General features: G+C 46.2%; 1 non-coding gene across 1 annotated transcript; it reads right to left on the bottom strand.

Annotated features, from left to right (window-relative positions):
* Positions 1-10,281: 10,281 nt before the first annotated feature.
* On the bottom strand, positions 10,282-10,353 carry Trnai-aau (transfer RNA isoleucine (anticodon AAU)). Its single transcript has one exon. It is a non-coding gene; the product is annotated as a tRNA-Ile (tRNA).
* Between the last annotated feature and the right edge of the window lie 50,595 nt (positions 10,354-60,948).

Here is a 60,948-nt window from a genome sequence, read left to right as displayed (position 1 = left end):
ACGTCTTTCACATCTTCACAGACGAAGCGATGTTCTGCATTGTCGACGACATTGCAGCTGGAACAGTTTGGTGTGTGTGCCAGACGTATCGCGTGCAGTTTGGAGTTGGTTGGGATTTTTCTATTGACTGCGAGGTACCACGTCGATCGCACATTGGATGGTAGATGGGGGTCAGATATGTTGTCCCATATGTTATTCCAATTATAATGTCGAAACTTGTTTTCTATTCGATTGCGCAATTTTCCTTCCAGCAAGGTGTTGTAAACCTCCTTAACCCGATATATGTCCTTCTCCGGTATTCTATGGCGTACATAGCTGTATTCCACCAGAAAATGTTTATAGTGGTACAGCTCGTGGGAGATGTGATGCACATCGATTGGTGGATCTCTGCTGACTGGGGTGATTTCACGTAAGAGATGAGCCACTAAGGTCCGCGGCGATCGTTGCCACTGTTTATAAGTTTTGCTAACGTATAGCGCTTGCGCTTTAAGGTAGATGTCTGTCAGTTGTAGCCCTCCATTGCGTGTCGGTAGCGTCAAGGTATCATATGAAACCTTAAATATCTGACCTCTACTGACAAAATAACCAAGCGCTGCTTGCATTTGGTGTGCAATGGTTCGTGGCAGAGGCAGCACTTGAGCAACATAGTTGACTTTGGAAGTGATGTATGTATTGGCCAGTTGCACTTTTTGTATTACGTTTAAATTACGCAAGCTGTGTTGTTTTATGCTTGCCCGTAAGGTGGCAAGTAATTTTCGATAATTGAGAGCGGCCGTGCGGCGGATATTACTCGTATATTCTATTCCAAGGCATTTGATTTTTTCCATAGTGTTGATACTTCCAGCGGCTCTGATCTCTATACCCCGACCAAGATTCATAATACCAGATTTATTGCGGTTGAGTTTAGCTCCTGACGCCATTTCGTAGGTCGCCACAACTTCAAGTACTGTTTCCACCTCTCTTTCGTCAGTCACAAGTACCCCTACATCGTCCGCGTAGGCTTGACATATGATCTTCTGTCCGTGTATATGTAATCCACGGAGTTGCCGAGTCAGAGATACTAAGAGAGGTTCAAGCGCAATCGCGAAAAGCGTCATGGACATTGGGCAACCTTGTCTTACCGAACTCTGAATATTGATCGGGTGACTGAGTTGTCCGTTGACACTGATTCTTGACGTGCTATTCGTCAGTATGTTTTTCACGGAGGCTATAATTTTCTGGGGGAAGTGCATGGATGTCATACACCGGAGCAGGTACGAATGATTAACTTTATCAAAAGCTTTTTCAAAGTCAAGCGACATCAGAGCACAGCGAATGTTGCAGGCTTCCGATATCGCTATAATGTCTCTGTAGTCGCATAAGGTCTGAAATATCGTTCTGTCCTTTCCCACACTTGTCTGGTAGGCTCCTGTCACTGTACGAATAACAGAATTGAACCTTTGCATCATGATACGGGCGAAGATTTTATAATCACTATTGAGAAGTGTTATGGGTCGAAGATTCTCCACGGTTTTGCCTCCTGGTGTTTTGGGGACTAAGACCACTGTACCTTCACAGAATTCCTTCGGAAGGTCAGTGTCCGCATTTAGTATTTCATTGCATACGAGTGTCAATTTAGCAATTATTTGTTCGCGAAAAGTTTGATAAAATTCAGCGGGAAGCCCATCTGGTCCAGGTGATTTGTTCTTTGGGCTCTTCGAGATGGCATCTTCGACGTCTTCGTCCGTTATTCTCGCTGCAAGCACATCAGCTTCTTCTGGAGTGAGTCGCTCTGTCGTCCTAGCAGTGAGAGCTTGCTGCGCCGTTTCATCTGTCTGTGTATTGGCCAGCAATTCACTAAAGTGTCGATGGATCTCGTCTCGTATTGCAGCTTGATCTGTCAAGAGTCTCCCGTCTGAAGTTTTGAGTTCCGTCAGAATTTTAAGTTTTTGTCTTTTGTTCTCTTGGAGAATGTGGTACATCGATGTTGTTTCTTCTCGTGTACCGTTCTGCAAACGCGTTCGTATTTTACAGCCTTCGAGATGGTGTCTCTGCAGGTTGAGCAATTTTGCTTTTATTCTGTTGATTTGCCCATAATTTGTTATGACTGTAGCATCACGAACGCACAAGTCTCTCAGACAGCTGAAGTAAAACTCTACTGTCCGCTTCCGCCAGGCGACTTTTTCACGGGAGTAAGTTTTCATTGTCTTTATTATTGCGGGCTTCGCGCAGTTTAGCCACCAATTCAGCGCCGTGCCGTACAAGTGGAACTTCCTTTCACATTCTGCCCAAGTGGTGTGGAAGGCGGCGTGACATCCAGGATCCGAAAGATGAGTAACGTTTAGCTTCCACTGACCTCTCGCCCTGTAAGTGCCTTGTTTCTCTAAATTTATCGTACACATGTACGCGATATGATCAGAGAAAATCGTGGGCCATAGCTCAGACTGTAAAACGTGTCTCCTTAAATTGGATGTTGCGTAAATTCTGTCGATACGACTGGCAGAATGGCTGGTGATATAGGTGAAACCTAGCCTATCACCGTGTTTTAGTTCCCAAGTATCAAACAGTTGGAAGTCTCTGACGATGTCCTCCAGCTCCAGAGATTTGTTAAAATTTGGCGTCTGATCCTTGGGACTCAGCACGCAATTAAAGTCACCCGCAAAAATTATTTGGTCAAATCGCACCGCGAAAAGGGGGGCGATGTCCTCTTTGAAAAATTCGGCCCTGCGGCGCTTGTTTCCGGTTCCTGACGGGGCATATATGTTGATAAACCTGGTGTTGTTTATCGTGACAGCGAGACCTCTACTGTTAGGCAGTTGCGCCACGTCTGTAAGTAGGATCCCCTCTTTAGTCATAATCGCTGTGCCGAGGCTATTGTCATTGCCAGGATTGATGACGGCGTTGTAGCCAGTGATGTCGTCCAAACGGATAGCCGCTACTTCTTGCAGCATTAAGATGTCAATATCAGCGGCGTACAGAAAATCTTGGAGATTTCTCAGATTGAGGGTGCTGCTAATTTTATTTATATTCAAGGTTGCAATTCTGTACGCCTGTAAAGCCGTCATGTCGACTATACCGTGTCAGGTGGGGTACTGTTTGCCAAGGGAAGTGGATGCTTGCTCCACTTAGAAGAAGTCGGCATCATCATCTGCCGCACGAGTATCTTTGATGGTGGTTTGTTGCCGGGTGGACACATCCTGTCGACGGTCGGGTGCCGTCCGTCCTGAACGTTGTGCTATGTCAGCCATTTCTGCATCATGGCTTTGCTCCTCCATGTCATCCGCCCAGTCTCGCGTGCACGTAACTTCCCGCGTGTACGTGTTGGGTACAAGTGGAAAGTCCTTCAGACTAGCTGTACCGTCTTGAATGTGGATTCCACGGTCGGGGTCAGTGTCCTCATTTCGAGTCTTCTTGTTTATTGTTCGATCTTCCAGAGGAGTTGCCTGTGTCGTCTCCGCCAGTTCTTGGCCTATTTGTTTCGCCTTTTCGCGCAGAATTGGCGCGGCTTCTGCTGCTCCCTGACGGGCTATTCGACGTTTCTTCCGTTTCTTTGGTGAAACAGTTATAGGCTGCTGGTCATTATCCTCCGACGTGGCAACCGTATCTTCTTTGTGTTGCCCGACTTCTTCGAGTGATTTGCACATGCCTTCTTCTGCCGTCTTAGCCTGGTCTTGTTCTCCACGCCTGTCAGTTTCCTCGTATTGTGAGTGTGCTGGACCTGTAGCTTCTGTGCTGCTAGTATCCATGGCTACGTTACCATCGGGAACGTCGGCATAAGCAACTACCGCCGTGTCGATACACATGTCTGGGGCGACCTCACTGCGTAGTGCGGCGGCGTACGTCACGGGTAGCGTGGCCATTTGACTAGGCGGGTCTCGCTCCCCAGTCGGCAGTTGCGTCACACGCCGTTGAACACACTGCGCGCGGACGTGTTGCGTAGAACCACAGCCCGAGCAGGTTCTCGGCTGGCCATCGTAAATGATGATCGCTCTATATCCACCAATCCAGAGATACGACGGGATATGTTTCAGCATGTCAATCTTAACTTGCCTGACTCCATTTAATACTGGATACTTGTGCAAGCTAGACCATTTTTCGGCGACATTGCTGATAATGGTGCCATAGTCTCTCAGTTTGTTGTTAATCTCCTCGGGCGTTATTTCAAAGGGGAGCTCAAAGATTCGAACCGTTCGTATTCCCATTCCGGCACGCGAAACCGTGACCTGCCCTATGTGTCCGTCTGAATGTTTGAATTTTGCCACCCCACCACATGCTTCTACAATTTGGTCGCACTTGTCAGAACTGGATAACTTAAGGAACACAGTCGGACTGACAATCGACAGGTGTATTCCAATCAATTCATCAACTTTGATCTGAAAAGTTTCTTCGATAAATGCCTCAACTTCGTAAGATTTCGGTCGGGTGTAGTTCGCATCGAAAATCAACTTCAAAGTATCGCGTCGCGTTGTCTGATCCATTATGTCAATCTAAAAATGTTATCGTGAACTATGACTAACGCAGAACGCGCGCACTCACCACACAGCGCCGGCCGCTCGCAGCGACGATGTAAACACCGCAACAGCCGCACCGCACGTCCGCACAGCACGGCCACAGGCGGCGGAATGCAAAATTCCGTTCCGCACAGCGTCTGGCTCGAACCCACGACCCTTGGATTAAGAGTCTGAAGCTCTACCGACTGAGCTAGCCGGCCACCTCGGTGAATACCTGCCGGGTAGCACATCATACAGTACTCGTTTGGGTTGGGTGGTCCCATATAGAATCTCTCCATGATGCCTAATGTTTTCCTAACGTCACACTCGTCACGTACTTCACTTTTATGTCATAATCATTTCTGAGAGGTAAAGAAATTGCATGACAACATGCAGAGCTAGTGGCGTCAAAATTAACACACATACTTTATGTGACTGAAAAGCCGAACGAGTTACTTTCCGACGTTGTTTTAGATGTGCAAGTGATAGTCAGAACACGCTGTGTCGGCACTCTGCCGACCATTTCGCTAGTTAACACCGGTCTTGTTGTGTGTGTTTCAAGCTCAAGAGCATCTCCAAGCAAAAAATGGTCAACAGCAACATTCAGACGGTTTCGTACTGCTCAATTGCTACATTAAAACGTTATGTTTCTTTTTCAGAACTGGAAAAATACAAGCGTGACAGCATTCGAACCTGTAATCTTCAGATCCGAAGTCCGACGCCTTATCCATTAGGCCACACGGTCACTGACGACCAACATTTACATGTATACGACTCATCTCGAAACGCTCACACCCCTGAGGATTTGTGTTTTCGTTCTACACAGCCGCTGCCCCTTGCTCTTTCCCACCCATTCGTTACATTCAACCTCTGACGAGACCGACCAAATATAGACTGAGAAACAAGACCACACACTTTGTGCATTCGGAATCGAAGGCAGGGCGTCCCTCGCCGCATTTGCTACGATTGCCATTTGCTACTTCTGCAGAAGCGGCGGCGGCGGCGGCGGTGACGACGACGACGACCGCGAGAGTCTCTGTGATATGTGAGAAATAGATCTATAAAATGTAATTCAGACTGCCTGGTCCACCTTATGCTGTACCGCTTTGGCAAATGCTTTATCTGCGCCATTCGCCTTAATCACATTTGAGAGTAATTCTTAAAAAAAACGCCTGTTGCTAATTGTTCGTCATCACAGATACTGTTTGCTATACGGCCACGACGCGCAACTGATTTCCAAAATTCATCATTCTCGTGTTAGGATGGAACTTACGACTCCTGGTTTATTAGACCAGTGCTCTACCACTGAGCTAAAGAGGCGCGGCCTAGCGGTACTCTTGGGTACTTCGTCCTTACGGTCGTCTGCATCATCAGACTTTAGCTGACAACACTTCATATTACCGGCTAATATTTGCAGCTATGGCGACAAATTACTGCTTGGCTACACATCTGACACGTAACCGATGTGCTCTCCAAACAACAACACTTGCATTTCAGAACATGTCTTTCACACATATCTACAAAATCACCTTCACCTTCAAATACAGTTTCCTTGCGACTGACAGAGACGTAGGCAAAGTTTAAAGTTGCTATTTCCATTAAATCTCGTTCATCAGAAAAACGGTAATTTACACCTGCAGCGGAACAAAATTCCGTTCCGCCCAGCGTCTGGCTCGAACCCACGACCCAGGGATTAAGAGTCTGACGCTCTACCGACTGAGCTAGCCGGCTACCTCGGTGAATACCTGCCGGGTAGCACGTCACACAGTACTCGTTTGGGTTGGGTGGTCCCATACAGAATCTCTCCATGATGCCTAATGTTTTCCTAACGTCACACTCGTCACGTACTTCACTTTTATGTCATAATCATTTCTGAGAGGTAAAGAAATTGCATGACAACATGCAGAGCTAGTGGCGTCAAAATTAACACACATACTTTATGTGACTGAAAAGCCGAACGAGTTACTTTCCGACGTTGTTTTAGATGTGCAAGTGATAGTCAGAACTCGCTGTGTCGGCACTCTGCCGACCATTTCGCTAGTTAACACCGGTCTTGTTGTGTGTGTTTCAAGCTCAAGAGCATCTCCAAGCAAAAAATGGTCAACAGCAACATTCAGACGGTTTCGTACTGCTCAATTGCTACATTAAAACGTTATGTTTCTTTTTCAGAACTGGAAAAACACAAGCGTGACAGCATTCGAACCTGTAATCTTCAGATCCGAAGTCCGACGCCTTATCCATTAGGCCACACGGTCACTGACGACCAACATTTACATGTATACGACTCATCTCGAAACGCTCACACCCCTGAGGATTTGTGTTTTCGTTCTACACAGCCGCTGCCCCTTGCTCTTTCCCACCCATTCGTTACATTCAACCTCTGACGAGACCGACCAAATATAGACTGAGAAACAAGACCACACACTTTGTGCATTCGGAATCGAAGGCAGGGCGTCCCTCGCCGCATTTGCTACGATTGCCATTTGCTACTTCTGCAGAAGCGGCGGCGGCGGCGGCGGTGACGACGACGACGACGACGACGACCGCGAGAGTCTCTGTGATATGTGAGAAATACATCTATAAAATGTAATTCAGACTGCCTGGTCCACATTATGCTGTACCGCTTTATCAAATGCTTTATCTGCGCCATTCGCCTTAATCACATTTGAGAGTAATTTTTAAAAAAAACGCCTGTCGCTAATTGTTCGTCATCACAGATACTGTTTGCTATACGGCCACGACGCGCAACTGATTTCCAAAATTCATCTTTCTCGTGTTAGAATGGAACTTACGACTCCTGGTTTATTAGAACAGTGCTCTACCACTGAGCTAAAGAGGCGCGGCCTAGCGGTACTCTTGGGTACTTCGTCCTTACGGTCGTCTGCATCATCAGACTTCAGCTGACAACACTTCATATTACCGGCTAATATTTGCAGCTATGGCGACAAATTACTGCTTGGCTACACATCTGACACGTAACCGATGTGCTCTCCAAACAACAACACTTGCATTTCAGAACATGTCTTTCACACATATCTACAAAATCACCTTCACCTTCAAATACAGTTTCCTTGCGACTGACAGAGACGTAGGCAAAGTTTAAAGTTGCTATTTCCATTAAATCTCGTTAATCAGAAAAACGGTAATTTACACCTGCAGCGGAACAAAATTCCGTTCCGCCCAGCGTCTGGCTCGAACCCACGACCCTGGGATTAAGAGTCTGACGCTCTACCGACTGAGCTAGCCGGCTACCTCGGTGAATACCTGCCGGGTAGCACGTCACACAGTACTCGTTTGGGTTGGGTGGTCCCATACAGAATCTCTCCATGATGCCTAATGTTTTCCTAACGTCACACTCGTCACGTACTTCACTTTTATGTCATAATCATTTCTGAGAGGTAAAGAAATTGCATGACAACATGCAGAGCTAGTGGCGTCAAAATTAACACACATACTTTATGTGACTGAAAAGCCGAACGAGTTACTTTCCGACGTTGTTTTAGATGTGCAAGTGATAGTCAGAACTCGCTGTGTCGGCACTCTGCCGACCATTTCGCTAGTTAACACCGGTCTTGTTGTGTGTGTTTCAAGCTCAAGAGCATCTCCAAGCAAAAAATGGTCAACAGCAACATTCAGACGGTTTCGTACTGCTCAATTGCTACATTAAAACGTTGTGTTTCTTTTTCAGAACTGGAAAAACACAAGCGTGACAGCATTCGAACCTGTAATCTTCAGATCCGAAGTCCGACGCCTTATCCATTAGGCCACACGGTCACTGACGACCAACATTTACATGTATACGACTCATCTCGAAACGCTCACACCCCTGAGGATTTGTGTTTTCGTTCTACACAGCCGCTGCCCCTTGCTCTTTCCCACCCATTCGTTACATTCAACCTCTGACGAGACCGACCAAATATAGACTGAGAAACAAGACCACACACTTTGTGCATTCGGAATCGAAGGCAGGGCGTCCCTCGCCGCATTTGCTACGATTGCCATTTGCTACTTCTGCAGAAGCGGCGGCGGCGGCGGCGGTGACGACGACGACGACGACGACGACCGCGAGAGTCTCTGTGATATGTGAGAAATACATCTATAAAATGTAATTCAGACTGCCTGGTCCACCTTATGCTGTACCGCTTTGGCAAATGCTTTATCTGCGCCATTCGCCTTAATCACATTTGAGAGTAATTCTTAAAAAAAACGCCTGTCGCTAATTGTTCGTCATCACAGATACTGTTTGCTATACGGCCACGACGCGCAACTGATTTCCAAAATTCATCTTTCTCGTGTTAGAATGGAACTTACGACTCCTGGTTTATTAGAACAGTGCTCTACCACTGAGCTAAAGAGGCGCGGCCTAGCGGTACTCTTGGGTACTTCGTCCTTACGGTCGTCTGTATCATCAGACTTCAGCTGACAACACTTCATATTACCGGCTAATATTTGCAGCTATGGCGACAAATTACTGCTTGGCTACACATCTGACACGTAACCGATGTGCTCTCCAAACAACAACACTTGCATTTCAGAACATGTCTTTCACACATATCTACAAAATCACCTTCACCTTCAAATATAGTTTCCTTGCGACTGACAGAGACGTAGGCAAAGTTTAAAGTTGCTATTTCCATTAAATCTCGTTAATCAGAAAAACGGTAATTTACACCTGCAGCGGAACAAAATTCCGTTCCGCCCAGCGTCTGGCTCGAACCCACGACCCTGGGATTAAGAGTCTGACGCTCTACCGACTGAGCTAGCCGGCTACCTCGGTGAATACCTGCCAGGTAGCACGTCACACAGTACTCGTTTGGGTTGGGTGGTCCCATACAGAATCTCTCCATGATGCCTAATGTTTTCCTAACGTCACACTCGTCACGTACTTCACTTTTATGTCATAATCATTTCTGAGAGGTAAAGAAATTGCATGACAACATGCAGAGCTAGTGGCGTCAAAATTAACACACATACTTTATGTGACTGAAAAGCCGAACGAGTTACTTTCCGACGTTGTTTTAGATGTGCAAGTGATAGTCAGAACTCGCTGTGTCGGCACTCTGCCGACCATTTCGCTAGTTAACACCGGTCTTGTTGTGTGTGTTTCAAGCTCAAGAGCATCTCCAAGCAAAAAATGGTCAACAGCAACATTCAGACGGTTTCGTACTGCTCAATTGCTACATTAAAACGTTATGTTTCTTTTTCAGAACTGGAAAAATACAAGCGTGACAGCATTCGAACCTGTAATCTTCAGATCCGAAGTCCGACGCCTTATCCATTAGGCCACACGGTCACTGACGACCAACATTTACATGTATACGACTCATCTCGAAACGCTCACACCCCTGAGGATTTGTGTTTTCGTTCTACACAGCCGCTGCCCCTTGCTCTTTCCCACCCATTCGTTACATTCAACCTCTGACGAGACCGACCAAATATAGACTGAGAAACAAGACCACACACTTTGTGCATTCGGAATCGAAGGCAGGGCGTCCCTCGCCGCATTTGCTACGATTGCCATTTGCTACTTCTGCAGAAGCGGCGGCGGCGACGACGACGACGACGACGACGACGACGACGACGAATATCGCGAGAGGCTCTGAGATATGTGAGAAATACATCTATAAAATGTAATTGAGACTGCCTCGTCCCACCTTATGCTGTACCGCTTTGGCAAATGCTTTATCTGCGCCATTCGCCTTAATCGCATCTGAGAGTAATTCTTAAAAAAAACGCCTGTCGCTAATTGTTCGTCATCACAGGTACTGTTTGCTATACGGCCACGACGCGCAACTGATTTCCAAAATTCATCTTTCTCCTGTGAGGATGGAACTTACGACCCCTGGTTTATTAGACCAGTGCTCTACCACTGAGCTAAAGAGACGCGGCCTAGCGGTACTCTTGGGTACTTCGTCCTTACGGTCGTCTGCATCATCAGACTTTAGCTGACAACACTTCATATCACCGGCTAATATTTGCAGCTATGGCGACAAATTACTGCTTGGCTACACATCTGACACGTAACCGATGTGCTCTCCAAACAACAACACTTGCATTTCAGAACATGTCTTTCACACATATCTACAAAATCACCTTCACCTTCAAATACAGTTTCCTTGCGACTGACAGAGACGTAGGCAAAGTTTAAAGTTGCTATTTCCATTAAATCTCGTTAATCAGAAAAACGGTAATTTACACCTGCAGCGGAACAAAATTCCGTTCCGCCCAGCGTCTGGCTCGAACCCACGACCCTGGGATTAAGAGTCTGACGCTCTACCGACTTTTAATTTTTTTTATTTTTTTAACCACTTTTTTTTTGTCTCTTTTTTTTTCTTTTTGTTGTTTTTTTTCTTTTTTTTATTATGTGTTTTTGTGTTTTTTTTTTTTTTTTGAGATAGGTGAGTGACGAAGTAAATGTATACAAGTAAATAAAATCCCTTCTTTTGGGGTTATGGAAATCAAATAGTTCTGTTACATTCTTCCATCGTTGTGTGGGAGCGATTTTTATAGGAGAGCCAGGCTTACTTCAGCCTGATGGCTTCTCATGTGTGTGTCAGCAACCTATTAGTGCTGTGACACGAGGGCGATGGATAAACGAAATAGCCACCTTGTTGGCGTAAAATGAATGAGAAGCTTAATAGATAATTTCATAAAGGAAAAAAAAGGAATCCTGAGGTTGAACAACATGTCGTTTGATCGTTCTTCAGCTCTGTCGGTGAGACAATGTTCGGTTCAAAAAATTTGCGTAGTTGTCTTTGTATTTCATTTGTCGTTCGAGCTTTTGATGTTCTGTCATCAGGTACATCCAATAATCTGCTTCACTTTTCGTCATAGCCGTTGAGATGTAATGGACTGTCAGTCCTTTGAGCCAGTTGGCTGACCTTCTTTTAGTGTTAGGATATGGCACGTCATCAGGCAGAAGGACGTGTGTCGGTGAAATAGTGTTAGGTGACGTACGTAGCACATGTGCTAGTTTTTGCCTGAAGAGATTCCACACGTCTTTCACATCTTCACAGACGAAGCGATGTTCTGCATTGTCGACGACATTGCAGCTGGAACAGTTTGGTGTGTGTGCCAGACGTATCGCGTGCAGTTTGGAGTTGGTTGGGATTTTTCTATTGACTGCGAGGTACCACGTCGATCGCACATTGGATGGTAGATGGGGGTCAGATATGTTGTCCCATATGTTTTTCCAATTATAATGTCGAAACTTGTTTTCTATTCGATTGCGCAATTTTCCTTCCAGCAAGGTGTTGTAAACCTCCTTAACCCGATATATGTCCTTCTCCGGTATTCTATGGCGTACATAGCTGTATTCCACCAGAAAATGTTTATAGTGGTACAGCTCGTGGGAGATGTGATGCACATCGATTGGTGGATCTCTGCTGACTGGGGTGATTTCACGTAAGAGATGAGCCACTAAGGTCCGCGGCGATCGTTGCCACTGTTTATAAGTTTTGCTAACGTATAGCGCTTGCGCTTTAAGGTAGATGTCTGTCAGTTGTAGCCCTCCATTGCGTGTCGGTAGCGTCAAGGTATCATATGAAACCTTAAATATCTGACCTCTACTGACAAAATAACCAAGCGCTGCTTGCATTTGGTGTGCAATGGTTCGTGGCAGAGGCAGCACTTGAGCAACATAGTTGACTTTGGAAGTGATGTATGTATTGGCCAGTTGCACTTTTTGTATTACGTTTAAATTACGCAAGCTGTGTTGTTTTATGCTTGCCCGTAAGGTGGCAAGTAATTTTCGATAATTGAGAGCGGCCGTGCGGCGGATATTACTCGTATATTCTATTCCAAGGCATTTGATTTTTTCCATAGTGTTGATACTTCCAGCGGCTCTGATCTCTATACCCCGACCAAGATTCATAATACCAGATTTATTGCGGTTGAGTTTAGCTCCTGACGCCATTTCGTAGGTCGCCACAACTTCAAGTACTGTTTCCACCTCTCTTTCGTCAGTCACAAGTACCCCTACATCGTCCGCGTAGGCTTGACATATGATCTTCTGTCCGTGTATATGTAATCCACGGAGTTGCCGAGTCAGAGATACTAAGAGAGGTTCAAGCGCAATCGCGAAAAGCGTCATGGACATTGGGCAACCTTGTCTTACCGAACTCTGAATATTGATCGGGTGACTGAGTTGTCCGTTGACACTGATTCTTGACGTGCTATTCGTCAGTATGTTTTTCACGGAGGCTATAATTTTCTGGGGGAAGTGCATGGATGTCATACACCGGAGCAGGTACGAATGATTAACTTTATCAAAAGCTTTTTCAAAGTCAAGCGACATCAGAGCACAGCGAATGTTGCAGGCTTCCGATATCGCTATAATGTCTCTGTAGTCGCATAAGGTCTGAAATATCGTTCTGTCCTTTCCCACACTTGTCTGGTAGGCTCCTGTCACTGTACGAATAACAGAATTGAACCTTTGCATCATGATACGGGCGAAGATTTTATAATCACTATTGAGAAGTGTTATGGGTCGAAGATTCTCCACGGTTTTGCCTCCTGGTGTTTTGGGGACTAAGACCACTGTACCTTCACAGAATTCCTTCGGAAGGTCAGTGTCCGCATTTAGTATTTCATTGCATACGAGTGTCAATTTAGCAATTATTTGTTCGCGAAAAGTTTGATAAAATTCAGCGGGAAGCCCATCTGGTCCAGGTGATTTGTTCTTTGGGCTCTTCGAGATGGCATCTTCGACGTCTTCGTCCGTTATTCTCGCTGCAAGCACATCAGCTTCTTCTGGAGTGAGTCGCTCTGTCGTCCTAGCAGTGAGAGCTTGCTGCGCCGTTTCATCTGTCTGTGTATTGGCCAGCAATTCACTAAAGTGTCGATGGATCTCGTCTCGTATTGCAGCTTGATCTGTCAAGAGTCTCCCGTCTGAAGTTTTGAGTTCCGTCAGAATTTTAAGTTTTTGTCTTTTGTTCTCTTGGAGAATGTGGTACATCGATGTTGTTTCTTCTCGTGTACCGTTCTGCAAACGCGTTCGTATTTTACAGCCTTCGAGATGGTGTCTCTGCAGGTTGAGCAATTTTGCTTTTATTCTGTTGATTTGCCCATAATTTGTTATGACTGTAGCATCACGAACGCACAAGTCTCTCAGACAGCTGAAGTAAAACTCTACTGTCCGCTTCCGCCAGGCGACTTTTTCACGGGAGTAAGTTTTCATTGTCTTTATTATTGCGGGCTTCGCGCAGTTTAGCCACCAATTCAGCGCCGTGCCGTACAAGTGGAACTTCCTTTCACATTCTGCCCAAGTGGTGTGGAAGGCGGCGTGACATCCAGGATCCGAAAGATGAGTAACGTTTAGCTTCCACTGACCTCTCGCCCTGTAAGTGCCTTGTTTCTCTAAATTTATCGTACACATGTACGCGATATGATCAGAGAAAATCGTGGGCCATAGCTCAGACTGTAAAACGTGTCTCCTTAAATTGGATGTTGCGTAAATTCTGTCGATACGACTGGCAGAATGGCTGGTGATATAGGTGAAACCTAGCCTATCACCGTGTTTTAGTTCCCAAGTATCAAACAGTTGGAAGTCTCTGACGATGTCCTCCAGCTCCAGAGATTTGTTAAAATTTGGCGTCTGATCCTTGGGACTCAGCACGCAATTAAAGTCACCCGCAAAAATTATTTGGTCAAATCGCACCGCGAAAAGGGGGGCGATGTCCTCTTTGAAAAATTCGGCCCTGCGGCGCTTGTTTCCGGTTCCTGACGGGGCATATATGTTGATAAACCTGGTGTTGTTTATCGTGACAGCGAGACCTCTACTGTTAGGCAGTTGCGCCACGTCTGTAAGTAGGATCCCCTCTTTAGTCATAATCGCTGTGCCGAGGCTATTGTCATTGCCAGGATTGATGACGGCGTTGTAGCCAGTGATGTCGTCCAAACGGATAGCCGCTACTTCTTGCAGCATTAAGATGTCAATATCAGCGGCGTACAGAAAATCTTGGAGATTTCTCAGATTGAGGGTGCTGCTAATTTTATTTATATTCAAGGTTGCAATTCTGTACGCCTGTAAAGCCGTCATGTCGACTATACCGTGTCAGGTGGGGTACTGTTTGCCAAGGGAAGTGGATGCTTGCTCCACTTAGAAGAAGTCGGCATCATCATCTGCCGCACGAGTATCTTTGATGGTGGTTTGTTGCCGGGTGGACACATCCTGTCGACGGTCGGGTGCCGTCCGTCCTGAACGTTGTGCTATGTCAGCCATTTCTGCATCATGGCTTTGCTCCTCCATGTCATCCGCCCAGTCTCGCGTGCACGTAACTTCCCGCGTGTACGTGTTGGGTACAAGTGGAAAGTCCTTCAGACTAGCTGTACCGTCTTGAATGTGGATTCCACGGTCGGGGTCAGTGTCCTCATTTCGAGTCTTCTTGTTTATTGTTCGATCTTCCAGAGGAGTTGCCTGTGTCGTCTCCGCCAGTTCTTGGCCTATTTGTTTCGCCTTTTCGCGCAGAATTGGCGCGGCTTCTGCTGCTCCCTGACGGGCTATTCGACGTTTCTTCCGTTTCTTTGGTGAAACAGTTATAGGCTGCTGGTCATTATCCTCCGACGTGGCAACCGTATCTTCTTTGTGTTGCCCGACTTCTTCGAGTGATTTGCACATGCCTTCTTCTGCCGTCTTAGCCTGGTCTTGTTCTCCACGCCTGTCAGTTTCCTCGTATTGTGAGTGTGCTGGACCTGTAGCTTCTGTGCTGCTAGTATCCATGGCTACGTTACCATCGGGAACGTCGGCATAAGCAACTACCGCCGTGTCGATACACATGTCTGGGGCGACCTCACTGCGTAGTGCGGCGGCGTACGTCACGGGTAGCGTGGCCATTTGACTAGGCGGGTCTCGCTCCCCAGTCGTCAGTTGCGTCACACGCCGTTGAACACACTGCGCGCGGACGTGTTGCGTAGAACCACAGCCCGAGCAGGTTCTCGGCTGGCCATCGTAAATGATGATCGCTCTATATCCACCAATCCAGAGATACGACGGGATATGTTTCAGCATGTCAATCTTAACTTGCCTGACTCCATTTAATACTGGATACTTGTGCAAGCTAGACCATTTTTCGGCGACATTGCTGATAATGGTGCCATAGTCTCTCAGTTTGTTGTTAATCTCCTCGGGCGTTATTTCAAAGGGGAGCTCAAAGATTCGAACCGTTCGTATTCCCATTCCGGCACGCGAAACCGTGACCTGCCCTATGTGTCCGTCTGAATGTTTGAATTTTGCCACCCCACCACATGCTTCTACAATTTGGTCGCACTTGTCAGAACTGGATAACTTAAGGAACACAGTCGGACTGACAATCGACAGGTGTATTCCAATCAATTCATCAACTTTGATCTGAAAAGTTTCTTCGATAAATGCCTCAACTTCGTAAGATTTCGGTCGGGTGTAGTTCGCATCGAAAATCAACTTCAAAGTATCGCGTCGCGTTGTCTGATCCATTATGTCAATCTAAAAATGTTATCGTGAACTATGACTAACGCAGAACGCGCGCACTCACCACACAGCGCCGGCCGCTCGCAGCGACGATGTAAACACCGCAACAGCCGCACCGCACGTCCGCACAGCACGGCCGCTGGCGGCGGAATGCAAAATTCCGTTCCGCACAGCGTCTGGCTCGAACCCACGACCCTTGGATTAAGAGTCTGAAGCTCTACCGACTGAGCTAGCCGGCCACCTCGGTGAATACCTGCCGGGTAGCACATCATACAGTACTCGTTTGGGTTGGGTGGTCCCATATAGAATCTCTCCATGATGCCTAATGTTTTCCTAACGTCACACTCGTCACGTACTTCACTTTTATGTCATAATCATTTCTGAGAGGTAAAGAAATTGCATGACAACATGCAGAGCTAGTGGCGTCAAAATTAACACACATACTTTATGTGACTGAAAAGCCGAACGAGTTACTTTCCGACGTTGTTTTAGATGTGCAAGTGATAGTCAGAACACGCTGTGTCGGCACTCTGCCGACCATTTCGCTAGTTAACACCGGTCTTGTTGTGTGTGTTTCAAGCTCAAGAGCATCTCCAAGCAAAAAATGGTCAACAGCAACATTCAGACGGTTTCGTACTGCTCAATTGCTACATTAAAACGTTATGTTTCTTTTTCAGAACTGGAAAAATACAAGCGTGACAGCATTCGAACCTGTAATCTTCAGATCCGAAGTCCGACGCCTTATCCATTAGGCCACACGGTCACTGACGACCAACATTTACATGTATACGACTCATCTCGAAACGCTCACACCCCTGAGGATTTGTGTTTTCGTTCTACACAGCCGCTGCCCCTTGCTCTTTCCCACCCATTCGTTACATTCAACCTCTGACGAGACCGACCAAATATAGACTGAGAAACAAGACCACACACTTTGTGCATTCGGAATCGAAGGCAGGGCGTCCCTCGCCGCATTTGCTACGATTGCCATTTGCTACTTCTGCAGAAGCGGCGGCGGCGGCGGCGGTGACGACGACGACGACCGCGAGAGTCTCTGTGATATGTGAGAAATAGATCTATAAAATGTAATTCAGACTGCCTGGTCCACCTTATGCTGTACCGCTTTGGCAAATGCTTTATCTGCGCCATTCGCCTTAATCACATTTGAGAGTAATTCTTAAAAAAAACGCCTGTTGCTAATTGTTCGTCATCACAGATACTGTTTGCTATACGGCCACGACGCGCAACTGATTTCCAAAATTCATCATTCTCGTGTTAGGATGGAACTTACGACTCCTGGTTTATTAGACCAGTGCTCTACCACTGAGCTAAAGAGGCGCGGCCTAGCGGTACTCTTGGGTACTTCGTCCTTACGGTCGTCTGCATCATCAGACTTTAGCTGACAACACTTCATATTACCGGCTAATATTTGCAGCTATGGCGACAAATTACTGCTTGGCTACACATCTGACACGTAACCGATGTGCTCTCCAAACAACAACACTTGCATTTCAGAACATGTCTTTCACACATATCTACAAAATCACCTTCACCTTCAAATACAGTTTCCTTGCGACTGACAGAGACGTAGGCAAAGTTTAAAGTTGCTATTTCCATTAAATCTCGTTAATCAGAAAAACGGTAATTTACACCTGCAGCGGAACAAAATTCCGTTCCGCCCAGCGTCTGGCTCGAACCCACGACCCAGGGATTAAGAGTCTGACGCTCTACCGACTGAGCTAGCCGGCTACCTCGGTGAATACCTGCCGGGTAGCACGTCACACAGTACTCGTTTGGGTTGGGTGGTCCCATACAGAATCTCTCCATGATGCCTAATGTTTTCCTAACGTCACACTCGTCACGTACTTCACTTTTATGTCATAATCATTTCTGAGAGGTAAAGAAATTGCATGACAACATGCAGAGCTAGTGGCGTCAAAATTAACACACATACTTTATGTGACTGAAAAGCCGAACGAGTTACTTTCCGACGTTGTTTTAGATGTGCAAGTGATAGTCAGAACTCGCTGTGTCGGCACTCTGCCGACCATTTCGCTAGTTAACACCGGTCTTGTTGTGTGTGTTTCAAGCTCAAGAGCATCTCCAAGCAAAAAATGGTCAACAGCAACATTCAGACGGTTTCGTACTGCTCAATTGCTACATTAAAACGTTATGTTTCTTTTTCAGAACTGGAAAAACACAAGCGTGACAGCATTCGAACCTGTAATCTTCAGATCCGAAGTCCGACGCCTTATCCATTAGGCCACACGGTCACTGACGACCAACATTTACATGTATACGACTCATCTCGAAACGCTCACACCCCTGAGGATTTGTGTTTTCGTTCTACACAGCCGCTGCCCCTTGCTCTTTCCCACCCATTCGTTACATTCAACCTCTGACGAGACCGACCAAATATAGACTGAGAAACAAGACCACACACTTTGTGCATTCGGAATCGAAGGCAGGGCGTCCCTCGCCGCATTTGCTACGATTGCCATTTGCTACTTCTGCAGAAGCGGCGGCGGCGGCGGCGGTGACGACGACGACGACGACGACGACCGCGAGAGTCTCTGTGATATGTGAGAAATACATCTATAAAATGTAATTCAGACTGCCTGGTCCACATTATGCTGTACCGCTTTATCAAATGCTTTATCTGCGCCATTCGCCTTAATCACATTTGAGAGTAATTTTTAAAAAAAACGCCTGTCGCTAATTGTTCGTCATCACAGATACTGTTTGCTATACGGCCACGACGCGCAACTGATTTCCAAAATTCATCTTTCTCGTGTTAGAATGGAACTTACGACTCCTGGTTTATTAGAACAGTGCTCTACCACTGAGCTAAAGAGGCGCGGCCTAGCGGTACTCTTGGGTACTTCGTCCTTACGGTCGTCTGCATCATCAGACTTCAGCTGACAACACTTCATATTACCGGCTAATATTTGCAGCTATGGCGACAAATTACTGCTTGGCTACACATCTGACACGTAACCGATGTGCTCTCCAAACAACAACACTTGCATTTCAGAACATGTCTTTCACACATATCTACAAAATCACCTTCACCTTCAAATACAGTTTCCTTGCGACTGACAGAGACGTAGGCAAAGTTTAAAGTTGCTATTTCCATTAAATCTCGTTAATCAGAAAAACGGTAATTTACACCTGCAGCGGAACAAAATTCCGTTCCGCCCAGCGTCTGGCTCGAACCCACGACCCTGGGATTAAGAGTCTGACGCTCTACCGACTGAGCTAGCCGGCTACCTCGGTGAATACCTGCCGGGTAGCACGTCACACAGTACTCGTTTGGGTTGGGTGGTCCCATACAGAATCTCTCCATGATGCCTAATGTTTTCCTAACGTCACACTCGTCACGTACTTCACTTTTATGTCATAATCATTTCTGAGAGGTAAAGAAATTGCATGACAACATGCAGAGCTAGTGGCGTCAAAATTAACACACATACTTTATGTGACTGAAAAGCCGAACGAGTTACTTTCCGACGTTGTTTTAGATGTGCAAGTGATAGTCAGAACTCGCTGTGTCGGCACTCTGCCGACCATTTCGCTAGTTAACACCGGTCTTGTTGTGTGTGTTTCAAGCTCAAGAGCATCTCCAAGCAAAAAATGGTCAACAGCAACATTCAGACGGTTTCGTACTGCTCAATTGCTACATTAAAACGTTATGTTTCTTTTTCAGAACTGGAAAAACACAAGCGTGACAGCATTCGAACCTGTAATCTTCAGATCCGAAGTCCGACGCCTTATCCATTAGGCCACACGGTTACTGACGACCAACATTTACATGTATACGACTCATCTCGAAACGCTCACACCCCTGAGGATTTGTGTTTTCGTTCTACACAGCCGCTGCCCCTTGCTCTTTCCCACCCATTCGTTACATTCAACCTCTGACGAGACCGACCAAATATAGACTGAGAAACAAGACCACACACTTTGTGCATTCGGAATCGAAGGCAGGGCGTCCCTCGCCGCATTTGCTACGATTGCCATTTGCTACTTCTGCAGAAGCGGCGGCGGCGGCGGCGGTGACGACGACGACGACGACGACGACCGCGAGAGTCTCTGTGATATGTGAGAAATACATCTATAAAATGTAATTCAGACTGCCTGGTCCACATTATGCTGTACCGCTTTATCAAATGCTTTATCTGCGCCATTCGCCTTAATCACATTTGAGAGTAATTCTTAAAAAAAACGCCTGTCGCTAATTGTTCGTCATCACAGATACTGTTTGCTATACGGCCACGACGCGCAACTGATTTCCAAAATTCATCTTTCTCGTGTTAGAATGGAACTTACGACTCCTGGTTTATTAGAACAGTGCTCTACCACTGAGCTAAAGAGGCGCGGCCTAGCGGTACTCTTGGGTACTTCGTCCTTACGGTCGTCTGCATCATCAGACTTCAGCTGACAACACTTCATATTACCGGCTAATATTTGCAGCTATGGCGACAAATTACTGCTTGGCTACACATCTGACACGTAACCGATGTGCTCTCCAAACAACAACACTTGCATTTCAGAACATGTCTTTCACACATATCTACAAAATCACCTTCACCTTCAAATACAGTTTCCTTGCGACTGACAGAGACGTAGGCAAAGTTTAAAGTTGCTATTTCCATTAAATCTCGTTAATCAGAAAAACGGTAATTTACACCTGCAGCGGAACAAAATTCCGTTCCGCCCAGCGTCTGGCTCGAACCCACGACCCTCGGATTAAGAGTCTGACGCTCTACCGACTGAGCTAGCCGGCTACCTCGGTGAATACCTGCCGGGTAGCACGTCACACAGTACTCGTTTGGGTTGGGTGGTCCCATACAGAATCTCTCCATGATGCCTAATGTTTTCCTAACGTCACACTCGTCACGTACTTCACTTTTATGTCATAATCATTTCTGAGAGGTAAAGAAATTGCATGACAACATGCAGAGCTAGTGGCGTCAAAATTAACACACATACTTTATGTGACTGAAAAGCCGAACGAGTTACTTTCCGACGTTGTTTTAGATGTGCAAGTGATAGTCAGAACTCGCTGTGTCGGCACTCTGCCGACCATTTCGCTAGTTAACACCGGTCTTGTTGTGTGTGTTTCAAGCTCAAGAGCATCTCCAAGCAAAAAATGGTCAACAGCAACATTCAGACGGTTTCGTACTGCTCAATTGCTACATTAAAACTTTATGTTTCTTTTTCAGAACTGGAAAAACACAAGCGTGACAGCATTCGAACCTGTAATCTTCAGATCCGAAGTCCGACGCCTTATCCATTAGGCCACACGGTCACTGACGACCAACATTTACATGTATACGACTCATCTCGAAACGCTCACACCCCTGAGGATTTGTGTTTTCGTTCTACACAGCCGCTGCCCCTTGCTCTTTCCCACCCATTCGTTACATTCAACCTCTGACGAGACCGACCAAATATAGACTGAGAAACAAGACCACACACTTTGTGCATTCGGAATCGAAGGCAGGGCGTCCCTCGCCGCATTTGCTACGATTGCCATTTGCTACTTCTGCAGAAGCGGCGGCGGCGGCGGCGGTGACGACGACGACGACGACGACGACCGCGAGAGTCTCTGTGATATGTGAGAAATACATCTATAAAATGTAATTCAGACTGCCTGGTCCACCTTATGCTGTACCGCTTTGGCAAATGCTTTATCTGCGCCATTCGCCTTAATCACATTTGAGAGTAATTCTTAAAAAAAACGCCTGTCGCTAATTGTTCGTCATCACAGATACTGTTTGCTATACGGCCACGACGCGCAACTGATTTCCAAAATTCATCTTTCTCGTGTTAGAATGGAACTTACGACTCCTGGTTTATTAGAACAGTGCTCTACCACTGAGCTAAAGAGGCGCGGCCTAGCGGTACTCTTGGGTACTTCGTCCTTACGGTCGTCTGTATCATCAGACTTCAGCTGACAACACTTCATATTACCGGCTAATATTTGCAGCTATGGCGACAAATTACTGCTTGGCTACACATCTGACACGTAACCGATGTGCTCTCCAAACAACAACACTTGCATTTCAGAACATGTCTTTCACACATATCTACAAAATCACCTTCACCTTCAAATATAGTTTCCTTGCGACTGACAGAGACGTAGGCAAAGTTTAAAGTTGCTATTTCCATTAAATCTCGTTAATCAGAAAAACGGTAATTTACACCTGCAGCGGAACAAAATTCCGTTCCGCCCAGCGTCTGGCTCGAACCCACGACCCTGGGGTTAAGAGTCTGACGCTCTACCGACTGAGCTAGCCGGCTACCTCGGTGAATACCTGCCGGGTAGCACGTCACACAGTACTCGTTTGGGTTGGGTGGTCCCATACAGAATCTCTCCATGATGCCTAATGTTTTCCTAACGTCACACTCGTCACGTACTTCACTTTTATGTCATAATCATTTCTGAGAGGTAAAGAAATTGCATGACAACATGCAGAGCTAGTGGCGTCAAAATTAACACACATACTTTATGTGACTGAAAAGCCGAACGAGTTACTTTCCGACGTTGTTTTAGATGTGCAAGTGATAGTCAGAACTCGCTGTGTCGGCACTCTGCCGACCATTTCGCTAGTTAACACCGGTCTTGTTGTGTGTGTTTCAAGCTCAAGAGCATCTCCAAGCAAAAAATGGTCAACAGCAACATTCAGACGGTTTCGTACTGCTCAATTGCTACATTAAAACGTTATGTTTCTTTTTCAGAACTGGAAAAATACAAGCGTGACAGCATTCGAACCTGTAATCTTCAGATCCGAAGTCCGACGCCTTATCCATTAGGCCACACGGTCACTGACGACCAACATTTACATGTATACGACTCATCTCGAAACGCTCACACCCCTGAGGATTTGTGTTTTCGTTCTACACAGCCGCTGCCCCTTGCTCTTTCCCACCCATTCGTTACATTCAACCTCTGACGAGACCGACCAAATATAGACTGAGAAACAAGACCACACACTTTGTGCATTCGGAATCGAAGGCAGGGCGTCCCTCGCCGCATTTGCTACGATTGCCATTTGCTACTTCTGCAGAAGCGGCGGCGGCGGCATCGGCGACGACGACGACGACGACGACGAATATCGCGAGAGGCTCTGAGATATGTGAGAAATAGATCTATAAAATGTAATTCAGACTGCCTCGTCCCACCTTATGCTGTACCGCTTTGGCAAATGCTTTATCTGCGCCATTCGCCTTAATCGCATCTGAGAGTAATTCTTAAAGAAACGCCTGTCGCTAATTGTTCGTCATCACAGGTACTGTTTGCTATACGGCCACGACGCGCAACTGATTTCCAAAATTCATCTTTCTCGTGTTAGAATGGAACTTACGACTCCTGGTTTATTAGAACAGTGCTCTACCACTGAGCTAAAGAGGCGCGGCCTAGCGGTACTCTTGGGTACTTCGTCCTTACGGTCGTCTGTATCATCAGACTTCAGCTGACAACACTTCATATTACCGGCTAATATTTGCAGCTATGGCGACAAATTACTGCTTGGCTACACATCTGACACGTAACCGATGTGCTCTCCAAACAACAACACTTGCATTTCAGAACATGTCTTTCACACATATCTACAAAATCACCTTCACCTTCAAATATAGTTTCCTTGCGACTGACAGAGACGTAGGCAAAGTTTAAAGTTGCTATTTCCATTAAATCTCGTTAATCAGAAAAACGGTAATTTACACCTGCAGCGGAACAAAATTCCGTTCCGCCCAGCGTCTGGCTCGAACCCACGACCCTGGGATTAAGAGTCTGACGCTCTACCGACTGAGCTAGCCGGCTACCTCGGTGAATACCTGCCGGGTAGCACGTCACACAGTACTCGTTTGGGTTGGGTGGTCCCATACAGAATCTCTCCATGATGCCTAATGTTTTCCTAACGTCACACTCGTCACGTACTTCACTTTTATGTCATAATCATTTCTGAGAGGTAAAGAAATTGCATGACAACATGCAGAGCTAGTGGCGTCAAAATTAACACACATACTTTATGTGACTGAAAAGCCGAACGAGTTACTTTCCGACGTTGTTTTAGATGTGCAAGTGATAGTCAGAACTCGCTGTGTCGGCACTCTGCCGACCATTTCGCTAGTTAACACCGGTCTTGTTGTGTGTGTTTCAAGCTCAAGAGCATCTCCAAGCAAAAAATGGTCAACAGCAACATTCAGACGGTTTCGTACTGCTCAATTGCTACATTAAAACGTTATGTTTCTTTTTCAGAACTGGAAAAATACAAGCGTGACAGCATTCGAACCTGTAATCTTCAGATCCGAAGTCCGACGCCTTATCCATTAGGCCACACGGTCACTGACGACCAACATTTACATGTATACGACTCATCTCGAAACGCTCACACCCCTGAGGATTTGTGTTTTCGTTCTACACAGCCGCTGCCCCTTGCTCTTTCCCACCCATTCGTTACATTCAACCTCTGACGAGACCGACCAAATATAGACTGAGAAACAAGACCACACACTTTGTGCATTCGGAATCGAAGGCAGGGCGTCCCTCGCCGCATTTGCTACGATTGCCATTTGCTACTTCTGCAGAAGCGGCGGCGGCGGCATCGGCGACGACGACGACGACGACGACGAATATCGCGAGAGGCTCTGAGATATGTGAGAAATAGATCTATAAAATGTAATTCAGACTGCCTCGTCCCACCTTATGCTGTACCGCTTTGGCAAATGCTTTATCTGCGCCATTCGCCTTAATCGCATCTGAGAGTAATTCTTAAAGAAACGCCTGTCGCTAATTGTTCGTCATCACAGGTACTGTTTGCTATACGGCCACGACGCGCAACTGATTTCCAAAATTCATCTTTCTCCTGTGAGGATGGAACTTACGACCCCTGGTTTATTAGACCAGTGCTCTACCACTGAGCTAAAGAGGCGCGGCCTAGCGGTATTCTTGGGTACTTCGTCCTTACGGTTGTCTGCATCATCAGACTTTAGCTGACAACACTTCATATTACCGGCTAATATTTGCAGCTATTTCGACAAATTACTGCTTGGCTACACATCTGACACGTAACCGATGTGCTCTCCAAACAACAACATTTGCATTTCAGAACATGTCTTTCACACATATCTACAAAATCACCTTCACCTTCAAATACAGTTTCCTTGCGACTGACAGAGACGTAGGCAAAGTTTAAAGTTGCTATTTCCATTAAATCTCGTTAATCAGAAAAACGGTAATTTACACCTGCAGCGGAACAAAATTCCGTTCCGCCCAGCGTCTGGCTCGAACCCACGACCCTCGGATTAAGAGTCTGACGCTCTACCGACTGAGCTAGCCGGCTACCTCGGTGAATACCTGCCGGGTAGCACGTCACACAGTACTCGTTTGGGTTGGGTGGTCCCATACAGAATCTCTCCATGATGCCTAATGTTTTCCTAACGTCACACTCGTCACGTACTTCACTTTTATGTCATAATCATTTCTGAGAGGTAAAGAAATTGCATGACAACATGCAGAGCTAGTGGCGTCAAAATTAACACACATACTTTATGTGACTGAAAAGCCGAACGAGTTACTTTCCGACGTTGTTTTAGATGTGCAAGTGATAGTCAGAACTCGCTGTGTCGGCACTCTGCCGACCATTTCGCTAGTTAACACCGGTCTTGTTGTGTGTGTTTCAAGCTCAAGAGCATCTCCAAGCAAAAACTGGTCAACAGCAACATTCAGACGGTTTCGTACTGCTCAATTGCTACATTAAAACGTTATGTTTCTTTTTCAGAACTGGAAAAATACAAGCGTGACAGCATTCGAACCTGTAATCTTCAGATCCGAAGTCCGACGCCTTATCCATTAGGCCACACGGTCACTGACGACCAACATTTACATGTATACGACTCATCTCGAAACGCTCACACCCCTGATGATTTGTGTTTTCGTTCTACACAGCCGCTGCCCCTTGCTCTTTCCCACCCATTCGTTACATTCAACCTCTGACGAGACCGACCAAATATAGACTGAGAAACAAGACCACACACTTTGTGCATTCGGAATCGAAGGCAGGGCGTCCCTCGCCGCATTTGCTACGATTGCCATTTGCTACTTCTGCAGAAGCGGCGGCGGCGGCATCGGCGACGACGACGACGACGACGACGAATATCGCGAGAGGCTCTGAGATATGTGAGAAATAGATCTATAAAATGTAATTCAGACTGCCTCGTCCCACCTTATGCTGTACCGCTTTGGCAAATGCTTTATCTGCGCCATTCGCCTTAATCGCATCTGAGAGTAATTCTTAAAGAAACGCCTGTCGCTAATTGTTCGTCATCACAGGTACTGTTTGCTATACGGCCACGACGCGCAACTGATTTCCAAAATTCATCTTTCTCCTGTGAGGATGGAACTTAAGACCCCTGGTTTATTAGACCAGTGCTCTACCACTGAGCTAAAGAGGCGCGGCCTAGCGGTATTCTTGGGTACTTCGTCCTTACGGTTGTCTGCATCATCAGACTTTAGCTAACAACACTTCATATTACCGGCTAATATTTGCAGCTATTTCGACAAATTACTGCTTGGCTACACATCTGACACGTAACCGATGTGCTCTCCAAACAACAACATTTGCATTTCAGAACATGTCTTTCACACATATCTACAAAATCACCTTCACCTTCAAATACAGTTTCCTTGCGACTGACAGAGACGTAGGCAAAGTTTAAAGTTGCTATTTCCATTAAATCTCGTTAATCAGAAAAACGGTAATTTACACCTGCAGCGGAACAAAATTCCGTTCCGCCCAGCGTCTGGCTCGAACCCACGACCCTCGGATTAAGAGTCTGACGCTCTACCGACTGAGCTAGCCGGCTACCTCGGTGAATACCTGCCGGGTAGCACGTCACACAGTACTCGTTTTGGTTGGGTGGTCCCATACAGAATCTCTCCATGATGCCTAATGTTTTCCTAACGTCACACTCGTCACGTACTTCACTTTTATGTCATAATCATTTCTGAGAGGTAAAGAAATTGCATGACAACATGCAGAGCTAATGGCGTCAAAATTAACACACATACTTTATGTGACTGAAAAGCCGAACGAGTTACTTTCCGACGTTGTTTTAGATGTGCAAGTGATAGTCAGAACTCGCTGTGTCGGCACTCTGCCGACCATTTCGCTAGTTAACACCGGTCTTGTTGTGTGTGTTTCAAGCTCAAGAGCATCTCCAAGCAAAAAATGGTCAACAGCAACATTCAGACGGTTTCGTACTGCTCAATTGCTACATTAAAACGTTATGTTTCTTTTTCAGAACTGGAAAAATACAAGCGTGACAGCATTCGAACCTGTAATCTTCAGATCCGAAGTCCGACGCCTTATCCATTAGGCCACACGGTCACTGACGACCAACATTTACATGTATACGACTCATCTGGAAACGCTCACACCCCTGAGGATTTGTGTTTTCGTTCTACACAGCCGCTGCCCCTTGCTCTTTCCCACCCATTCGTTACATTCAACCTCTGACGAGACCGACCAAATATAGACTGAGAAACAAGACCACACACTTTGTGCATTCGGAATCGAAGGCAGGGCGTCCCTCGCCGCATTTGCTACGATTGCCATTTGCTACTTCTGCAGAAGCGGCGGCGGCGGCGACGACGACGACGACGACGACGACGACGACGACGACGAATATCGCGAGAGGCTCTGAGATATGTGAGAAATAGATCTATAAAATGTAATTCAGACTGCCTCGTCCCACCTTATGCTGTACCGCTTTGGCAAATGCTTTATCTGCGCCATTCGCCTTAATCGCATCTGAGAGTAATTCTTAAAGAAACGCCTGTCGCTAATTGTTCGTCATCACAGGTACTGTTTGCTATACGGCCACGACGCGCAACTGATTTCCAAAATTCATCTTTCTCCTGTGAGGATGGAACTTACGACCCCTGGTTTATTAGACCAGTGCTCTACCACTGAGCTAAAGAGGCGCGGCCTAGCGGTACTCTTGGGTACTTCGTCCTTACGGTCGTCTGCATCATCAGACTTTAGCTGACAACACTTCATATTACCGGCTAATATTTGCAGCTATGGCGACAAATTACTGCTTGGCTACACATCTGACACGTAACCGATGTGCTCTCCAAACAACAACACTTGCATTTCAGAACATGTCTTTCACACATATCTACAAAATCACCTTCACCTTAAAATACAGATTCCTTGCGACTGACAGAGACGTAGGCAAAGTTTAAAGTTGCTATTTCCATTAAATCTCGTTAAACAGAAAAACGGTAATTTACACCTGCAGCGGAACAAAATTCCGTTCCGCCCAGCGTCTGGCTCGAACCCACGACCCTGGGATTAAGAGTCTGACGCTCTACCGACTGAGCTAGCCGGCTACCTCGGTGAATACCTGCCGGGTAGCACGTCACACAGTACTCGTTTGGGTTGGGTGGTCCCATACAGAATCTCTCCATGATGCCTAATGTTTTCCTAACGTCACACTCGTCACGTACTTCACTTTTATGTCATAATCATTTCTGAGAGGTAAAGAAATTGCATGACAACATGCAGAGCTAGTGGCGTCAAAATTAACACACATACTTTATGTGACTGAAAAGCCGAACGAGTTACTTTCCGACGTTGTTTTAGATGTGCAAGTGATAGTCAGAACTCGCTGTGTCGGCACTCTGCCGACCATTTCGCTAGTTAACACCGGTCTTGTTGTGTGTGTTTCAAGCTCAAGAGCATCTCCAAGCAAAAAATGGTCAACAGCAACATTCAGACGGTTTCGTACTGCTCAATTGCTACATTAAAACGTTATGTTTCTTTTTCAGAACTGGAAAAATACAAGCGTGACAGCATTCGAACCTGTAATCTTCAGATCCGAAGTCCGACGCCTTATCCATTAGGCCACACGGTCACTGACGACCAACATTTACATGTATACGACTCATCTCGAAACGCTCACACCCCTGAGGATTTGTGTTTTCGTTCTACACAGCCGCTGCCCCTTGCTCTTTCCCACCCATTCGTTACATTCAACCTCTGACGAGACCGACCAAATATAGACTGAGAAACAAGACCACACACTTTGTGCATTCGGAATCGAAGGCAGGGCGTCCCTCGCCGCATTTGCTACGATTGCCATTTGCTACTTCTGCAGAAGCGGCGGCGGCGGCATCGGCGACGACGACGACGACGACGACGAATATCGCGAGAGGCTCTGAGATATGTGAGAAATAGATCTATAAAATGTAATTCAGACTGCCTCGTCCCACCTTATGCTGTACCGCTTTGGCAAATGCTTTATCTGCGCCATTCGCCTTAATCGCATCTGAGAGTAATTCTTAAAGAAACGCCTGTCGCTAATTGTTCGTCATCACAGGTACTGTTTGCTATACGGCCACGACGCGCAACTGATTTCCAAAATTCATCTTTCTCCTGTGAGGATGGAACTTACGACCCCTGGTTTATTAGACCAGTGCTCTACCACTGAGCTAAAGAGGCGCGGCCTAGCGGTATTCTTGGGTACTTCGTCCTTACGGTTGTCTGCATCATCAGACTTTAGCTGACAACACTTCATATTACCGGCTAATATTTGCAGCTATTTCGACAAATTACTGCTTGGCTACACATCTGACACGTAACCGATGTGCTCTCCAAACAACAACATTTGCATTTCAGAACATGTCTTTCACACATATCTACAAAATCACCTTCACCTTCAAATACAGTTTCCTTGCGACTGACAGAGACGTAGGCAAAGTTTAAAGTTGCTATTTCCATTAAATCTCGTTAATGAGAAAAACGGTAATTTACACCTGCAGCGGAACAAAATTCCGTTCCGCCCAGCGTCTGGCTCGAACCCACGACCCTCGGATTAAGAGTCTGACGCTCTACCGACTGAGCTAGCCGGCTACCTCTGTGAATACCTGCCGGGTAGCACGTCACACAGTACTCGTTTGGGTTGGGTGGTCCCATACAGAATCTCTCCATGATGCCTAATGTTTTCCTAACGTCACACTCGTCACGTACTTCACTTTTATGTCATAATCATTTCTGAGAGGTAAAGAAATTGCATGACAACATGCAGAGCTAGTGGCGTCAAAATTAACACACATACTTTATGTGACTGAAAAGCCGAACGAGTTACTTTCCGACGTTGTTTTAGATGTGCAAGTGATAGTCAGAACTCGCTGTGTCGGCACTCTGCCGACCATTTCGCTAGTTAACACCGGTCTTGTTGTGTGTGTTTCAAGCTCAAGAGCATCTCCAAGAAAAAAATGGTCAACAGCAACATTCAGACGGTTTCGTACTGCTCAATTGCTACATTAAAACGTTATGTTTCTTTTTCAGAACTGGAAAAATACAAGCGTGACAGCATTCGAACCTGTAATCTTCAGATCCGAAGTCCGACGCCTTATCCATTAGGCCACACGGTCACTGACGACCAACATTTACATGTATACGACTCATCTCGAAACGCTCACACCCCTGAGGATTTGTGTTTTCGTTCTACACAGCCGCTGCCCCTTGCTCTTCCCCACCCATTCGTTACATTCAACCTCTGACGAGACCGACCAAATATAGACTGAGAAACAAGACCACACACTTTGTGCATTCGGAATCGAAGGCAGGGCGTCCCTCGCCGCATTTGCTACGATTGCCATTTGCTACTTCTGCAGAAGCGGCGGCGGCGGCGGCGGTGACGACGACGACGACGACGACGACCGCGAGAGTCTCTGTGATATGTGAGAAATACATCTATAAAATGTAATTCAGACTGCCTGGTCCACCTTATGCTGTACCGCTTTGGCAAATGCTTTATCTGCGCCATTCGCCTTAATCACATTTGAGAGTAATTCTTAAAAAAAACGCCTGTCGCTAATTGTTCGTCATCACAGATACTGTTTGCTATACGGCCACGACGCGCAACTGATTTCCAAAATTCATCTTTCTCGTGTTAGGATGGAACTTATGACTCCTGGTTTATTAGACCAGTGCTCTACCACTGAGCTAAAGAGGCGCGGCCTAGCGGTACTCTTGGGTACTTCGTCCTTACGGTCGTCTGCATCATCAGACTTTAGCTGACAACACTTCATATTACCGGCTAATATTTGCAGCTATGGCGACAAATTACTGCTTGGCTACACATCTGACACGTAACCGATGTGCTCTACAAAACAACAACACTTGCATTTCAGAACATGTCTTTCACACATATCTACAAAATCACCTTCACCTTCAAATACAGTTTCCTTGCGACTGACAGAGACGTAGGCAAAGTTTAAAGTTGCTATTTCCATTAAATCTCGTTAATCAGAAAAACGGTAATTTACACCTGCAGCGGAACAAAATTCCGTTCCGCCCAGCGTCTGGCTCGAACCCACGACCCTGGGATTAAGAGTCTGACGCTCTACCGACTGAGCTAGCCGGCTACCTCGGTGAATACCTGCCGGGTAGCACGTCACACAGTACTCGTTTGGGTTGGGTGGTCCCATACAGAATCTCTCCATGATGCCTAATGTTTTCCTAACGTCACACTCGTCACGTACTTCACTTTTATGTCATAATCATTTCTGAGAGGTAAAGAAATTGCATGACAACATGCAGAGCTAGTGGCGTCAAAATTAACACACATACTTTATGTGACTGAAAAGCCGAACGAGTTACTTTCCGACGTTGTTTTAGATGTGCAAGTGATAGTCAGAACTCGCTGTGTCGGCACTCTGCCGACCATTTCGCTAGTTAACACCGGTCTTGTTGTGTGTGTTTCAAGCTCAAGAGCATCTCCAAGCAAAAAATGGTCAACAGCAACATTCAGACGGTTTCGTACTGCTCAATTGCTACATTAAAACGTTATGTTTCTTTTTCAGAACTGGAAAAATACAAGCGTGACAGCATTCGAACCTGTAATCTTCAGATCCGAAGTCCGACGCCTTATCCATTAGGCCACACGGTCACTGACGACCAACATTTACATGTATACGACTCATCTCGAAACGCTCACACCCCTGAGGATTTGTGTTTTCGTTCTACACAGCCGCTGCCCCTTGCTCTTTCCCACCCATTCGTTACATTCAACCTCTGACGAGACCGACCAAATATAGACTGAGAAACAAGACCACACACTTTGTGCATTCGGAATCGAAGGCAGGGCGTCCCTCGCCGCATTTGCTACGATTGCCATTTGCTACTTCTGCAGAAGCGGCGGCGGCGGCATCGGCGACGACGACGATGACGACGACGAATATCGCGAGAGGCTCTGAGATATGTGAGAAATAGATCTATAAAATGTAATTCAGACTGCCTCGTCCCACCTTATGCTGTACCGCTTTGGCAAATGCTTTATCTGCGCCATTCGCCTTAATCGCATCTGAGAGTAATTCTTAAAGAAACGCCTGTCGCTAATTGTTCGTCATCACAGGTACTGTTTGCTATACGGCCACGACGCGCAACTGATTTCCAAAATTCATCTTTCTCCTGTGAGGATGGAACTTACGACCCCTGGTTTTTTAGACCAGTGCTCTACCACTGAGCTAAAGAGGCGCGGACTAGCGGTATTCTTGGGTACTTCGTCCTTACGGTTGTCTGCATCATCAGACTTTAGCTGACAACACTTCATATTACCGGCTAATATTTGCAGCTATTTCGACAAATTACTGCTTGGCTACACATCTGACACGTAACCGATGTGCTCTCCAAACAACAACATTTGCATTTCAGAACATGTCTTTCACACATATCTACAAAATCACCTTCACCTTCAAATACAGTTTCCTTGCGACTGACAGAGACGTAGGCAAAGTTTAAAGTTGCTATTTCCATTAAATCTCGTTAATCAGAAAAACGGTAATTTACACCTGCAGCGGAACAAAATTCCGTTCCGCCCAGCGTCTGGCTCGAACCCACGACCCTCGGATTAAGAGTCTGACGCTCTACCGACTGAGCTAGCCGGCTACCTCGGTGAATACCTGCCGGGTAGCACGTCACACAGTACTCGTTTGGGTTGGGTGGTCCCATACAGAATCTCTCCATGATGCCTAATGTTTTCCTAACGTCACACTCGTCACGTACTTCACTTTTATGTCATAATCATTTCTGAGAGGTAAAGAAATTGCATGACAACATGCAGAGCTAGTGGCGTCAAAATTAACACACATACTTTATGTGACTGAAAAGCCGAACGAGTTACTTTCCGACGTTGTTTTAGATGTGCAAGTGATAGTCAGAACTCGCTGTGTCGGCACTCTGCCGACCATTTCGCTAGTTAACACCGGTCTTGTTGTGTGTGTTTCAAGCTCAAGAGCATCTCCAAGCAAAAAATGGTCAACAGCAACATTCAGACGGTTTCGTACTGCTCAATTGCTACATTAAAACGTTGTGTTTCTTTTTCAGAACTGGAAAAATACAAGCGTGACAGCATTCGAACCTGTAATCTTCAGATCCGAAGTCCGACGCCTTATCCATTAGGCCACACGGTCACTGACGACCAACATTTACATGTATACGACTCATCTCGAAACGCTCACACCCCTGAGGATTTGTGTTTTCGTTCTACACAGCCGCTGCCCCTTGCTCTTTCCCACCCATTCGTTACATTCAACCTCTGACGAGACCGACCAAATATAGTCTGAGAAACAAGACCACACACTTTGTGCATTCGGAATCGAAGGCAGGGCGTCCCTCGCCGCATTTGCTACGATTGCCATTTGCTACTTCTGCAGAAGCGGCGGCGGCGGCGACGACGACGACGACGACGACGACGACGACGACGACGACGACGAATATCGCGAGAGGCTCTGAGATATGTGAGAAATAGATCTATAAAATGTAATTCAGACTGCCTCGTCCCACCTTATGCTGTACCGCTTTGGCAAATGCTTTATCTGCGCCATTCGCCTTAATCGCATCTGAGAGTAATTCTTAAAGAAACGCCTGTCGCTAATTGTTCGTCATCACAGGTACTGTTTGCTATACGGCCACGACGCGCAACTGATTTCCAAAATTCATCTTTCTCCTGTGAGGATGGAACTTACGACCCCTGGTTTATTAGACCAGTGCTCTACCACTGAGCTAAAGAGGCGCGGCCTAGCGGTACTCTTGGGTACTTCGTCCTTACGGTCGTCTGCATCATCAGACTTTAGCTGACAACACTTCATATTACCGGCTAATATTTGCAGCTATGGCGACAAATTACTGCTTGGCTACACATCTGACACGTAACCGATGTGCTCTCCAAACAACAACACTTGCATTTCAGAACATGTCTTTCACACATATCTACAAAATCACCTTCACCTTCAAATACAGATTCCTTGCGACTGACAGAGACGTAGGCAAAGTTTAAAGTTGCTATTTCCATTAAATCTCGTTAAACAGAAAAACGGTAATTTACACCTGCAGCGGAACAAAATTCCGTTCCGCCCAGCGTCTGGCTCGAACCCACGACCCTGGGATTAAGAGTCTGACGCTCTACCGACTGAGCTAGCCGGCTACCTCGGTGAATACCTGCCGGGTAGCACGTCACACAGTACTCGTTTGGGTTGGGTGGTCCCATACAGAATCTCTCCATGATGCCTAATGTTTTCCTAACGTCACACTCGTCACGTACTTCACTTTTATGTCATAATCATTTCTGAGAGGTAAAGAAATTGCATGACAACATGCAGAGCTAGTGGCGTCAAAATTAACACACATACTTTATGTGACTGAAAAGCCGAACGAGTTACTTTCCGACGTTGTTTTAGATGTGCAAGTGATAGTCAGAACTCGCTGTGTCGGCACTCTGCCGACCATTTCGCTAGTTAACACCGGTCTTGTTGTGTGTGTTTCAAGCTCAAGAGCATCTCCAAGAAAAAAATGGTCAACAGCAACATTCAGACGGTTTCGTACTGCTCAATTGCTACATTAAAACGTTATGTTTCTTTTTCAGAACTGGAAAAATACAAGCGTGACAGCATTCGAACCTGTAATCTTCAGATCCGAAGTCCGACGCCTTATCCATTAGGCCACACGGTCACTGACGACCAACATTTACATGTATACGACTCATCTCGAAACGCTCACACCCCTGAGGATTTGTGTTTTCGTTCTACACAGCCGCTGCCCCTTGCTCTTTCCCACCCATTCGTTACATTCAACCTCTGACGAGACCGACCAAATATAGACTGAGAAACAAGACCACACACTTTGTGCATTCGGAATCGAAGGCAGGGCGTCCCTCGCCGCATTTGCTACGATTGCCATTTGCTACTTCTGCAGAAGCGGCGGCGGCGGCGGCGGTGACGACGACGACGACGACGACGACGACGACCGCGAGAGTCTCTGTGATATGTGAGAAATACATCTATAAAATGTAATTCAGACTGCCTGGTCCACCTTATGCTGTACCGCTTTGGCAAATGCTTTATCTGCGCCATTCGCCTTAATCACATTTGAGAGTAATTCTTAAAAAAAACGCCTGTCGCTAATTGTTCGTCATCACAGATACTGTTTGCTATACGGAAACGACGCGCAACTGATTTCCAAAATTCATCTTTCTCGTGTTAGGATGGAACTTACGACTCCTGGTTTATTAGACCAGTGCTCTACCACTGAGCTAAAGAGGCGCGGCCTAGCGGTACTCTTGGGTACTTCGTCCTTACGGTCGTCTGCATCATCAGACTTTAGCTGACAACACTTCATATTACCGGCTAATATTTGCAGCTATGGCGACAAATTACTGCTTGGCTACACATCTGACACGTAACCGATGTGCTCTACAAAACAACAACACTTGCATTTCAGAACATGTCTTTCACACATATCTACAAAATCACCTTCACCTTCAAATACAGTTTCCTTGCGACTGACAGAGACGTAGGCAAAGTTTAAAGTTGCTATTTCCATTAAATCTCGTTAATCAGAAAAACGGTAATTTACACCTGCAGCGGAACAAAATTCCGTTCCGCCCAGCGTCTGGCTCGAACCCACGACCCTGGGATTAAGAGTCTGACGCTCTACCGACTGAGCTAGCCGGCTACCTCGGTGAATACCTGCCGGGTAGCACGTCACACAGTACTCGTTTGGGTTGGGTGGTCCCATATAGAATCTCTCCATGATGCCTAATGTTTTCCTAACGTCACACTCGTCACGTACTTCACTTTTATGTCATAATCATTTCTGAGAGGTAAAGAAATTGCATGACAACATGCAGAGCTAGTGGCGTCAAAATTAACACACATACTTTATGTGACTGAAAAGCCGAACGAGTTACTTTCCGACGTTGTTTTAGATGTGCAAGTGATAGTCAGAACTCGCTGTGTCGGCACTCTGCCGACCATTTCGCTAGTTAACACCGGTCTTGTTGTGTGTGTTTCAAGCTCAAGAGCATCTCCAAGCAAAAAATGGTCAACAGCAACATTCAGACGGTTTCGTACTGCTCAATTGCTACATTAAAACGTTATGTTTCTTTTTCAGAACTGGAAAAATACAAGCGTGACAGCATTCGAACCTGTAATCTTCAGATCCGAAGTCCGACGCCTTATCCATTAGGCCACACGGTCACTGACGACCAACATTTACATGTATACGACTCATCTCGAAACGCTCACACCCCTGAGGATTTGTGTTTTCGTTCTACACAGCCGCTGCCCCTTGCTCTTTCCCACCCATTCGTTACATTCAACCTCTGACGAGACCGACCAAATATAGACTGAGAAACAAGACCACACACTTTGTGCATTCGGAATCGAAGGCAGGGCGTCCCTCGCCGCATTTGCTACGATTGCCATTTGCTACTTCTGCAGAAGCGGCGGCGGCGGCGGCGGTGACGACGACGACGACGACGACCGCGAGAGTCTCTGTGATATGTGAGAAATACATCTATAAAATGTAATTCAGACTGCCTCGTCCCACCTTATGCTGTACCGCTTTGGCAAATGCTTTATCTGCGCCATTCGCCTTAATCGCATCTGAGAGTAATTCTTAAAAAAACGCCTGTCGCTAATTGTTCGTCATCACAGGTACTGTTTGATATACGGCCACGACGCGCAACTGATTTCCAAAATTCATCTTTCTCGTGTTAGGATGGAACTTACGACTCCTGGTTTATTAGACAAGTGCTCCACCACTGAGCTAAAGAGGCGCGCCCTAGCGGTACTCTTGGGTACTTCGTCCTTACGGTCGTCTGCATCATCAGACTTTAGCTGACAACACTTCATATTACCGGCTAATATTTGCAGCTATGGCGACAAATTACTGCTTGGCTACACATCTGACACGTAACCGATGTGCTCTCCAAACAACAACACTTGCATTTCAGAACATGTCTTTCACACATATCTACAAAATCACCTTCACCTTCAAATACAGTTTCCTTGCGACTGACAGAGACGTAGGCAAAGTTTAAAGTTGCTATTTCCATTAAATCTCGTTAATCAGAAAAACGGTAATTTACACCTGCAGCGGAAAAAAATTCCGTTCCGCCCAGCGTCTGGCTCGAACCCACGACCCTGGGGTTAAGAGTATGACGCTCTACCGACTGAGCTAGCCGGCTACCTCGGTGAATACCTGCCGGGTAGCACGTCACACAGTACTCGTTTGAGTTGGGTGGTCCCATACAGAATCTCTCCATGATGGCTAATGTTTTCCTAACGTCACACTCCTCACGTACTTCACTTTTATGTCATAATCATTTCTGAGAGGTAAAGAAATTGCATGACAACATGCAGAGCTAGTGGCGTCAAAATTAACACACATACTTTATGTGACTGAAAAGCCGAACGAGTTACTTTCCGACGTTGTTTTAGATGTGCAAGTGATAGTCAGAACTCGCTGTGTCGGCACTCTGCCGACCATTTCGCTAGTTAACACCGGTCTTGTTGTGTGTGTTTCAAGCTCAAGAGCATCTCCAAGAAAAAAATGGTCAACAGCAACATTCAGACGGTTTCGTACTGCTCAATTGCTACATTAAAACGTTATGTTTCTTTTTCAGAACTGGAAAAATACAAGCGTGACAGCATTCGAACCTGTAATCTTCAGATCCGAAGTCCGACGCCTTATCCATTAGGCCACACGGTCACTGACGACCAACATTTACATGTATACGACTCATCTCGAAACGCTCACACCCCTGAGGATTTGTGTTTTCGTTCTACACAGCCGCTGCCCCTTGCTCTTTCCCACCCATTCGTTACATTCAACCTCTGACGAGACCGACCAAATATAGACTGAGAAACAAGACCACACACTTTGTGCATTCGGAATCGAAGGCAGGGCGTCCCTCGCCGCATTTGCTACGATTGCCATTTGCTACTTCTGCAGAAGCGGCGGCGGCGGCGGCGGTGACGACGACGACGACGACGACGACCGCGAGAGTCTCTGTGATATGTGAGAAATACATCTATAAAATGTAATTCAGACTGCCTGGTCCACCTTATGCTGTACCGCTTTGGCAAATGCTTTATCTGCGCCATTCGCCTTAATCACATTTGAGAGTAATTCTTAAAAAAAACGCCTGTCGCTAATTGTTCGTCATCACTGATACTGTTTGCGATACGGCCACGACGCGCAACTGATTTCCAAAATTCATCTTTCTCGTGTTAGGATGGAACTTACGACTCCTGGTTTATTAGACCAGTGCTCTACCACTGAGCTAAAGAGGCGCGGCCTAGCGGTACTCTTGGGTACTTCGTCCTTACGGTCGTCTGCATCATCAGACTTTAGCTGACAACACTTCATATTACCGGCTAATATTTGCAGCTATGGCGACAAATTACTGCTTGGCTACACATCTGACACGTAACCGATGTGCTCTCCAAAACAACAACACTTGCATTTCAGAACATGTCTTTCACACATATCTACAAAATCACCTTCACCTTCAAATACAGTTTCCTTGCGACTGACAGAGACGTAGGCAAAGTTTAAAGTTGCTATTTCCATTAAATCTCGTTAATCAGAAAAACGGTAATTTACACCTGCAGCGGAACAAAATTCCGTTCCGCCCAGCGTCTGGCTCGAACCCACGACCCTGGGATTAAGAGTCTGACGCTCTACCGACTGAGCTAGCCGGCTACCTCGGTGAATACCTGCCGGGTAGCACGTCACACAGTACTCGTTTGGGTTGGGTGGTCCCATACAGAATCTCTCCATGATGCCTAATGTTTTCCTAACGTCACACTCGTCACGTACTTCACTTTTATGTCATAATCATTTCTGAGAGGTAAAGAAATTGCATGACAACATGCAGAGCTAGTGGCGTCAAAATTAACACACATACTTTATGTGACTGAAAAGCCGAACGAGTTACTTTCCGACGTTGTTTTAGATGTGCAAGTGATAGTCAGAACTCGCTGTGTCGGCACTCTGCCGACCATTTCGCTAGTTAACACCGGTCTTGTTGTGTGTGTTTCAAGCTCAAGAGCATCTCCAAGCAAAAAATGGTCAACAGCAACATTCAGACGGTTTCGTACTGCTCAATTGCTACATTAAAACGTTATGTTTCTTTTTCAGAACTGGAAAAATACAAGCGTGACAGCATTCGAACCTGTAATCTTCAGATCCGAAGTCCGACGCCTTATCCATTAGGCCACACGGTCACTGACGACCAACATTTACATGTATACGACTCATCTCGAAACGCTCACACCCCTGAGGATTTGTGTTTTCGTTCTACACAGCCGCTGCCCCTTGCTCTTTCCCACCCATTCGTTACATTCAACCTCTGACGAGACCGACCAAATATAGACTGAGAAACAAGACCACACACTTTGTGCATTCGGAATCGAAGGCAGGGCGTCCCTCGCCGCATTTGCTACGATTGCCATTTGCTACTTCTGCAGAAGCGGCGGCGGCGGCGGCGGCGGCGGCGGCGGCGACGACGACGACGACGACGACGAATATCGCGAGAGGCTCTGAGATATGTGAGAAATACATCTATAAAATGTAATTCAGACTGCCTCGTCCCACCTTATGCTGTACCGCTTTGGCAAATGCTTTATCTGCGCCATTCGCCTTAATCGCATCTGAGAGTAATTCTTAAAAAAACGCCTGTCGCTAATTGTTCGTCATCACAGGTACTGTTTGATATACGGCCACGACGCGCAACTGATTTCCAAAATTCATCTTTCTCGTGTTAGGATGGAACTTACGACTCCTGGTTTATTAGACAAGTGCTCCACCACTGAGCTAAAGAGGCGCGCCCTAGCGGTACTCTTGGGTACTTCGTCCTTACGGTCGTCTGCATCATCAGACTTTAGCTGACAACACTTCATATTACCGGCTAATATTTGCAGCTATGGCGACAAATTACTGCTTGGCTACACATCTGACACGTAACCGATGTGCTCTCCAAACAACAACACTTGCATTTCAGAACATGTCTTTCACACATATCTACAAAATCACCTTCACCTTCAAATACAGTTTCCTTGCGACTGACAGAGACGTAGGCAAAGTTTAAAGTTGCTATTTCCATTAAATCTCGTTAATCAGAAAAACGGTAATTTACACCTGCAGCGGAACAAAATTCCGTTCCGCCCAGCGTCTGGCTCGAACCCACGACCCTGGGGTTAAGAGCCTGACGCTCTACCGACTGAGCTAGCCGGCTACCTCGGTGAATACCTGCCGGGTAGCACGTCACACAGTACTCGTTTGAGTTGGGTGGTCCCATACAGAATCTCTCCATGATGCCTAATGTTTTCCTAACGTCACACTCCTCACGTACTTCACTTTTATGTCATAATCATTTCTGAGAGGTAAAGAAATTGCATGACAACATGCAGAGCTAGTGGCGTCAAAATTAACACACATACTTTATGTGACTGAAAAGCCGAACGAGTTACTTTCCGACGTTGTTTTAGATGTGCAAGTGATAGTCAGAACTCGCTGTGTCGGCACTCTGCCGACCATTTCGCTAGTTAACACCGGTCTTGTTGTGTGTGTTTCAAGCTCAAGAGCATCTCCAAGAAAAAAATGGTCAACAGCAACATTCAGACGGTTTCGTTCTGCTCAATTGCTACATTAAAACGTTATGTTTCTTTTTCAGAACTGGAAAAATACAAGCGTGACAGCATTCGAACCTGTAATCTTCAGATCCGAAGTCCGACGCCTTATCCATTAGGCCACACGGTCACTGACGACCAACATTTACATGTATACGACTCATCTCGAAACGCTCACACCCCTGAGGATTTGTGTTTTCGTTCTACACAGCCGCTGCCCCTTGCTCTTTCCCACCCATTCGTTACATTCAACCTCTGACGAGACCGACCAAATATAGACTGAGAAACAAGACCACACACTTTGTGCATTCGGAATCGAAGGCAGGGCGTCCCTCGCCGCATTTGCTACGATTGCCATTTGCTACTTCTGCAGAAGCGGCGGCGGCGGCGGCGGTGACGACGACGACGACGACGACGACCGCGAGAGTCTCTGTGATATGTGAGAAATACATCTATAAAATGTAATTCAGACTGCCTGGTCCACCTTATGCTGTACCGCTTTGGCAAATGCTTTATCTGCGCCATTCGCCTTAATCACATTTGAGAGTAATTCTTAAAAAAAACGCCTGTCGCTAATTGTTCGTCATCACAGATACTGTTTGCTATACGGCCACGACGCGCAACTGATTTCCAAAATTCATCTTTCTCGTGTTAGGATGGAACTTACGACTCCTGGTTTATTAGACCAGTGCTCTACCACTGAGCTAAAGAGGCGCGGCCTAGCGGTACTCTTGGGTACTTCGTCCTTACGGTCGTCTGCATCATCAGACTTTAGCTGACAACACTTCATATTACCGGCTAATATTTGCAGCTATGGCGACAAATTACTGCTTGGCTACACATCTGACACGTAACCGATGTGCTCTCCAAAACAACAACACTTGCATTTCAGAACATGTCTTTCACACATATCTACAAAATCACCTTCACCTTCAAATACAGTTTCCTTGCGACTGACAGAGACGTAGGCAAAGTTTAAAGTTGCTATTTCCATTAAATCTCGTTAATCAGAAAAACGGTAATTTACACCTGCAGCGGAACAAAATTCCGTTCCGCCCAGCGTCTGGCTCGAACCCACGACCCTGGGATTAAGAGTCTGACGCTCTACCGACTGAGCTAGCCGGCTACCTCGGTGAATACCTGCCGGGTAGCACGTCACACAGTACTCGTTTGGGTTGGGTGGTCCCATACAGAATCTCTCCATGATGCCTAATGTTTTCCTAACGTCACACTCGTCACGTACTTCACTTTTATGTCATAATCATTTCTGAGAGGTAAAGAAATTGCATGACAACATGCAGAGCTAGTGGCGTCAAAATTAACACACATACTTTATGTGACTGAAAAGCCGAACGAGTTACTTTCCGACGTTGTTTTAGATGTGCAAGTGATAGTCAGAACTCGCTGTGTCGGCACTCTGCCGACCATTTCGCTAGTTAACACCGGTCTTGTTGTGTGTGTTTCAAGCTCAAGAGCATCTCCAAGCAAAAAATGGTCAACAGCAACATTCAGACGGTTTCGTACTGCTCAATTGCTACATTAAAACGTTATGTTTCTTTTTCAGAACTGGAAAAATACAAGCGTGACAGCATTCGAACCTGTAATCTTCAGATCCGAAGTCCGACGCCTTATCCATTAGGCCACACGGTCACTGACGACCAACATTTACATGTATACGACTCATCTCGAAACGCTCACACCCCTGAGGATTTGTGTTTTCGTTCTACACAGCCGCTGCCCCTTGCTCTTTCCCACCCATTCGTTACATTCAACCTCTGACGAGACCGACCAAATATAGACTGAGAAACAAGACCACACACTTTGTGCATTCGGAATCGAAGGCAGGGCGTCCCTCGCCGCATTTGCTACGATTGCCATTTACTACTTCTGCAGAAGCGGCGGCGGCGGCGGCGGTGACGACGACGACGACGACGACCGCGAGAGTCTCTGTGATATGTGAGAAATACATCTATAAAATGTAATTCAGACTGCCTCGTCCCACCTTATGCTGTACCGCTTTGGCAAATGCTTTATCTGCGCCATTCGCCTTAATCGCATCTGAGAGTAATTCTTAAAAAAAAGCCTGTCGCTAATTGTTCGTCATCACAGGTACTGTTTGATATACGGCCACGACGCGCAACCGATTTCCAAAATTCATCTTTCTCGTGTTAGGATGGAACTTACGACTCCTGGTTTATTAGACAAGTGCTCCACCACTGAGCTAAAGAGACGCGCCCTAGCGGTACTCTTGGGTACTTCGTCCTTACGGTCGTCTGCATCATCAGACTTTAGCTGACAACACTTCATATTACCGGCTAATATTTGCAGCTATGGCGACAAATTACTGCTTGGCTACACATCTGACACGTAACCGATGTGCTCTCCAAACAACAACACTTGCATTTCAGAACATGTCTTTCACACATGTCTACAAAATCACCTTCACCTTCAAATACAGTTTCCTTGCGACTGACAGAGACGTAGGCAAAGTTTAAAGTTGCTATTTCCATTAAATCTCGTTAATCAGAAAAACGGTAATTTACACCTGCAGCGGAACAAAATTCCGTTCCGCCCAGCGTCTGGCTCGAACCCACGACCCTGGGATTAAGAGTCTGACGCTCTACCGACTGAGCTAGCCGGCTACCTCGGTGAATACCTGCCGGGTAGCACGTCACACAGTACTCGTTTGGGTTGGGTGGTCCCATACAGAATCTCTCCAAGATGCCTAACGTTTTCCTAACGTCACACTCGTCACGTACTTCACTTTTATGTCATAATCATTTCTGAGAGGTAAGGAAATTGCATGACAACATGCAGAGCTAGTGGCGTCAAAATTAACACACATACTTTATGTGACTGAAAAGCCGAACGAGTTACTTTCCGACGTTGTTTTAGATGTGCAAGTGATAGTCAGAACTCGCTGTGTCGGCACTCTGCCGACCATTTCGCTAGTTAACACCGGTCTTGTTGTGTGTGTTTCAAGCTCAAGAGCATCTCCAAGCAAAAAGTGGTCAACAGCAACATTCAGACGGTTTCGTACTGCTCAATTGCTACATTAAAACGTTATGTTTCTTTTTCAGAACTGGAAAAATACAAGCGTGACAGCATTCGAACCTGTAATCTTCAGATCCGAAGTCCGACGCCTTATCCATTAGGCCACACGGTCACTGACGACCAACATTTACATGTATACGACTCATCTCGAAACGCTCACACCCCTGAGGATTTGTGTTTTCGTTCTACACAGCCGCTGCCCCTTGCTCTTTCCCACCCATTCGTTACATTCAACCTCTGACGAGACCGACCAAATATAGACTGAGAAACAAGACCACACACTTTGTGCATTCGGAATCGAAGGCAGGGCGTCCCTCGCCGCATTTGCTACGATTGCCATTTACTACTTCTGCAGAAGCGGCGGCGGCGGCGGCGGTGACGACGACGACGACGACGATCGCGAGAGTCTCTGTGATATGTGAGAAATACATCTATAAAATGTAATTCAGACTGCCTCGTCCCACCTTATGCTGTACCGCTTTGGCAAATGCTTTATCTGCGCCATTCGCCTTAATCGCATCTGAGAGTAATTCTTAAAAAAACGCCTGTCGCTAATTGTTCGTCATCACAGGTACTGTTTGATATACGGCCACGACGCGCAACTGATTTCCAAAATTCATCTTTCTCGTGTTAGGATGGAACTTACGACTCCTGGTTTATTAGACAAGTGCTCCACCACTGAGCTAAAGAGGCGCGCCCTAGCGGTACTCTTGGGTACTTCGTCCTTACGGTCGTCTGCATCATCAGACTTTAGCTGACAACACTTCATATTACCGGCTAATATTTGCAGCTATGGCGACAAATTACTGCTTGGCTACACATCTGACACGTAACCGATGTGCTCTCCAAACAACAACACTTGCATTTCAGAACATGTCTTTCACACATGTCTACAAAATCACCTTCACCTTCAAATACAGTTTCCTTGCGACTGACAGAGACGTAGGCAAAGTTTAAAGTTGCTATTTCCATTAAATCTCGTTAATGAGAAAAACGGTAATTTACAGCTGCAGCGGAACAAAATTCCGTTCCGCCCAGCGTCTGGCTCGAACCCACGACCCTGGGATTAAGAGTCTGACGCTCTACCGACTGAGCTAGCCGGCTACCTCGGTGAATACCTGCCGGGTAGCACGTCACACAGTACTCGTTTGGGTTGGGTGGTCCCATACAGAATCTCTCCATGATGCCTAATGTTTTCCTAACGTCACACTCGTCACGTACTTCACTTTTATGTCATAATCATTTCTGAGAGGTAAAGAAATTGCATGACAACATGCAGAGCTAGTGGCGTCAAAATTAACACACATACTTTATGTGACTGAAAAGCCGAACGAGTTACTTTCCGACGTTGTTTTAGATGTGCAAGTGATAGTCAGAACTCGCTGTGTCGGCACTCTGCCGACCATTTCGCTAGTTAACACCGGTCTTGTTGTGTGTGTTTCAAGCTCAAGAGCATCTCCAAGCAAAAAATGGTCAACAGCAACATTCAGACGGTTTCGTACTGCTCAATTGCTACATTAAAACGTTATGTTTCTTTTTCAGAACTGGAAAAATACAAGCGTGACAGCATTCGAACCTGTAATCTTCAGATCCGAAGTCCGACGCCTTATCCATTAGGCCACACGGTCACTGACGACCAACATTTACATGTATACGACTCATCTCGAAACGCTCACACCCCTGAGGATTTGTGTTTTCGTTCTACACAGACGCTGCCCCTTGCTCTTTCCCACCCATTCGTTACATTCAACCTCTGACGAGACCGACCAAATATAGACTGAGAAACAAGACCACACACTTTGTGCATTCGGAATCGAAGGCAGGGCGTCCCTCGCCGCATTTGCTACGATTGCCATTTGCTACTTCTGCAGAAGCGGCGGCGGCGGCGGCGGTGACGACGACGACGACGACGACGACCGCGAGAGTCTCTGTGATATGTGAGAAATACATCTATAAAATGTAATTCAGACTGCCTGGTCCACCTTATGCTGTACCGCTTTGGCAAATGCTTTATCTGCGCCATTCGCCTTAATCACATTTGAGAGTAATTCTTAAAAAAAACGCCTGTCGCTAATTGTTCGTCATCACAGATACTGTTTGCTATACGGCCACGACGCGCAACTGATTTCCAAAATTCATCTTTCTCGTGTTAGGATGGAACTTACGACTCCTGGTTTATTAGACCAGTGCTCTACCACTGAGCTAAAGAGGCGCGGCCTAGCGGTACTCTTGGGTACTTCGTCCTTACGGTCGTCTGCATCATCAGACTTTAGCTGACAACACTTCATATTACCGGCTAATATTTGCAGCTATGGCGACAAATTACTGCTTGGCTACACATCTGACACGTAACCGATGTGCTCTCCAAACAACAACACTTGCATTTCAGAACATGTCTTTCACACATATCTACAAAATCACCTTCACCTTCAAATACAGTTTCCTTGCGACTGACAGAGACGTAGGCAAAGTTTAAAGTTGCTATTTCCATTAAATCTCGTTAATCAGAAAAACGGTAATTTACACCTGCAGCGGAACAAAATTCCGTTCCGCCCAGCGTCTGGCTCGAACCCACGACCCTGGGATTAAGAGTCTGACGCTCTACCGACTGAGCTAGCCGGCTACCTCGGTGAATACCTGCCGGGTAGCACGTCACACAGTACTCGTTTGGGTTGGGTGGTCCCATACAGAATCTCTCCATGATGCCTAATGTTTTCCTAACGTCACACTCGTCACGTACTTCACTTTTATGTCATAATCATTTCTGAGAGGTAAAGAAATTGCATGACAACATGCAGAGCTAGTGGCGTCAAAATTAACACACATACTTTATGTGACTGAAAAGCCGAACGAGTTACTTTCCGACGTTGTTTTAGATGTGCAAGTGATAGTCAGAACTCGCTGTGTCGGCACTCTGCCGACCATTTCGCTAGTTAACACCGGTCTTGTTGTGTGTGTTTCAAGCTCAAGAGCATCTCCAAGCAAAAAATGGTCAACAGCAACATTCAGACGGTTTCGTACTGCTCAATTGCTACATTAAAACGTTATGTTTCTTTTTCAGAACTGGAAAAATACAAGCGTGACAGCATTCGAACCTGTAATCTTCAGATCCGAAGTCCGACGCCTTATCCATTAGGCCACACGGTCACTGACGACCAACATTTACATGTATACGACTCATCTCGAAACGCTCACACCCCTGAGGATTTGTGTTTTCGTTCTACACAGCCGCTGCCCCTTGCTCTTTCCCACCCATTCGTTACATTCAACCTCTGACGAGACCGACCAAATATAGACTGAGAAACAAGACCACACACTTTGTGCATTCGGAATCGAAGGCAGGGCGTCCCTCGCCGCATTTGCTACGATTGCCATTTGCTACTTCTGCAGAAGCGGCGGCGGCGGCGGCGGTGACGACGACGACGACGACGACCGCGAGAGTCTCTGTGATATGTGAGAAATACATCTATAAAATGTAATTCAGACTGCCTGGTCCACCTTATGCTGTACCGCTTTGGCAAATGCTTTATCTGCGCCATTCGCCTTAATCACATTTGAGAGTAATTCTTAAAAAAAACGCCTGTCGCTAATTGTTCGTCATCACAGATACTGTTTGCTATACGGCCACGACGCGCAACTGATTTCCAAAATTCATCTTTCTCGTGTTAGGATGGAACTTACGACTCCTGGTTTATTAGAACAGTGCTCTACCACTGAGCTAAAGAGGCGCGGCCTAGCGGTACTCTTGGGTACTTCGTCCTTACGGTCGTCTGCATCATCAGACTTTAGCTGACAACACTTCATATTACCGGCTAATATTTGCAGCTATTTCGACAAATTACTGCTTGGCTACACATCTGACACGTAACCGATGTGCTCTCCAAACAACAACACTTGCATTTCAGAACATGTCTTTCACACATATCTACAAAATCACCTTCACCTTCAAATACAGTTTCCTTGCGACTGACAGAGACGTAGGCAAAGTTTAAAGTTGCTATTTCCATTAAATCTCGGTAATCAGAAAAACGGTAATTTACACCTGCAGCGGAACAAAATTCCGTTCCGCCCAGCGTCTGGCTCGAACCCACGACCCTGGGATTAAGAGTCTGACGCTCTACCGACTGAGCTAGCCGGCTACCTCGGTGAATACCTGCCGGGTAGCACGTCACACAGTACTCGTTTGGGTTGGGTGGTCCCATACAGAATCTCTCCATGATGCCTAATGTTTTCCTAACGTCACACTCGTCACGTACTTCACTTTTATGTCATAATCATTTCTGAGAGGTAAAGAAATTGCATGACAACATGCAGAGCTAGTGGCGTCAAAATTAACACACATACTTTATGTGACTGAAAAGCCGAACGAGTTACTTTCCGACGTTGTTTTAGATGTGCAAGTGATAGTCAGAACTCGCTGTGTCGGCACTCTGCCGACCATTTCGCTAGTTAACACCGGTCTTGTTGTGTGTGTTTCAAGCTCAAGAGCATCTCCAAGCAAAAAATGGTCAACAGCAACATTCAGACGGTTTCGTACTGCTCAATTGCTACATTAAAACGTTATGTTTCTTTTTCAGAACTGGAAAAATACAAGCGTGACAGCATTCGAACCTGTAATCTTCAGATCCGAAGTCCGACGCCTTATCCATTAGGCCACACGGTCACTGACGACCAACATTTACATGTATACGACTCATCTCGAAACGCTCACACCCCTGAGGATTTGTGTTTTCGTTCTACACAGCCGCTGCCCCTTGCTCTTTCCCACCCATTCGTTACATTCAACCTCTGACGAGACCGACCAAATATAGACTGAGAAACAAGACCACACACTTTGTGCATTCGGAATCGAAGGCAGGGCGTCCCTCGCCGCATTTGCTACGATTGCCATTTGCTACTTCTGCAGAAGCGGCGGCGGCGGCGGCGGTGACGACGACGACGACGACGACGACCGCGAGAGTCTCTGTGATATGTGAGAAATACATCTATAAAATGTAATTCAGACTGCCTGGTCCACCTTATGCTGTACCGCTTTGGCAAATGCTTTATCTGCGCCATTCGCCTTAATCACATTTGAGAGTAATTCTTAAAAAAAACGCCTGTCGCTAATTGTTCGTCATCACAGATACTGTTTGCTATACGGCCACGACGCGCAACTGATTTCCAAAATTCATCTTTCTCGTGTTAGGATGGAACTTACGACTCCTGGTTTATTAGAACAGTGCTCTACCACTGAGCTAAAGAGGCGCGGCCTAGCGGTACTCTTGGGTACTTCGTCCTTACGGTCGTCTGCATCATCAGACTTTAGCTGACAACACTTCATATTACCGGCTAATATTTGCAGCTATGGCGACAAATTACTGCTTGGCTACACATCTGACACGTAACCGATGTGCTCTCCAAACAACAACACTTGCATTTCAGAACATGTCTTTCACACATATCTACAAAATCACCTTCACCTTCAAATACAGTTTCCTTGCGACTGACAGAGACGTAGGCAAAGTTTAAAGTTGCTATTTCCATTAAATCTCGTTAATCAGAAAAACGGTAATTTACACCTGCAGCGGAACAAAATTCCGTTCCGCCCAGCGTCTGGCTCGAACCCACGACCCTGGGATTAAGAGTCTGACGCTCTACCGACTGAGCTAGCCGGCTACCTCGGTGAATACCTGCCGGGTAGCACGTCACACAGTACTCGTTTGGGTTGGGTGGTCCCATACAGAATCTCTCCATGATGCCTAATGTTTTCCTAACGTCACACTCGTCACGTACTTCACTTTTATGTCATAATCATTTCTGAGAGGTAAAGAAATTGCATGACAACATGCAGAGCTAGTGGCGTCAAAATTAACACACATACTTTATGTGACTGAAAAGCCGAACGAGTTACTTTCCGACGTTGTTTTAGATGTGCAAGTGATAGTCAGAACTCGCTGTGTCGGCACTCTGCCGACCATTTCGCTAGTTAACACCGGTCTTGTTGTGTGTGTTTCAAGCTCAAGAGCATCTCCAAGCAAAAAATGGTCAACAGCAACATTCAGACGGTTTCGTACTGCTCAATTGCTACATTAAAACGTTATGTTTCTTTTTCAGAACTGGAAAAATACAAGCGTGACAGCATTCGAACCTGTAATCTTCAGATCCGAAGTCCGACGCCTTATCCATTAGGCCACACGGTCACTGACGACCAACATTTACATGTATACGACTCATCTCGAAACGCTCACACCCCTGAGGATTTGTGTTTTCGTTCTACACAGCCGCTGCCCCTTGCTCTTTCCCACCCATTCGTTACATTCAACCTCTGACGAGACCGACCAAATATAGACTGAGAAACAAGACCACACACTTTGTGCATTCGGAATCGAAGGCAGGGCATCCCTCGCCGCATTTGCTACGATTGCCATTTGCTACTTCTGCAGAAGCGGCGGCGGCGTCGGCGGTGACGACGACGACGACGACGACCGCGAGAGTCTCTGTGATATGTGAGAAATACATCTATAAAATGTAATTCAGACTGCCTGGTCCACCTTATGCTGTACCGCTTTGGCAAATGCTTTATCTGCGCCATTCGCCTTAATCACATTTGAGAGTAATTCTTAAAAAAAACGCCTGTCGCTAATTGTTCGTCATCACAGATACTGTTTGCTATACGGCCACGACGCGCAACTGATTTCCAAAATTCATCTTTCTCTTGTTAGGATGGAACTTACGACTCCTGGTTTATTAGAACAGTGCTCTACCACTGAGCTAAAGAGGCGCGGCCTAGCGGTACTCTTGGGTACTTCGTCCTTACGGTCGTCTGCATCATCAGACTTTAGCTGACAACACTTCATATTACCGGCTAATATTTGCAGCTATGGCGACAAATTACTGCTTGGCTACACATCTGACACGTAACCGATGTGCTCTCCAAACAACAACACTTGCATTTCAGAACATGTCTTTCACACATATCTACAAAATCACCTTCACCTTCAAATACAGTTTCCTTGCGACTGACAGAGACGTAGGCAAAGTTTAAAGTTGCTATTTCCATTAAATCTCGTTAATCAGAAAAACGGTAATTTACACCTGCAGCGGAACAAAATTCCGTTCCGCCCAGCGTCTGGCTCGAACCCACGACCCTGGGATTAAGAGTCTGACGCTCTACCGACTGAGCTAGCCGGCTACCTCGGTGAATACCTGCCGGGTAGCACGTCACACAGTACTCGTTTGGGTTGGGTGGTCCCATACAGAATCTCTCCATGATGCCTAATGTTTTCCTAACGTCACACTCGTCACGTACTTCACTTTTATGTCATAATCATTTCTGAGAGGTAAAGAAATTGCATGACAACATGCAGAGCTATTGGCGTCAAAATTAACACACATACTTTATGTGACTGAAAAGCCGAACGAGTTACTTTCCGACGTTGTTTTAGATGTGCAAGTGATAGTCAGAACTCGCTGTGTCGGCACTCTGCCGACCATTTCGCTAGTTAACACCGGTCTTGTTGTGTGTGTTTCAAGCTCAAGAGCATCTCCAAGCAAAAAATGGTCCACAGCAACATTCAGACGGTTTCGTACTGCTCAATTGCTACATTAAAACGTTATGTTTCTTTTTCAGAACTGGAAAAATACAAGCGTGACAGCATTCGAACCTGTAATCTTCAGATCCGAAGTCCGACGCCTTATCCATTAGGCCACACGGTCACTGACGACCAACATTTACATGTATGCGACTCATCTCGAAACGCTCACACCCCTGAGGATTTGTGTTTTCGTTCTACACAGCCGCTGCCCCTTGCTCTTTCCCACCCATTCGTTACATTCAACCTCTGACGAGACCGACCAAATATAGACTGAGAAACAAGACCACACACTTTGTGCATTCGGAATCGAAGGCAGGGCGTCCCTCGCGGCATTTGCTACGATTGCCATTTGCTACTTCTGCAGAAGCGGCGGCGGCGGCGGCGGTGACGACGACGACGACGACGACGACCGCGAGAGTCTCTGTGATATGTGAGAAATACATCTATAAAATGTAATTCAGACTGCCTGGTCCACCTTATGCTGTACCGCTTTGGCAAATGCTTTATCTGCGCCATTCGCCTTAATCACATTTGAGAGTAATTCTTAAAAAAAACGCCTGTCGCTAATTGTTCGTCATCACAGATACTGTTTGCTATACGGCCACGACGCGCAACTGATTTCCAAAATTCATCTTTCTCGTGTTAGGATGGAACTTACGACTCCTGGTTTATTAGAACAGTGCTCTACCACTGAGCTAAAGAGGCGCGGCCTAGCGGTACTCTTGGGTACTTCGTCCTTACGGTCGTCTGCATCATCAGACTTTAGCTGACAACACTTCATATTACCGGCTAATATTTGCAGCTATGGCGACAAATTACTGCTTGGCTACACATCTGACACGTAACCGATGTGCTCTCCAAACAACAACACTTGCATTTAGGAACATGTCTTTCACACATATCTACAAAATCACCTTCACCTTCAAATACAGTTTCCTTGCGACTGACAGAGACGTAGGCAAAGTTTAAAGTTGCTATTTCCATTAAATCTCGTTAATCAGAAAAACGGTAATTTACACCTGCAGCGGAACAAAATTCCGTTCCGCCCAGCGTCTGGCTCGAACCCACGACCCTGGGATTAAGAGTCTGACGCTCTACCGACTGAGCTAGCCGGCTACCTCGGTGAATACCTGCCGGGTAGCACGTCACACAGTACTCGTTTGGGTTGGGTGGTCCCATACAGAATCTCTCCATGATGCCTAATGTTTTCCTAACGTCACACTCGTCACGTACTTCACTTTTATGTCATAATCATTTCTGAGAGGTAAAGAAATTGCATGACAACATGCAGAGCTAGTGGCGTCAAAATTAACACACATACTTTATGTGACTGAAAAGCCGAACGAGTTACTTTCCGACGTTGTTTTAGATGTGCAAGTGATAGTCAGAACTCGCTGTGTCGGCACTCTGCCGACCATTTCGCTAGTTAACACCGGTCTTGTTGTGTGTGTTTCAAGCTCAAGAGCATCTCCAAGCAAAAAATGGTCAACAGCAACATTCAGACGGTTTCGTACTGCTCAATTGCTACATTAAAACGTTATGTTTCTTTTTCAGAACTGGAAAAATACAAGCGTGACAGCATTCGAACCTGTAATCTTCAGATCCGAAGTCCGACGCCTTATCCATTAGGCCACACGGTCACTGACGACCAACATTTACATGTATACGACTCATCTCGAAACGCTCACACCCCTGAGGATTTGTGTTTTCGTTCTACACAGCCGCTGCCCCTTGCTCTTTCCCACCCATTCGTTACATTCAACCTCTGACGAGACCGACCAAATATAGACTGAGAAACAAGACCACACACTTTGTGCATTCGGAATCGAAGGCAGGGCATCCCTCGCCGCATTTGCTACGATTGCCATTTGCTACTTCTGCAGAAGCGGCGGCGGCGGCGGCGGTGACGACGACGACGACGACGACGACCGCGAGAGTCTCTGTGATATGTGAGAAATACATCTATAAAATGTAATTCAGACTGCCTGGTCCACCTTATGCTGTACCGCTTTGGCAAATGCTTTATCTGCGCCATTCGCCTTAATCACATTTGAGAGTAATTCTTAAAAAAAACGCCTGTCGCTAATTGTTCGTCATCACAGATACTGTTTGCTATACGGCCACGACGCGCAACTGATTTCCAAAATTCATCTTTCTCTTGTTAGGATGGAACTTACGACTCCTGGTTTATTAGAACAGTGCTCTACCACTGAGCTAAAGAGGCGCGGCCTAGCGGTACTCTTGGGTACTTCGTCCTTACGGTCGTCTGCATCATCAGACTTTAGCTGACAACACTTCATATTACCGGCTAATATTTGCAGCTATGGCGACAAATTACTGCTTGGCTACACATCTGACACGTAACCGATGTGCTCTCCAAACAACAACACTTGCATTTCAGAACATGTCTTTCACACATATCTACAAAATCACCTTCACCTTCAAATACAGTTTCCTTGCGACTGACAGAGACGTAGGCAAAGTTTAAAGTTGCTATTTCCATTAAATCTCGTTAATCAGAAAAACGGTAATTTACACCTGCAGCGGAACAAAATTCCGTTCCGCCCAGCGTCTGGCTCGAACCCACGACCCTGGGATTAAGAGTCTGACGCTCTACCGACTGAGCTAGCCGGCTACCTCGGTGAATACCTGCCGGGTAGCACGTCACACAGTACTCGTTTGGGTTGGGTGGTCCCATACAGAATCTCTCCATGATGCCTAATGTTTTCCTAACGTCACACTCGTCACGTACTTCACTTTTATGTCATAATCATTTCTGAGAGGTAAAGAAATTGCATGACAACATGCAGAGCTAGTGGCGTCAAAATTAACACACATACTTTATGTGACTGAAAAGCCGAACGAGTTACTTTCCGACGTTGTTTTAGATGTGCAAGTGATAGTCAGAACTCGCTGTGTCGGCACTCTGCCGACCATTTCGCTAGTTAACACCGGTCTTGTTGTGTGTGTTTCAAGCTCAAGAGCATCTCCAAGCAAAAAATGGTCAACAGCAACATTCAGACGGTTTCGTACTGCTCAATTGCTACATTAAAACGTTATGTTTCTTTTTCAGAACTGGAAAAATACAAGCGTGACAGCATTCGAACCTGTAATCTTCAGATCCGAAGTCCGACGCCTTATCCATTAGGCCACACGGTCACTGACGACCAATATTTACATGTATACGACTCATCTCGAAACGCTCACACCCCTGAGGATTTGTGTTTTCGTTCTACACAGCCGCTGCCCCTTGCTCTTTCCCACCCATTCGTTACATTCAACCTCTGACGAGACCGACCAAATATAGACTGAGAAACAAGACCACACACTTTGTGCATTCGGAATCGAAGGCAGGGCGTCCCTCGCCGCATTTGCTACGATTGCCATTTGCTACTTCTGCAGAGGCGGCGGCGGCGACGACGACGACGACGACGACGAATATCGCGAGAGTCTCTGTGATATGTGAGAAATAAATCTATAAAATGTAATTCAGACTGCCTCGTCCCACCTTATGCTGTACCGCTTTGGCAAATGCTTTATCTGCGCCATTCGCCTTAATCACATTTGAGAGTAATTCTTAAAAAAAACGCCTGTCGCTAATTGTTCGTCATCACAGATACTGTTTGCTATACGGCCACGACGCGCAACTGATTTCCAAAATTCATCTTTTTCGTGTTAGGATGGAACTTACGACTCCTGGTTTATTAGAACAGTGCTCTACCACTGAGCTAAAGAGGCGCGGCCTAGCGGTACTCTTGGGTACTTCGTCCTTACGGTCGTCTGCATCATCAGACTTTAGCTGACAACACTTCATATTACCGGCTAATATTTGCAGCTATGGCGACAAATTACTGCTTGGCTACACATCTGACACGTAACCGATGTGCTCTCCAAACAACAACACTTGCATTTCAGAACATGTCTTTCACACATATCTACAAAATCACCTTCACCTTCAAATACAGTTTCCTTGCGACTGACAGAGACGTAGGCAAAGTTTAAAGTTGCTATTTCCATTAAATCTCGTTAATCAGAAAAACGGTAATTTACACCTGCAGCGGAACAAAATTCCGTTCCGCCCAGCGTCTGGCTCGAACCCACGACCCTGGGATTAAGAGTCTGACGCTCTACCGACTGAGCTAGCCGGCTACCTCGGTGAATACCTGCCGGGTAGCACGTCACACAGTACTCGTTTGGGTTGGGTGGTCCCATACAGAATCTCTCCATGATGCCTAATGTTTTCCTAACGTCACACTCGTCACGTACTTCACTTTTATGTCATAATCATTTCTGAGAGGTAAAGAAATTGCATGACAACATGCAGAGCTAGTGGCGTCAAAATTAACACACATACTTTATGTGACTGAAAAGCCGAACGAGTTACTTTCCGACGTTGTTTTAGATGTGCAAGTGATAGTCAGAACTCGCTGTGTCGGCACTCTGCCGACCATTTCGCTAGTTAACACCGGTCTTGTTGTGTGTGTTTCAAGCTCAAGAGCATCTCCAAGCAAAAAATGGTCAACAGCAACATTCAGACGGTTTCGTACTGCTCAATTGCTACATTAAAACGTTATGTTTCTTTTTCAGAACTGGAAAAATACAAGCGTGACAGCATTCGAACCTGTAATCTTCAGATCCGAAGTCCGACGCCTTATCCATTAGGCCACACGGTCACTGACGACCAACATTTACATGTATACGACTCATCTCGAAACGCTCACACCCCTGAGGATTTGTGTTTTCGTTCTACACAGCCGCTGCCCCTTGCTCTTTCCCACCCATTCGTTACATTCAACCTCTGACGAGACCGACCAAATATAGACTGAGAAACAAGACCACACACTTTGTGCATTCGGAACCGAAGGCAGGGCGTCCCTCGCCGCATTTGCTACGATTGCCATTTGCTACTTCTGCAGAAGCGGCGGCGGCGGCGGCGGTGACGACGACGACGACGACGACGACCGCGAGAGTCTCTGTGATATGTGAGAAATACATCTATAAAATGTAATTCAGACTGCCTGGTCCACCTTATGCTGTACCGCTTTGGCAAATGCTTTATCTGCGCCATTCGCCTTAATCGCATCTGAGAGTAATTCTTAAAGAAACGCCTGTCGCTAATTGTTCGTCATCACAGGTACTGTTTGCTATACGGCCACGACGCGCAACTGATTTCCAAAATTCATCTTTCTCCTGTGAGGATGGAACTTACGACCCCTGGTTTACTAGACCAGTGCTCTACCACTGAGCTAAAGGGGCGCGGCCTAGCGGTACCCTTGGGTACTTCGTCCTTACGGTCGTCTGCATCATCAGACTTTAGCTGACAACACTTCATATTACCGGCTAATATTTGCAGCTATGGCGACAAATTACTGCTTGGCTACACATCTGACACGTAACCGATGTGCTCTCCAAAGAACAACACTTGCATTTCAGAACATGTCTTTCACACATATCTACAAAATCACCTTCACCTTCAAATACAGTTTCCTTGCGACTGACAGAGACGTAGGCAAAGTTTAAAGTTGCTATTTCCATTAAATCTCGTTAATCAGAAAAACGGTAATTTACACCTGCAGCGGAACAAAATTCCGTTCCGCCCAGCGTCTGGCTCGAACCCACGACCCTGGGATTAAGAGTCTGACGCTCTACCGACTGAGCTAGCCGGCTACCTCGGTGAATACCTGCCGGGTAGCACGTCACACAGTACTCGTTTGGGTTGGGTGGTCCCATACAGAATCTCTCCATGATGCCTAATGTTTTCCTAACGTCACACTCGTCACGTACTTCACTTTTATGTCATAATCATTTCTGAGAGGTAAAGAAATTGCATGACAACATGCAGAGCTAGTGGCGTCAAAATTAACACACATACTTTATGTGACTGAAAAGCCGAACGAGTTACTTTCCGACGTTGTTTTAGATGTGCAAGTGATAGTCAGAACTCGCTGTGTCGGCACTCTGCCGACCATTTCGCTAGTTAACACCGGTCTTGTTGTGTGTGTTTCAAGCTCAAGAGCATCTCCAAGCAAAAAATGGTCAACAGCAACATTCAGACGGTTTCGTACTGCTCAATTGCTACATTAAAACGTTATGTTTCTTTTTCAGAACTGGAAAAATACAAGCGTGACAGCATTCGAACCTGTAATCTTCAGATCCGAAGTCCGACGCCTTATCCATTAGGCCACACGGTCACTGACGACCAACATTTACATGTATACGACTCATCTCGAAACGCTCACACCCCTGAGGATTTGTGTTTTCGTTCTACACAGCCGCTGCCCCTTGCTCTTTCCCACCCATTCGTTACATTCAACCTCTGACGAGACCGACCAAATATAGACTGAGAAACAAGACCACACACTTTGTGCATTCGGAACCGAAGGCAGGGCGTCCCTCGCCGCATTTGCTACGATTGCCATTTGCTACTTCTGCAGAAGCGGCGGCGGCGGCGGCGGTGACGACGACGACGACGACGACGACCGCGAGAGTCTCTGTGATATGTGAGAAATACATCTATAAAATGTAATTCAGACTGCCTGGTCCACCTTATGCTGTACCGCTTTGGCAAATGCTTTATCTGCGCCATTCGCCTTAATCACATTTGAGAGTAATTCTTAAAAAAAACGCCTGTCGCTAATTGTTAGTCATCACAGATACTGTTTGCTATACGGCCACGACGCGCAACTGATTTCCAAAATTCATCTTTCTCGTGGTAGGATGGAACTTACGACTCCTGATTTATTAGACCAGTGCTCTACCACTGAGCTAAAGAGGCGCGGCCTAGCGGTACTCTTGGGTACTTCGTCCTTACGTTCGTCTGCATCATTAGACTTTAGCTGACAACACTTCATATTACCGGCTAATATTTGCAGCTATGGCGACAAATTACTGCTTGGCTACACATCTGACACGTAACCGATGTGCTCTCCAAACAACAACACTTGCATTTCAGAACATGTCTTTCACACATATCTACAAAATCACCTTCACCTTCAAATACAGTTTCCTTGCGACTGACAGAGACGTAGGCAAAGTTTAAAGTTGCTATTTCCATTAAATCTCGTTAATCAGAAAAACGGTAATTTACACCTGCAGCGGAACAAAATTCCGTTCCGCCCAGCGTCTGGCTCGAACCCACGACCCTGGGATTAAGAGTCTGACGCTCTACCGACTGAGCTAGCCGGCTACCTCGGTGAACACCTGCCGGGTAGCACGTCACACAGTACTCGTTTGGGTTGGGTGGTCCCATACAGAATCTCTCCATGATGCCTAATGTTTTCCTAACGTCACACTCGTCACGTACTTCACTTTTATGTCATAATCATTTCTGAGAGGTAAAGAAATTGCATGACAACATGCAGAGCTAGTGGCGTCAAAATTAACACACATACTTTATGTGACTGAAAAGCCGAACGAGTTACTTTCCGACGTTGTTTTAGATGTGCAAGTGATAGTCAGAACTCGCTGTGTCGGCACTCTGCCGACCATTTCGCTAGTTAACACCGGTCTTGTTGTGTGTGTTTCAAGCTCAAGAGCATCTCCAAGCAAAAAATGGTCAACAGCAACATTCAGACGGTTTCGTACTGCTCAATTGCTACATTAAAACGTTATGTTTCTTTTTCAGAACTGGAAAAATACAAGCGTGACAGCATTCGAACCTGTAATCTTCAGATCCGAAGTCCGACGCCTTATCCATTAGGCCACACGGTCACTGACGACCAACATTTACATGTATACGACTCATCTCGAAACGCTCACACCCCTGAGGATTTGTGTTTTCGTTCTACACAGCCGCTGCCCCTTGCTCTTTCCCACCCATTCGTTACATTCAACCTCTGACGAGACCGACCAAATATAGACTGAGAAACAAGACCACACACTTTGTGCATTCGGAATCGAAGGCAGGGCGTCCCTCGCCGCATTTGCTACGATTGCCATTTGCTACTTCTGCAGAAGCGGCGGCGGCGGCGGCGGTGACGACGACGACGACGACGACGACCGCGAGAGTCTGTGTGATATGTGAGAAATACATCTATAAAATGTAATTCAGACTGCCTGGTCCTCCTTATGCTGTACCGCTTTGGCAAATGCTTTATCTGCGCCATTCGCCTTAATCACATTTGAGAGTAATTCTTAAAAAAAACGCCTGTCGCTAATTGTTCGTCATCACAGATACTGTTTGCTATACGGCCACGACGCGCAACTGATTTCCAAAGTTTCATCTTTCTCGTGTTAGGATGGAACTTACGACTCCTGGTTTATTAGACCAGTGCTCTACCACTGAGCTAAAGAGGCGCGGCCTAGCGGTACTCTTGGGTACTTCATCCTTACGGTCGTCTGCATCATCAGACTTTAGCTGTCAACACTTCATATTACCGGCTAATATTTGCAGCTATGGCGACAAATTACTGCTTGGCTACACATCTGACACGTAACCGATGTGCTCTCCAAAGAACAACACTTGCATTTCAGAACATGTCTTTCACACATATCTACAAAATCACCTTCACCTTCAAATACAGTTTCCTTGCGACTGACAGAGACGTAGGCAAAGTTTAAAGTTGCTATTTCCATTAAATCTCGTTAATCAGAAAAACGGTAATTTACACCTGCAGCGGAACAAAATTCCGTTCCGCCCAGCGTCTGGCTCGAACCCACGACCCTGGGATTAAGAGTCTGACGCTCTACCGACTGAGCTAGCCGGCTACCTCGGTGAATACCTGCCGGGTAGCACGTCACACAGTACTCGTTTGGGTTGGGTGGTCCCATACAGAATCTCTCCATGATGCCTAATGTTTTCCTAACGTCACACTCGTCACGTACTTCACTTTTATGTCATAATCATTTCTGAGAGGTAAAGAAATTGCATGACAACATGCAGAGCTAGTGGCGTCAAAATTAACACACATACTTTATGTGACTGAAAAGCCGAACGAGTTACTTTCCGACGTTGTTTTAGATGTGCAAGTGATAGTCAGAACTCGCTGTGTCGGCACTCTGCCGACCATTTCGCTAGTTAACACCGGTCTTGTTGTGTGTGTTTCAAGCTCAAGAGCATCTCCAAGCAAAAAATGGTCAACAGCAACATTCAGACGGTTTCGTACTGCTCAATTGCTACATTAAAACGTTATGTTTCTTTTTCAGAACTGGAAAAATACAAGCGTGACAGCATTCGAACCTGTAATCTTCAGATCCGAAGTCCGACGCCTTATCCATTAGGCCACACGGTCACTGACGACCAACATTTACATGTATACGACTCATCTCGAAACGCTCACACCCCTGAGGATTTGTGTTTTCGTTCTACACAGCCGCTGCCCCTTGCTCTTTCCCACCCATTCGTTACATTCAACCTCTGACGAGACCGACCAAATATAGACTGAGAAACAAGACCACACACTTTGTGCA

Source organism: Schistocerca gregaria, chromosome 4, assembly GCF_023897955.1.
Source record: "Schistocerca gregaria isolate iqSchGreg1 chromosome 4, iqSchGreg1.2, whole genome shotgun sequence".
NCBI classification, from domain to species: domain Eukaryota; kingdom Metazoa; phylum Arthropoda; class Insecta; order Orthoptera; family Acrididae; genus Schistocerca; species Schistocerca gregaria.
Note: the sequence above shows the minus strand (reverse complement) of the source record. Positions and strands in the feature narration are given on the sequence as shown.